The sequence below is a fragment of the Chrysemys picta genome, chromosome 12, assembly GCF_011386835.1.
Source record: "Chrysemys picta bellii isolate R12L10 chromosome 12, ASM1138683v2, whole genome shotgun sequence".
NCBI classification, from domain to species: domain Eukaryota; kingdom Metazoa; phylum Chordata; order Testudines; family Emydidae; genus Chrysemys; species Chrysemys picta.
The window spans coordinates 52,328,833-52,400,921 of NC_088802.1; the positions used below are offsets into that span (position 1 = coordinate 52,328,833).

Below are 72,089 nucleotides of genomic sequence, written 5' to 3' on the forward strand. Positions count from 1 at the left end.
TTCCTTATTAAACAGGTAATAAACAGCTCTGTGCACAATAACAGACCTCACCTGCAATTTTTGAAATATTGTCGACTAGTATTAATTCTTGTGTGAGCATAAGATCTCTCTCTCATTTATATACTGAATAAATATCATGGGAACACACATTTAAGTGTGGGACAATCAGTGCAGCATATACCTGTGGTATGTTCATCTCAGGCCAGCTGGATTACTCCATCAGAACTGGAGAGTTCAGATTCAGATAGGTTCTTGGTGCACATAGAATCATAGAATATCAGGGTTGGAAGGGACCTCAGGAGGTCATCTAGTCCAACCCCCTGCTCAAAGCAGGACCAATCCCCAGACAGATTTTTACCCCAGTTCCCTAAGTGGCCCCCTCAAGGATTGAACTCACAACCCTGGGTTTAGCAGGCCAATGCTCAAACCACTGAGCTATCCCTCCCCCCATAACATCTTGTTATGGTGACGGAGACGGATGTTAAGTTCTGAACTAGGAGTTAACTAAATCCAAAACTCCTTCAATTTTTGAAATGTTTATGACCCCCGCTATCTGTAATCAAACTCAACATCCCTAGGTGACAGAGCCGTCAGCTATTTTACACCTGTAGGTTGTGAAATATATATTTAAGAATCCTTTTCAGGCTTTATGTCTCAACCTGTGGTTATTTCCATGCATAGTCAAACCATCCATTCCATTTCATACACACACTCCCTTCCCCCGGCATTGTTTTGCTTGCTGTGTCCAGTTCTGACTCCTAGGACCTTATGTGTGTGTGTGTGTGTTTTCATATGTGAATACCACAGTCTGCAATAAAATGAATATAAAACCAATGTTGATTGTCATGCTGTGTCAACTCGGTGACACTTCTGCAGGTGGCAATCTCTGCCAGTTTGTCAGGAATCAATTTACTCATAAAACATTATGCTTACTAGAGGTTAGTTGATACGTAGATGTTTTCAGACATACTGCCTGTTGTCATCATTGAGAGCATAAGGTTAAGGCAAAGTGCAGTTTGGAAAACAGGGCTTGTTCGTGTCCACAGGAAATTCTTGTAAATGTGCACAGTAATGTGGAGTTATATTGCCATAAAAATAAAGCCTCTGGTGTTCTTCGGACCTTTACTTGAGACTTCCAGACACAGGGCATGTCTTCAGGGCAGAAAAGGTGTGTTCTTAACTGGCGTTAAATGCCAGGTTGCCATGTCTTCACTGCTATTTTAACTTGTTAGCCGCTTGAGTTAAACCCTATAGGGGATCTTGGGATTGAATTTGAATCAGGGACTGATTTATAAGGAAAGATTAAGAGTTCAGTTTAACTGACACTAGTTTGGCTAAGTGATGACTAAAGGGGGCACATGATAACTGACATCAATGATAGAAAGTGAGTATTTAGTGTGGCACATGGAGGAATAACAACAAATAATAGGCCGGGAAAATGTAGGCTGGATAGCAGGGAAAACTTCCTGACAGTGAGATCTATTAGGCTGCAAAATAGTCTGCCAAAGGAAGTGGTGGAAGCCACATCAGTTGGAACATTTAAAACTAGCCTAAGCAAAGCACTGGCAATTGTAGTGAAGGGAACAATCCCGACTTGGCAAGGAAAAGGGCAAGATGACTAAACAGGTCTTTTCTAGTGCTTTGGAGGGGCTACTGCAGGGGGAAGGAGCTATTAGGCTTTCACCACAAGCGTTCAACAAGTCTATTATTTCCCAGTTGCCCATACATAAGAGGTAAATGTTTCCTGTGGAGTAAAATCTATTCTCCAGAACGAAGAACCAACTGGAGAAAAATGCCAGTGTCACATTCCAATGCTTCACTTTTTATTGTGCTTGGCGTGTCGCTTCCTCTGTTCTACACAATAATTGGTCCATAGCCGGAGTGAACCCAACGAGGCTGCTCTGTTGAATAAAATGTTATTGCTTTGCTTTGCAAAGGAACAACTCCTATCCTGGCACTTTGAAATGCCAGGCACACAGGCATGAAAACAAATACACACAATTTGTTCAGGCAATTGGAATAACTGCTGAAGAAAGCTCAGTAATAAGGCAGGATTTGTCATTTCAATTTTAACTGACTGATTCTTCATGAAAAAAAAAAAACAACCCAGACTGTTTCATTTGGATGAAACTGAACTAAAAATAATTAACTTGTACTATCTGTTTTTTTTCAATGAGCTTCTCAGATTCTCTTTTTTTCCTGCCTGTTCTGCTTTGTTAAATTCCAATTAGGGGGAAGAAATGAACGGGTAAAGCTACCATACTCTCTAATGCTGCAAGAATATGAGGCTGACTGTTTTCATAGCTGTCAGTAACACGTGTACAGTCTTGGCCCTTTGAACACCCGCACTACCACTGAGTGAGCCTGTGCCATTTCCGATAGGGCTAATTCTTAGAATCAGATCCTGGACTTTGGATTTCCGCTGGACTAAGCAAGAACAGAATCTGGCTATGAATCTCTTTCTGTCTCTACAAACTGCAGGCAGGGGCGCTGGAACAATGTGTATAGTGGGGGAGCTGAGAGCCATTGAACCAAACTGTAAACTCTGTATAAAATGGAAACCACTTCAAGCCACAGGGTGTGGCTAGTTCCAGCTCCTATGACTGCAGGAGCTATTCATAATCTGGTTGTAATTTCAGGTTAAGAAATCTAAATTATTTCTAACCAGATTCAATTTTGGGTTATGGTGACTTTAAAGTTTTGGGGAAGGATGCTGAGATGACTCTGTGAAGACACCATCACAACCCCAAGACTGGTCTTTGTGCCCTGCAAAGCCCATGACTTTGTGGTTGACGTTAAATGTCAATGTTAATTGGAGTTTCTTACTCAAGTGATTGCAACCTTCAAAAATACAAACCAATCTCTAGGGCTGAAAATCTGTGACAGGGGTTTCCCCCACCTAAAAAAATCACAGGATTCCAGCACCTTTTTGAACTTTAGCTTAGGAAATCACTGGACACAATCCAGGGTCCTCAGAGTTAGAGATACGCAACATAAAGTGAAAACATTTATTAGAATAATGAATAGGTGGTTGGCTAGGTCCCGAGGATACAGAGTTTTTCCTGTACAGTCAATTCTCTTGTAAAACTGTGTCTACTTGAACACATTGAACCTCCAAGGTTTACCTCAGGCTACCCCTGTCCCTTTCACTAGTGCCTAGATGGAACTCCTCTGAGGCACCTTCTGCCCGGGACCTGCTCCAGGCACCAGCAAAGGAAGCAGGTGCCTGGGGTGGCCAATAGAAAGGGGCAGCACATCCGGGTCTTTGGCGGCAATTCGGCAGCAGGTCCTTCACTCCGTCTCTTTCTCTTCGGCGGCAGCTCAATCGGGTTTTTCTGTTTTTTTTTCTTTTCTTTTCTTTTTTTCTTTGCCTCTTGGGGTGGCAAAAAAGCTGGAGCCAGCCCTGCCGTTCATTTCTTGCTTTGCGCTCGGTCTAGTCCCATGATCAGCCACATGAACCTTCTGGAGACAACAGCTCCCCAAACCCAAGCCTTAAAGGTCTGAGGCCTCAAAACAAGCATGCAGGCCCTGTCCTTCAAAAGCCAGCACACAGCATTGTAAGGGCATGCACTATACACAAATCCCTTAGAATGGGACATCTGGTAAACTCTGTGGGTTTAGGGATGAGAGAACTGGAGAGACCCATGACTCTCCCTGTCTCTGCTGAGGCATGCTGCGCCCCTGGGATACAAGCTTCTCACACCCACCCTTCCTACACATCCACACTAGAGCAAGGACAATCAGACCATAAATAATCATTATAATAGTAATTACAGACAAGGTTCAGTGAGTCTTTGGGGGTGAAAGTACACATTACAGAAAGACTTATGTATCCCACCGACAGGAGATTTCACTCTTTCTTTAAAGGGATATATCAGAAGAACCACTCAATTTTGTCCTATGATGGACTTTAGTCTAGTCTACATCGCTTCCCCTTGTCCAACCCACCTTTACTCCCCTTCTTGAGCCTATATTCCATCTCTAGCCTTTATTGATTGACTGACTGATTATAAATACTGATGGAAAAATGCAGCCATAGATGTGCACAGCTCTCTTCCTTGAGACATTTGCATTTAAGCCACCAGTTCGGATCGTCAGTCCTTTTTAAAGCTGGAAGAAAATCCGAATCTGAATCCAGAGAATTGTATGAAACCAAGTTACTCTTTATAGTTCACTCTTTAGACTTCAAGTCGTTTTTTTTTCCCTATGGGTGTTGCATCATGGAGGAATTGAGCGATTAAATTTGTAGGGTTTATTAGTAGTTCTTTTTATTTAGCATTACAAAAGTATTGCTTGTTTCTCCCTCTCTCCTCCCCACGCCACTGCCAATGCAGAAAGCCCAGAAAGCCCCTGGGAATGGAGGAAAATATTGATGAGATGCTTTAAATCTGGCACTTCAAAAAATAACAAAGAAACTAGCTATATTTAATTGCTTCTCTCTGCTCTGAGATAAATATGGTCTACTCTGGCTGTATTAACAGACCTCACGCTCATCTGCATTTTTTGTTCCTCTTGTCCTCCTTGCCATAGTAGCAGGGCTGGATTGTCCCTCAACCTTGCACTGAAGGGGCAAGGGGCAGATCCTCAAAGGTGTGTAGACATGTAAATGGATGTTAGGAGCCTAACTATGTTTGAGGGATCTGAGCCAATGGTCCTTCCTTCCTTTCTTCCCCTGGCTGAACCTGTACAAGAGCCAGGGACGGTCACAGTCTATACATTTAGGGGATCATAGAGACTGCTACCCAGAGGGGTTGAAGAAGAAGTAGAAGAGACCATTGTTGGGTGCAGTGCCACTGTGTACCCTTAAAGGATGGTATATGAGCCACTGCGCACTGAGGCAGAAACCCTCTCTGAGCTCCCCTTGGCCCAGTGCTTCTCCACAGCACCTCCATTTCCTGGCGGTGACTAATCAGCACAATCTAGCCCTGTGTATTGATTGCACTTCTTCCGTTGCTCTGTGTCGTCTCTCTCATGCTCTCTTTGTTTAGAGGTTTTTTCCTGTTAACTCTGAAAAGAATTCAGTTTAAAAGAAAATAAAAGCAAAGCCGTCTTAATAGAGCCACCGGCTCCCTAACCACCTCCCAGCCATTTGCTTCTAGGCACTCGAGTTATAAATATCTAGGAGCAAGAGTGCAGAAGAACGTTATATAAATGTTGTAAATGGAGCTCGGAGACATGCCCTGGTTTGGGGGTCAGTGAGATCAATAATGGCTTAGAACCTTTCTCTGTGTGTAGCTCATTATGATATGGAATAAAGTACTAATATGAAAAATAAAAATACCCCTGAACTTTCATGTCTCTAAGCCATGAGATGGGAGAAAGTTTCTTAATGCACACCCTGCCTTCAGAGTACTTTCTGTGATTATCTTTTTCCAGCAGGGAAGCGGCTGCTAACTCTAAAGTCTGACATGATACATTTGCCACTGAGTATAAAAGGGGAAAAGGGAAAAATCGCCAAGACGTGAAAAGCTGGATTCTGATCTCACATCCATTGGAATCAGTCAGGAGCACTCAACAGTCACACCCATGTAAAACTGGTGTGAGCAGATCAGAATCAGGACCAATGGCTACAACTCATCGTCAGACAGTCTTAATCATCGATTTTTAAGGCCAGAAGGGACCACCAGATCGTCTAGTCTGACCTCACTGGCCACCTACACCACCCAGCACCTGCACACTAAACCCAGCAACAGAAATGAGACCAAAGTACTATAGCCTACAGGAGACTACACCATTGTGTGCCATCGGCAGAGAATAGAAGGGACTGAGGTGCACCAGTTCCTGAGGCCCCTGTAATGGCACAGAAATGATTAAGTGAGATATACCCAGATAAATCTGGCAAGTGACCTGCACCCACAAATAGCAGAGGAAGGCAAAAAAACCCAGAGGGTCACCACCTGATTTCCTTCCCGATCCCACATATAGCGATGATAGTTCTGTAAGTGGGTAACAGCTCAAATCAAAAGCTCAGGAAGAAACCCATTATTTATTAGCACTATTTATTTGCTAACCTATTGATTTAAATGGGAGTTAAGTGCCTAAATACTTTTGAACATCTGGGCATGACAGTGCTTCTACCATGAGTTGTAGTCCTCTCAAAATCAATCAGACTGCTCATGGTAGTGTGCACGGTGACCAGGATTAAGTGTCTGAAGGATTGGGGCCTATATATAAATAAAGGCAGCAAGAAATAAATATGGAACGGCCTGGCATAACAAGGGAGCGGGCAAAGGGACTACTAGAATACACAGATGATACGAATACATAGGCTAGACTCTCAACTGCTGTGAATAATTGGTGTACGGCCCTGGAAGGGCGGGGTGTGTGTGTGTCAATGGAACGCCACTGATTTACACGAGTTGAGGATTTGGACTCATGAAATCAGCAAATGCCTCGAGAGTGAGATTTGTGTATGTGTGCCTTTAAATATCAATAGAATTAACATCATTGTTTTGTGTTGTGTTTTGTTTGATTTTTAGAGGCGGGAGGGGCTGATTCAGTAAAGCACTAAAGCACGTGCCTAAATGTAAGCAGAGGTTGTCCCGTTGACGTCAGTAAAACTATTCATAGTCTTAAGGTTACACTTGCTAAATTGGAGCCTTAATTGGGGCAAGGGGAACAGCAGAAAGGGTATGAGTTAACAGGAGCCAAATAGTGAAGGAGACCTTTGTGGGATGCTCTAATAGAGTGGAAGAGGTGTCCAGTGGTTAGGGGGCTAGCCTGAGGCTCAGGAGATTGGCATCAATTCCCTGCTCTGCCACTGTGTGACCTCGGGCAACTCGCTTTGCCTCTCTGCACTTCAGTTTCCCATCTGTAAATCATAGATAATAGCTCTGTTAACACTTACAGCAGTGTGTAGAGTACATAGAGTGCACCCCCACCCCCAGCTCGGGTATAAATCGCAATGTAGATGGCGAGGGCACCGCTTAGGCGAGTAGGGTAAAAATATGCCAGAACCTCAGGGTATATACATAGCCTTCTAAAGCCCAAGCAGTGCCTTCCACCTCTACACTGCTACACGGAAAGTCTCTGATAGTGGGGAAAGGCTCTGGCAGTGGGGAACTGCCAGACCCTTTCTCCGCTGCCTCTCCTGTGCCAGAACCTTTCGCGGCCGCTTGTAGCTACCCCTCCGCAAAATGAACGTAGATTGCGTTTCACTGTGGCATGTAGCTACACGTGCCCTTCATGCCACTATCAATATAGACAAGGCCTCACAAGGGTGCTGTGAGGAGAAATACATTAAAGTTATGGGTCTCTCATACACGATGGTAATTGGGGCCATATGTGTACCTAAGGGAGATAGAATAGAACCTAATGGAGAATGTGTACTTTTTCATGGGTTTTATGAACCATCCTTTAGCATTAGAAGATTACTGTCCTGCTATAGAATTCTATGGGAGAGTTTAAAAAACCCAGTAGAAAAGATCCCATTGTTTGAATGTCTAGAATAATTCCTACATTTCTATTTCTATTTCTGTGACATTTCTATAGCATACCACTGGTTCATCCCATTCAATTGGATAGGATTTCTCCTTAAGGACATGCTAGGCTGGAAAGAGAAGAGAGAGGGGGAATGAAAGGGAGGTGATGGATTGAAAAAGAAGGGGCCGAGGAGGGAGGGAAAGCTGAAAGGGGCATAAAGGTCAAGGAGAGTAAGGCACAGGCCAGACAGCAATTGGCAGTTGGAGAGGGGTGAAGGAGATCAGACAAACGGCCAATAGCACAAGTATCCATCTTGCTTCATTTCCAAGAAGTGTGTTATATAAATGCTGCTGAAGCTCCAGTTAGTGAAATGGGGCCATTCGTCTGCAGGAGAACGGGATTCTGTTTTCCCTACTTCAAGATGATTTTGTTTTCCTTTTTATCTTGCATGTGTTGTCAGCCCAAGCTTTGTAGTGTGTGCAAGCTCATCTTTCCTACAGGCATGATGTTGCCAGTGAGAAGCACCCGGCAATACGCAGTAATTAAAGCTTTTGTAGGCCATGCATATTTTAATTATTACTTGTTTTAATGTCAAAAGCCTGCCCACATGAGACAGAGTCTTACATTCCATGAGGGCCTGAAATAAGGGCCAACGCATTCCTTTAGAGCCCCAAATATTAAACAGACATTAATTGTTTTGAGCCTAGTATGTTTTAGATGCATATAAATCAAATTGTATAATGGAAAAAAAAATCTCCTCCATATGTTGGAAAGCTGAAACAAGGCACTAACGCTAAGTGATAAAAAGTGGCAGCGGCAATAAAAGTTGATTAAAGTATTAGTTTAGCATTATGCAGAATACAACTGGATCTCATCTTTGTTAAAGCAAAGCAAGGACTGGTTTTCCACTGGAGAGGCCCCTGTGTTTCAGCTGTATTCCCTGTAGGACTCCTAAAGTTCTCAGGTTCCACCTTACACAATGGCAAAGTCTAAGCGTAGTCAAGTTTTTCATCAGTGAGAAGGAAGTTAAATAACACTTGACTACAGTAGACAAAACAAGACTATGCATAGACTAACTGGAAACATCTAGAGTTTAAAATTACCTGATAGAGAAGAAGAAAAAAAATCAAAGTCGTCCCAGGAATGAAATATTCCTTCCCTGTCCTTCCTGTTCTCTTTGTTATGCTAACCAAGGTAGGATTAGATTTCCACTGGCAAAAGAAATAATATTTGTAGATTGTGTGTGTGTGTGTGTGTGTGTGTGTGTGTGTGTGTGGAGGGGGGGCGGGAAATGGAATAGAGAGCATTAGGATTTTTTCCCCAAACTTTATTCACAATTACAATTATTATTACTATTTTCTATTGTTGAATACCCCATAGGCTCCACCTGAGATTGGGGCACAGTTGTGTTAGGTGATGTATAAACACATAGTGAGAGACAATCCTTGCCTCAAAGAGTTTACGGTCTAAATAGACAACAAAGATACAGTGAGAGAAGAAAGATCAGATCAATGGTAAAAGTTGGGAATAGAATTCAGGTCTACGGAGTCCTAGTACAGTGCCCGATCTGCTAGTGTGCAATGCTGGAGCCCAGAATTTTTATCAGAAGGAAAAACAGTCTGTTTTTCTGTATTCTGAACATTGGTCATGTTAGCATCTGTCACTAGTTCCATGAACCCCTTTTGTTAGTATGAGGAGACACAGCCCAAGTAATCGTTTATGTACATGAGACCTCAAACAAGCTGTGATATTCTTTGGATACTCGTCTGCAGTGCCTAGGAGGAAGGGGTAGGAGGGAGTTTTTCATAAATCCGCCAAGTTTTTCCAGAGCACTCCAAAAACACATAGAGAATTGTCCTGGACTCTCAGCTCTGGGAGCTCCTGCTGCCCATGCTAACCCTCTAGGAAAAATCATAAGGGACTTTCAATGGAAAGTAGGCACTTAACCTGCCTAGGCCCTTTTGAAAATCCACTAGGCGTCTATCTGCATCTTTAGGTAACTCAATACTTTTGTAAATCTGGCCCTGAGAACTAGAGAAGAGGGAAGCAATGCCTGCAACTGTATTGACTCTTATTGCTTCTGGGGTATTGTTTTGGGCTGCCTCCAAGTTACTTTCCTACTGCTCCAGCTGCCTCTGGGGTGCTATTCATTTAGTACATGGGCTGGGTCTTGTAATGAAGGGACTGAGACCACAGTTTTCAAACTCAGAGGTCTAACTTGTACCGATCCACATGTAACACCATGTCATATGTAACCCGCCCGTCTGAGAGAAAGTTAGTACACATTCTTGTACACATTTGAAATTCCACCTTACCCTAGGAACAAAAGACTCTGTAAAAAAGACAACATAGGAACTTTAAGTGCCTTAGCCCTATAGTAACATTTCAGCAGGTGTTTGCCAACCAACCCTGCCTGTAAACATTTGAAATATCACTTCTATTGTGAATGGTATTTCTTACACAGGAAATCTTAGCCTGTTGTGCTTCAATGACCTTAGCATTCTGTAGCCCGTGTTTGAATAGCAGACAGGGAAGTAACCAGGCATGTTGCTGAGTGGCTGTCACCTGTTTCTCAAGATGCCAGCAGCTAACTAAGTAGATCCTCAGGGTTAGAGTGTAGGAGCAAACTGGGGTAAATGTTTAACTTGACTCTTTGGAGTTTATGGCTTGTGCTTTTCTTTATTAACCCAGCATGGGTTTTTTTCTTTACAGTTGCACAACCGCAGGCAAGCAGATACCAAAGGGGCACTTGATATAACTTGCTTATGGAAGAATGAACAAAGGTAAGGGGCTTTATGTTTTATATTCCTATCATACCTATACATTGGAGAGACGCTTCAAGTTTCCATGTTGGCTTTTTCTAGCGGGACAGCAAGCATGTAGAAAACAATATCAATATTGTGTCAGGTAGAAACGGGAGAACATCCAACTATGTTCCTAGAATGAAGGAAAATGTTATGTTGCTCTGATGATATTTTCTACCTTTTGGGCAAGTTGGCTCATATACCTTAATGTCATGCTATGATGTTGTTAGAAAGATCTCCCTTGCAAAGCAAAAGTGACAGCAGGAAATGCTGCTCAGTGTTGTGAATTTTTGTCAGTGAGATTGTGTGGTTAGAGCTGGGAATTTTCTGACAATTTTTTTTTCTGAAAATGCTGATTCGTTGACACCAAAACTGAATCGCAAAACACCTAACTCAAACGATCGGAACTTTCTGGTTTGAAAATGTCAAACGGGATGTTTTGATGATATTGAAACTTATCAAAACAATTATTATTATTATTTTAGTTGAAATGACTTTTTCTTTCAGAATTTTAGTAAATTTACACTAGAAAGTTTTAAAAGAAAAGGTTTGAAATGGAACTGAAGCATTTCAAAATTATTGAAACAAAAGATACTGATTCTTCTGAACTATTTCCCCCCCCTTTGGTTCATGAAAATTTTCAAGATTTAAACTTTTCATCAGAATTTGGACTGGGAACAATTTCAAAAGGTCAAAAATTCTCATGGAATGGGAAAACCACTTCCCACCCAGCCCTGTTTGTGGTAGCATAACACTGAAAGTCCTGTCACTGCTTACATGTTTTTTAAAGCAGGTCACTGGATAGACCAAACTGTTTTCATACTAATTCAATTTATATCATATTGGGATTTAAAGTGAGTAGCGACAATGAACTCTTTAAAGAGCAGACTAGATGATCACAGTGGTCTCTTCTTGCAGATTTCTCCTGCCTCAATTTCCCTGTCCACCAGACTGGATACCCTATATCTTCCTCTCTCTGTCTTTTTCACTACTGTCTTAACAGATCTCCCCATTCATAGAGATGGCCTTATTATTTCTGTTGTATTAAGGTCTAAGGTTTTCATCAGCCCCTTTGAAAAGCTCAGTATAGCCTAATTATTCTACTCCTTCCAAATGACTGTGTCCTTGCGTTTTATTCCCTTCTGTGTAGTTGTAGGTATGGGAAGAAGGTTCTTTGTGAGGGAAGCCAGCTGTTGATTCATCTGCACAAACACAAAGGGCTAGAATGCCATTGTAACCTGATACAGAAATGAGCTTGGTTTTTGGCACAGTACAGGCATTCGCTTTGTATTGCCTGTGTGTATGGCACAAAGCAGCTCAGAGTGAGTGCCTGGCTAAGAGGGCTCACCCGCTGAGCTCTGCCTTTATGCTTGTTGATGGGGTTTTAAGTGGGGAAGGGTTCAGAAGGATCTTTGCCAAAATTAAGTGCACAAAGAAAATTCAGGTAATAACTAAAGGGCTGGAATTTAGTTTTGTTTAGTTTTAAAGGAAGGCAATTTGAAAAGAAATTAAAGGTGTAATGGAGGCATTGTCTATTCAATTGTCTCTAGAATCTATTGTAAATATTAGATAAGATCTGGTGCATTATTTATAATAATACTATTGTTTGCAAACATTAATTAATTGATGAAGAACCAGATTCTTCCACTCTGACTCACATGCATAGCAATTTACTCCATGAGTAGTACTATTGGTTGAATGGGATAAATAATGGATTTTATGGATGGGGAAACTGAGGCATAGGGGCAACGTCAAATGACTGGGACAAATTCACACAGCCAGTCAGGGGCAAGTTGAGACCAGAACTCAGCCTCTAATTCTTACCATTAGACAGTCTCTCATTCCTGATTTACATAGCCTTCAAATAGGGGTGAGGACGGAATCTCTGCTCCTCCCTCTCGCCATGTTTAACATTGCACACTCAGATATGTGCTGTATTATGGAGTTACCTTTTTCTTAAGCTACTGGGCTCTGGTGGTGGGAAGATTATTATTATGATATAATAATATCAATAACAGCAGCACCCGCAACTTGCTAAGCCCTGTGCACACACAGAGAAGAGATAGATTATTGGTCTGACCCTAAGTTTCTACATTCCTAGGAATCAAAACCAGGGGGCAGAGACAGTCCTTTTGTTCTGTTTGTACAATATCTAGCACAATGGAGTCCTAGTCCGTGACTGGGACTCCACAGTGCTACAGTAATGGAAATATATAAATAACGAATAGTAATTTCTAGTAGCTTTGAGAAGATGGTAAGGAAAGGTTCACAAGCGCATTATATAATATAAAAGGGTGACACATTGCAATAAGCACCAGGATCCATGAAGTTTCACCATCTTCACATGCCTTGGAGGCAATTTATAAATTACAGTTTAGGAGCTATTTATGCATAATCTCGCTCCTGTAAACATTAAAAATGTTACCATTTGTGGGGGCGGGAGAGAAAAATCACACTGGTCTCATTCACCCTCAGCCATCCTACGTGCACTGACCTGTTTTTCTGTGCTTGCAAGATGGAAAGTACAACTGCGACAAAGTCCAAGGTCTAGTTTGGGCTGGACAGAAAATTGCCCTGATCGATGCAAAGGAATGCAGCCTAAGCAGTGGGGAATGGGATTTCATGCCAGTCCCTGTTCTGATCAGTGCTTGTAGTTTAGTTAGCAGTAAGAATTGTCATGATCCTGGGGAGAGGGTAATGTGCAGTTGCTATGGTGAATAACAGATGTTGAACTAATTCCTAACAATGCCACATAGGGCAGGATTCTGAGACTCCTACACTGAATAGCATTGAAATGAGCGGGAGTACTTTGGGGTAGTAAGCATTATCTGTCAGAAGTCAGAATCTGGCCCATAAGAAGGAGAAAAGTAAATGTGGAATGACATTAATTTTCAAGAAGCTCGTGGTTTTATCATGGGTTTAGCTTGTTCCTAGTCTGTTCATGAAGTAAGTGTAAAGGCAATTGCAGAGTTATGACCAACAAAATGGCACCTGTTGTAAAGTAGCTGAAGTCAGATGTTGCAATCCTCCGAGAGGTTACAAAATCAAAACAGGTTCTCTGGACGAGTGTGAGGCTTGGCAAAAGGATAAGGAACCTTCCATCTATTCAAATAGACCCTAGGGCTGTACAGGCTAAAGTGCCTTATTATTCGTCAGGTGCTTGATATTTGAGATGAGTCAGTGGATTTCAGTCTATTTCCTGGTGATTTTGTGCAATCTGGCAATTCAACAAAGCCCTTGAGCATGTGCTGAACGTTAAGCAGGGAGGCCTGGCTACTAAAATACACACAAGCAATGGGATGTAGCCCACACTCACATGATTTGCTGACTGGAAGGCTCAGCAGAACGCCTCGGAACAGATGGGTTATTCAAAACTTGAATTTCCATCCTGACCCTTTTAAGCGTGTCATTTCTCTGGGTCAGTGGAGAGACAGCAGAAGGGCATTGTGGGGAATTTTGCACTGCTGCCGCCTGGACTGTACTAGGTCTGTGGGTAACAATTAACTCTTTGTGCTTGTAGGCCATGTGTACATTAGGGAATTTTAGAAAAGCATTCCCGCTGGTGCCAGCCCCAGCTCAGCTTTACCAGTGGGAGCCAGAGTATAGACAGTAAGAGAGGCCATACTGGGTCAGACCAAAGATCCATGTAGACCAATATCCTGTCTTCAGACAATGGCCAGTGCCAGGTGCCCCAGAGGGAATGAACAGAACAGGGAATCATCAAGTGATCCATCCCCTGTCGCCCATTCCCAGCTTCTGGCAAACAGAGGCTAGGGACATCCTCCCTGCCCATCCTGGTTAATAGCTCCCTTAACGTGTGGTCTTTTTAACACTGTGTGCTTCTATTCAGCAGCAATATAAACCACAAGCATCGAGGGTGACATTCTCCAGCACCATTAATTCATCATGGCTCATTGGCATTCACTTGACTAATAGGAGGAAAAAATTAAACAACTCCTCCTTTCCATGTGTCTCACATCTCACATGCTCTGCAGCCCATGATTCCATTGGATAATAGCATTTTGCAGTGGTGAAATAGTAAAATAAAATAATACCACCCCAAAATGTCAGGGTTTCTTTTACAGGAAATCTATTGATGTTAAAATAAATAGAATGATATTCTTTCTTTTTTTTTTTAAAGCTAGTAAATTCCAAAAGCGGATTTATCCAGTTCCTACAATATGCTTAAGGACTTATAGCACATGATCAAATGCAGATTTATTAGGGGCATAAAGAGTTGGCATACGGCATCCTCAGTGCTGCTTTGTTCTGGTCAATGAGGATTTTTCATCTTAATCATTATTCCTGGGACCATATGTGGCCCTGCATTTTCCAGAGCTGTTTTAGTTTTATTACATATAAGGGGTGGATGAGCACTTCTTGCTGGTACATTTTGCTAGAGACCGTGGGAAGAATGATCTTGTAGTGAAGTCACTGGGCTGTGACGCCGTAGAGCTGAGTTCAAAAACTATTGCACTAACGATTTTGCAAAATGTTTTCATTGTTCATCAGAATGTTCCGGCTGAAAGCACTCTCATTCTTAAGAGGAAAGCATTAGGAGAAAACAAAGAGCAAAAAGACCTACACACATGCTAAAGAGCTTGCCAGGAGTCATTCCACTCCAACCTTGGGGCTTGGTAGCTATCAATCATTCATAACCCACAACTGAGTTTTCCCTGTGGTTACCAGTTCATAACTGTGTCGGATTCAGAATCAGAACAACCATGAATAGTTCAGTCTTTCCTCTATGCAGCTTGGGCCTTTGATCTTGGCCTCATATAACAAGTGATTAGCAGACAATGGCTCTCTCCACAGGGCGTAGTTTCAAAAGGCTGGTTTTTTGCATAACTGGAGGTGGGGAATTTTCATTTACCTCCCCCTAGATCTTCTCCAAGAAAGCCACTTAACACTTTTTGTTCCCAAGGTCCATTCTTGTCTGGCACATTGTTCAATAAAGTCCTTTGAACCCTCAGGTCTCACATTTGTCTCATCTCCCTTCTTGAAAGGTTACATACAATTCAGGACAACAATACTACATAAACCATTCATTTAATGTAACAGAGCCCCAAAATACTTAATTCAAGAGGGTCTCCCGAGGATATGGCAGGAAATTGTCAAATCTTTCCCACCTCCCTCCTAAAGAAGTGGGTGTAACTAGGGTGATTGACTGGCATCATAACCCATTGACTTATTTCTCAGAAAGGTTTGTTCCCTGGATTGCATTTCTGCCATGATCTTTCATAATTTCACATTTCAAGTATTCAGATAATAAACATTCTGGTAGCATTCTACAGCCTTCAAAAATCCATACAGAGTAGTCTGACAACCGTCTGTCTGTGGAACCTATGGGACAGAGCTCTCACATGCCCTCTCTTATGCCTGGTACCCCAAAACCTTTGGCTGAGAACTTGAGACCTGGTCCTCCCACTCTCATCTGGTTTCTAGGGAGTGTGTGTGGTGTCCCTGCATCCTTCAAGGGGTTGGCTGCATCAGTGATGGGTTGAGGTTCTCCATCACATGCAGCATTTTTCTGGACCAAAGGGAGAAATAAGGTAGGGCTGGCTCCCTGTGAAGCAGCTTTCAACCATGCACTACTTTTAACAGCAGAGGGTTTGGGCAAGAGAGATTATTCAAACCTCCCAATAGCCAAATTCCTTTCTCTGCCCAGAGGTCAGGACCCAGAGACCTTGGTGGCCTAACTTTAGCTTCTCTGGGGGGAGAGGAAGGAGTATTGATCCCCACATCTCTAAGGTGGCCTTTTGTTCCCCCCACATTGGGTTAAGGTGAGCAAAATATAGTCCTTTGAACTCCCAGGTTTTACATCTGTCATGTCGCCCCCCCCCTCAAGAGGTTACCTATAACTCTGACCCACAATAATACATAAGCCATTCACTTAAGTTGACATATCTTTGGTGTCCATTGTATTAATTCTGTAAATTCTCCCAAGGATATGACAGGAGAAGGAACTCACTGGAGGGCACTCACTGGAGTCAGTGAAAAGACGACCCGGCTAATTCTCCCCTCTGTTGGCAACCGATTCAACTCTCATTGTGCCACGGGAGTTGGATCAGCTTTTGGTCTTCTTGAGAGGAACTGGTCACTTGAGATATCAGATAGGGAAGTTTATCAAATCATTTCATACCAGTCAGAGCCTGGAAAGTCTACGAAAGCTCTGGGGCAATGGAAAATAGGAAAATTAAACACAGATTAGAGCAGGCCAACTCAACTGTATTCTGCAATCTAGTCTTCTGAATTATATATATTTACCTTTTAATAATGATCCTTGCTAAGCACACAGGCCTGGCTTGATAACATCTGTTCACGGAGATAGTATTTATATTTTGAACATAAGTAGCAGGTACTTATTAGGAGGCACCATACATTTTTATGAGACTTCATTTGATAACCCAAATCAGTTTCCAGCACTAAGAAAACAAAGCATTATATTATTCTTATTTACTTTATGTTTCAGAATATAACACACAATGCAGCAAACTGCAGATAAGATTAAATCATAAGCTTTTTGAAAGCCATTCTAATCTACAGAGTACAAAACTCTGGCACAAGGATGCATGATAATGGGTTTCCAGAATCACATGATCTTGATCTCCAAAATTATGCTCCGTTATCCTTAGGGAGCTCAGGCTATTTTCCATGACCAGTTTTTATCTATCATGTTTAACCTGTAGAGAGGTGTGTGTGTATGACTGGAAAATTTTTGTCCCCTTTGATAAGCTCAGAGAACCACCTTTTTAAAATAGAGATGATATATATGTAAAAAATATCTTACTCTACTCTGCATAATACTGCACTGTGTCAAACACAAAGACACAGAAGTTGCCAAATTAAAAGTAGGTACTCTATTGGAGAAAGAGGAATCCAGTCCTTTAAATAAACTTCTCCATTAAAATTTAGGATTCTTTCTTAAAATAAGACACTATATTCCTTTTCATGCTTTTCATACAGGGTGTTCCTTCTGGCCACATGTGAATATACACCTCTACCCCGATATAACACCACCTGATATAACACAAATTCGGATATAACACGGTAAAGCAGTGCTTCGGGGGAGGGGGGGGGAAGGGCTGCGCGCTCCGGCGGATCAAATCAAGTTCGATATAACGCGGTTTCACCTATAACACGGTAAGAATTTTTGGCTCCCGAGGACAGCGTTATATCGAGGTAGCGGTGTATTCTAATTAATAATAGCTTTAGAGAAAATGGGGATTATATCTAGGTCTTAATTTTCAACTGGGCCTTAGCTGGCTTCCATTTTTGCAGGATAAATGTTGCTCCTGAAAATAATCATACTCGTATTTTTTGTGGGCACAGACAGACAGCTTAATATGTAACTTCTAATATTTCTTACTGTAATGTACTGTGGGCACAAAAAAGCGGGCTCAACTAATTATTTGCTGTCACAAAAAAATTGCACCTATGGAAACGTCAGCTGACTGGATACTCAGCTGGAAAATGGACCCCTAACATTCAAAGGAGCTTCAGATGTTTCCTGTTATCTACATACCAAGAAGAAATTAAGGTGCCAATCCTGATGTACTTCAATGGGAGTTTTGCCCAAAATGCAGGATCGGGTCCCAAATTACACAGTTTGTTCTACTTAGTTATTACTGTCTGCAGTGAATCCCATTAGATAAAGGGGAGAAAACATAATCAACATTTTTATAATTTCTTAACTAATATTAGCAGGATGAAGAGAAAGCAAAATATTGTATTTTATTTTGCACAGACTCTTTTACAAGTAACAAAAGAAGTGGCTAGTTGGGTCATGCCCCTGGAAAAAAATTATAGTTTGGGACATTTCCCCCATTTTATTTCTGTAGCAAGTTGCATTTGCTGCCAGGATTAAAGATGTTTAATTGAAGATCAAAAGCCCCCCAGCATATTTGTTTTTAAGTACAAAATCATACGAAACATATCTGGAAAAAGTTTTTTTTCTTCTTCTCAGATTTAGAAGAATGAGATACCCCTGATTACTATGAAGGAACAACACAAAGCAATAAACAGCCTAACAAAATGGACTTTGCTTGTATGTTTAAGATTAAGGCTAAAGCAGGTGTGTTTTAAAACGAACAATCAGTGACATTAACTGGGATGAGACGCTTGCAGAATTTCCTTGTGATCGGATTGTTGTTGCATCTTCAAGGTCAAACTGTTCCAGGCTGAAAGGAGACCTACATTTTCTGAACAATCCTGTGCTTTATTTGTCTTTGCTCATGCAGGGCTTTTGTGGTGCTGAATGGATAGCGCCCACTCAAACACAACACTTAGGTCCCTCTCTTTATCTTAATGAGGCTCAGTATAAGAGCAACTGAACTTTGTGCTTGTTAAACCATAATGACTATTCAGCCTATGAAACGATGCCAGAGGCATGAAAACAGAATACATCTCTATTAGTACCCAGCCTGACATTCAGCTCTATCTCTCAGATGACATGCAAAACTGATATCCTGAGCACATGTGGTCAATAAAGCTGCCAGGCAATTTTGTCTACAAGAAAAGTTGTTAAAACAGTCCCCCCAATCCAAAGGCCATTTTGGGTAACTGCATTCTGCTGACCTCAGTTCCTGTCACTCAGGTTAATTTATTGTCATGTTCATTATTATTGATTATGTATATTATAGTAGTGCTTAACGGCACCAGTCCTGGATTGGGGCACTACTGTACTAACATGTAGCAATGACATGGTCCCCACCCCAGATTGTTTACAATCTAATTAGCACCCTAACTTTGTATCCTAAACTGGTGCAGGGTGATATCGGATAGGGTTAAACAACTGCTGCATTCCACCAAAGAGGCAGCAGATAAAGTGAATTCCATTTATGGTTTATATTTTAGTTTGTAACCAAGCTTTGGAGTGAAAGGTGCTGAAGAATTGCACCATGCTGTTATGATGAATGTTCAGCCATGCAAAATAATAACCTCATATAAGGAGCTAGATTGTGGCTGACCCTGGTGTGGGAATACGGGAAGAGAAGGCATAGGCCTTCCTGAGTTTAAGGGCTCCTGGTGACTAGCACCGCCAGCAGCACGGATCACCCAAAAGGTGTGCATGAGGGCAGGGGGAGAGCATGGCCCTGCCCAAGTACTCTCTGGTTAGTGGAGTTGGCTGGATGCAGAAGGAACATACATGAAGTCCTTGAAGAAGTGTAGTAGAGGCTGCAGTCCCCTCTGTGCACTGGTGAGCTCTGGGAGACACCAGGGGAGACGTCAGAGCACAGCTCCCAGGAAAAGTCAAGTTAACTCCCTTAGGCACATTGGAGAAAATCTCCCTCATGTCTCCCTGAGAACTGATGCCTCCTGGAACCCCAGGAGTTGGCTACGGGGTTTGTCAGGGCTGGCTTCTGTCTGTTTATCAGATATCACATTTGAATTCTCTTCCCAACAATTACATGTTTCTAATTTACTGATCCTGAGCGGGTGCTAAAGCCAGACTGATCTGTGTCTGCTGATAGAGGGATACAGGGTATAAAATATAGAAGTACAGGAAGTGGGGAGGCAGGTCCCAGTTTCAATCTACTAGAATAAACCCAAATCTTCAATGGCTGAATTTATTCAAACAATCCTATTGTCTTTCCAAGGCTAATGCACATGAATACTGCGTTAGCAAAGTGAATGGAAAGGGATTCCATTTCAATGAACATATATAATGTCCCAGCCCAGGAGAGTAACATTTAATTGATGAGTGGCTTTATGTCTAGAGAGTATTTATAAAGAAGAGTCAAGGTCTGCTTTACATGAGAGATTTTGGTCGTACTATCTAGCTGCTTGGTTGTTTGAGAAAGCTGTTGCTTTGCGGGCAAGAAAGAATAAGAGTAAATTCATTCCGCTAGGACACATTTCTTTAGCCCCTCAATGAAGCCAACTCAATAGTCACAAAGTGGTCGTCCGTATTTAGCTACATACATTAATTTACTCAAGTATAATAGAAATGCTGGGTTGTTTCAAAGCAGATATTTTAAAGCAGTTATTGTTCAACTTCTTAGGTATTAATAGTGAATCTCTCTTAACATCAGATGGCTGTTTGGTAAGCTATGTAAAATGAATAAGGGGTCAACCTATATCTCATATAAATCATTAGGTGTCTTTCTACTGATTTCAATCAGACTTGGATTTAAGCATCTCCATTACAGAAATATCGGAGCACCTCAGAAAGATTAATTAATTTTATCCTCACAAAATGCCTTAGAGCTAGAGTTTTACATTATTATTCCTATTTTGCAGCAGGGGAATAGAGAATGGGGGCTTGCTCATGGTCCCACTGTGGTTCAGCCAATGTTTGAACCCAGCTCACCCCAGTCCCAGTCCATATAAAGGTTCATTAAGGCAGTGGAAATAGCATGTGGCAAGTCAAATGTAAGAACCTGCAGGATGAGGGCCTCGGACTACAAGGGTGGTAGGCTTCTGATAATTCTACATCACCACCAGAAGCTCAAGCAAGGGTCCTGCTGGGGGTCCCTGTGAAGCTAGGCACTGCAGGAAGTATCGTCCAGCAGGGCTTTAGTGGCGATCTGTGCCACAGCCCACTGATTGGGCTGTGCTGTTATATAACTCAGGAAGCTTTCACAAGGAGCTGTCTGAGCAATGATGCAGACCAACTGCTTGCTTGCACTCCAAACCTTGTCTTGCTGCAAACCCTAGACCCCAGCTCCTGATCCCGATTCATCCCTGACTCCACTATTTAGCTCCTGACTGCAACTTGGTAACTGACACATGTCAGCTGCCCAACGCCCAGCCCTGAGCGGTAACGTGGGGTGCTCTTGGAGAACAAGCTGGTGGTGGAAGTCTGATGTACAAGAGACGTTAAAAAGAATGAAAGAATTATTCAAAGGGATTGAGGAAGCATATCATGATAAGGAGACACTCAAAAGTGCATACAGAGGAACAAGGTGCGGGCGGTAATATCTTTTATTGGACGAACCTCTCTGTTGGTGGAAGAGACAAGCTTTTGAACTAAAGAGAGCTCTTCTTCAGGTCTGGGGAAGGAACTCAGAGTGTCACAGCTAAATACAAGGTGGACCAGATTACTTAGCATAAGCAGTTAACACATATTCTAAGAGATTAAAGTGCCATGAGAAAAGTTAAATCAAAAGAAAGCATTTGTGCACTGGGGAAGTACACTTTGTGCCATCTGAGAGAGAGCTGGAGAACTGAAAAGAAGAACCAAATATGCAGGGGTGGCAGTGAAATGGCAGCAGGAGTATTGTGGGACCAATAATTAAGTAACAAACTGAAAGGAGAAGGGTGCTTGCTGTGTGTGTTTGTCCTGGCCTGCTCTATGCTTTGGAAAGAGTGGGTTTTAGGGAGATGGAAGAAAAGAAGATACACGTAGTAGAAAACAATATAATGAGGAGAATGGCAGCCAAACAGATGGTAGACAGAGTGCACATGGAAGAAATGAGGTGGAAGATGAAGTTTGGACTTTCAGCGATAGGTAGGCTGAAGAGCATAGGTTTGAGGTGAGCTGGGCATGTGATAAGAATAGGAGAAGAATGACCAGCAAAGGACATATGGGAGGAAGAAGACAGCAAGAAAGAACATGAAAGACTGAGGATATGATGGAAAGACTCTGTCAAGATAAGTTGGATGAGAAAAGGACTGGAACTCCAAGACCTACAAACTCATGCCATGGACAAGAAGGAATGGGGAAGGACTGTGAGCACCTCAGACACCATGTAAACAGGAAAAGGAGTCAAGAAGTGAAGTGTTCCGTAGAAACCACACCCTCAGCTGGCACTATTCATAGAGTGTGTATTTGAAAACGGAATTACTTTCATATTTATATTTAGGCTCATAGCTATTAAGACTACAGGAGGGAGGGAGGTGGATTACAACTACTTTCTTTGCAAAACTTACTTCCAATATCTTTAAACTTTTATTAAGGAATCAAATGTGCCCATTTTTAATGTACTCTTTCTTTATAAATATGAACTAAGAACATTAGGCTAATCTAATCCTGGGTCTCCTTATAAGAACAGTAGATGTGAATGCAAAAAACCCAATATTCTTACATGTCAAATCAAAGTCCAGGTGCTGCACAAGCCCATTTCCTCCCTTCAGTGTTTTATTTTTTCCCAGGCCTATAATTCCCCCATGGGAAACTAGGAGAAATGTTAATTTCTTTTTTTTTCTTTTATTAAAGTAACAGCTCTGGTGATTTAAACAATCAAGCACATGTTCTTATGCTGCCTGCACCTTCTGCTCTCCATAAATGGTGATGTGGGTAAGAAAGTAAGGAAATGACATTAACCTTTTCCATCTGATAAATAAGGGCTCTATTCAGTTGCAATAATCCACATCCTTCCCCAGAGATCCAGTTAATTTTAAATGAACTGCGCCCTTAGGTATTAAATTATTTCCACACTGGCTGGCCGATTTCTTGGTGAATTATTCACGTCCAGGACTGAAGTAGTCTCCCTATGCAACAGTGAATGAGGAAACTGGCCTTCTAGATTTCCCGGTAACCTGATTGTCCTGCTGGTAGGACTGAGGGATTCATCAGGCTCCCACAGGATTTATGACTAGCAGCTGTGCTCATTGAAGACAACGGGAGCAGGACTGGCTCAATGATCCATTTGATAGCACGCCTTGCTATCCTTGTCTACAGCGAATTCTTCACCCTTGACAACCATGATACACCCTCAGCTTATGCAAAGTAAGGGGAAAAGGACACCTGGAATGGGTGGAAAATGAAAGTGTTTGTGGGTGTGGCCTGTTTACAGGCAATCCCCAAATGCAGACTCAGGTGTACAGATGTCCTTGTGTTAAAGAAACAGTTATTTTTAAGACAAGTGGCAGTGAGAGGATGGAGGTGGGGCAATGATTCATCACTGCTCCAGTCTCCTGGCAACATGCTCGTAAAGACTAAAACGTATCCCTGCACTGGAAAAGATGGGATCCAACTTTTTTTTTTCTTCTTGCAACTAGATTGCTCTGGTCAGGCTGGTGCCTGCTCAGACATATAAACAATGAACAGCAAAAGAAAGAGAGAGGGCTATATGCATTTGTGTATGTATATGTAGGCTGGGATTTTCAAAGGAGCCTAAGGGAGCTAGGCATAATTGAAAATCCCATTGAAAATAAATGGGAATTGGAAATCTAACACTACTGGGTTCCTTTGAAAATCACAGCCGTAATGCAATTCTTGTACATGTACCTAGGGCCTAATCCAAAGCCCATTGAAATTAAAGGGACTCTTTCCTTCAAAGGACTTTGGATTAGGCCCCTAAATCACTGAACATGGGCATTAAAAACAAATAAATAAAACAAACTAATTATGTGACCTAAACCAAGGTTTGAAGGACTTTGCAACCTTTCCACTGCTGGAATGATCTATACCCTGTGGGTGAATTATTAGATTGCATTGAATTTACTAGAAAACAGGAGAAACATTTAGGTATAAATAAGAATTCATACCTCAGTGTGTCATTTACGGATTGATTTTAAAATCCCACAGCAACTTTGTTTTCAAAGAATTCTGAACCAGATCTTCAGCTGGTACAATGGGCAAGGGGCAGTCAAAGGAGCCACATAAGGATTTGGCCCTCTAAATGTAAATCCTGTAGTGTCAGGGTTGACTCAGCATCCAACCCTGCAATTAAGTAAGTATATTTTCGCCTTTCATATCTATATTAGAAATCATGGCAGAACATGAGACTGCTAACATCTTACAACCTTTGGAACACTTTCTCATGCCAGCGTTTTGCTAAGCACTGGTGCATTAAACTGTGATTCATTATCACTTAACCTTGGAGCTGGTCGTGACCAGTTCTGTCTGAATTCAGTTATCTTGTTCTCCACCAGAAAGATTTCCAAGCATTTGTGTTATCTCCCTTAGCATCTAAAGTAGGGACGCTAACCACAATTCAGAACAGTTTCTGGTGGAAAAAAGTACAGGAAAAAAATGCATATGATGACAGGAATGGAAATAAAACCTTGAAGAAGCAGAAAAAGTCAGATGTATATTAAAGTTACTTATCTGGTCAAAAATGGAGCTGCGAATTGCCTGTCAGATTTAGTGCTGTACTGATTTTATGCATGACACAGTAAGTTCATATAGACTCTAGTTCATAATGATGACATTAAATAGAATAGTCTTTTTTTTCCAAAGTATCTAATCGTTTGCGGCTTTGCTGATCTGCTGCTTACCCATAACACACACTGTATATTGTAATGTAAATCTGTAGGGCCAGATCCTCATCGGATGTAAATTGAAGTCAGTTAAGCTACTATCATTTAAAAGAACTAAGGATCTGGCCCTTAATCAACAATATATGCACAGCATCTATTTTCAAAAGTTCACGATCAGAGTTTATAGATCATAGAATATCGTAGAAGATCAGGGTTGGAAGGGACCTCAGGAGATATGTAAAGCATCTGCAATGTTTTTACAGTGATCAGGAGGGAAAGGAAAAAAAGAGACAGAAAATAAAGATTGTGGCCAGATCATGGAAACTGTTAAAGTTTCACACCACATAATGTCTTCTTAATAACGCACACAGATATTACAGTATGAAAGATACCTGCTGTTAAGTTCTTTTGATGACTCACACTGGAGAACAGTTGCACTTAGGCTTAGGAATGTAGGATTTCCTTGTAAAAAATTACTGGTTGGGTTTTAGAACAGATGTTATTATTACCAGTGACAGTCCGAGGAAACTTCAGTGACATGCAGAGAAGTATAGCACACACAGTAGTAGTGTCCAGTGGTGCAAGCAGCGGAAGTCAATGCATCTGAGCCCTGACCTGGATGGACTTTGCTGAGTAGAGAGGTTAAATTAGTCTCCACACCCATTAGGGCTATGTTGTAGCTGTGTAAAGACCTAGCCCATGATGGGTTGAGTGACGATGTTCTCCACAGCCGTGGAAGTCCCCAGAGGCATATACTGGTTGAATTAGCCAGAATGCCTCTAGAGGTGCTGTGGGAAAATAAGCCAGAGTGGGAAAGCAGTGCTTTGTACTGCATAGGATTCCTTTTGCACTAACTCAGCGTTTCTGGCTGGTATGGTAGGACTATGATAGCATGGTCCCAACTCCCTTTGGGAAGTGTAGAGCTAGCAGGAATGCTTTGGTTCAGAGTTCAGTTGCCCTGCAAAAAAACAGTTGTAGGGGGCACAGGTAGGCCGTGGAGTTTTTATCGGATGTTGGGGGGCGGAGGGGCTCAGAAAGAAAAAGGTTGAGAACTCTGCTCTGAAGCATCTGGTGTCAGCCATGTCAGAAGCAAGCCATTGGGCTAGCTGTAACTTGGGTCTGATCTAGGCTGGGAAATCCTATGGTCCTATGTTACTGTCTGTCCGTTTGAGGAGGTTTATCCAGCTTGTCCTTCCTGAATGAGGAACAAAGTTAAGGTGAAGCATAATTGATAACGTGCGTCCTTAAGTTAGGAGGGCGGATCGATAGAGATGCTTTTAGCTCACACCTGAGGAAACTGAAGGTTACAAACTGTGAGCAAAGTGGGCTGAAATGACCAGGAGGCTGAAGAATCAGTCTGACCCAAAGTTTGGCTTATGTCTGGTTCTAGACAACCAATGTATTGGTTCTCTTAGGTGAGTAGAAAGGAGACTGGCAATGGAGGACCCATATACAGAAATCAGTTCATTTCTGCTGGAAGAGGTGTGTGTGTGGGGGGGGAGGGGTTGTTGTTGACTCCCCGGTGTGTCACAAGGCTCTGCTTTTAGAGGCCCCCAAGAGCCCAGAAGACAAGGTGAGCTGAGAAAGGAGCAAATATACAGATCCACCAAGCAGCCTCCCCATTTCCCAGTGTGTCCCCACATACTGAAGACATAGCTACAGCCCTGTTGCGGCAGCAGCAGCTGTCAAGTGGCTACGTTGCTGTTCTGAAGCCTGTTAGAGTGGGAGGGTCGGGGTCATCCCCTCACCTTCTCTGGGGCACCCTGTGCTCATTAAGCCTGGCTGGATGGGGTTGGAATGGGGGTGGGGAGAGTATTTCCCGCAAAGACAATAGAGCTCTTTGTTTATCACACACTCAGAAGGGCTGGAAGGTAACATACAATGTCTTTCCTGACGGATGTGCTCTCTAAGAAGCAGGGGATTTCCTTTCCTCCCCCTTTGTTTACGGTTTGCGCTTCGGCTACCAAGGCCTCCCTCGTTTAAACAACCTGTCTCTTGCATCTGCCACATCACAAAGTCTGGGGGTGGGAGAAAGGGAGACAACACAGTTCTCAAATGCTGGAGCAGGGGTTCCCAAACTGTGGTCTGCAGAGCACTCGCTGACAATCTGTGTGGAACAGACTGATCACCTGGGGCTGGCTCCTCCTCCTTGTTCCCAGCTACTAAACCTCATTAAAAGGCACTAAAAATACATTGCACACTTTCCTCAGGGAACTCTTCCTTGTAGCGCTGTAAGGGCTGTATGAGATTGTGAAGGACTGGAGAGGTGAGCGGTATGATCACAAATCAAAGGGAACGTGTCCCCAAATATCAGGGGTTCTCAACCTTTTTCTTTCTGATCCCACCCCCCATAGGCCCAGCTGTGCCACACCACCTGTTTTTATGCATATGAAATCCAAGGCTAGCATTAAAGGGTAGCAAGCAAAGCTAGGTTGCTCAGGCTTCGGCGTCAGCCCTGGGTGGTGGGGGCTCAGGGTCCTGGGCTGTAGTCCCTTGCTGCAGGGCTTTGACTTTCTGCCCTGGGCCCTAGAGAGTCTAATGTCGGCCATGCTCACGGCCCCCTCGTAGGTTCCCTGGTTGAGAACCACTGCCAAAGATAATCCCTCCACTAAAATGCATCCCACAGGGTGACACGGTAGCACACGAGAGTTCTCCCATTTCCTCTTTGTGGCAATCTTGTCTCCTGGGTACTTCCAGCTGCTGTCATCACCCACTGACGCATCCACCAGTGGGGGTGGTGACCCAGTGACAGGCCAAGAGAGTTTATTTCGTATATGGTGCTTTTCAGAGTGTTACTAGAAGCTTTCCTGTCTGAGGCAGAGGAGAAAGGCGAGCAGAAGAAGAGAAAGCTGCAGTTTACCCATCAGAAAGACATTCCTGCTGGCTAATTACAATGAGAGGAGGCTCCCTCCCTCCCCCCTTTTTCTCTGGCTTCTTTTATTCTGATGTCTCTTTTATGCTAGTTAGATACGGGCTGAGTTCCACTGGTTAAATCAAGAGTGACTTTGCTGGAGCCAATGGAATTGCACTGATCTAAAAACAGTGTGAATCCAATACGACAGCTGGTAGCACGTGGGCGGATCAATACACCAACATGGAGCCTCATTGAAGTCAGTGGGTTTCACTGCAGGTAGAGCTATTCATCTGTGTGCTGTCAGCTGCGGGATTGGGACCCTACGTACCATGGTGGTAGGTGCCTGAGGGCTTGTCTACATTACCCGCTGGATCGACGGACAGCGATCGATCCAGCAGGAGTCGATTTATCGCGTCTAGTCTAGATGCGATAAATTGACCGCTGAGCGCTCTCCCATCGACTCCGCTACTCCATCAGGGCTAGGTGCAGTCAACAGTAGAGCGTCAGCCGTTGACTTACCGCAGTGAAGACACAGTGAGTAGATCTAAGAACGTTGACTTCAGCTACGTTATTCATGTAGCTGAAGTTGAGTAACTTAGATCGATCCCTCCCACCCCCCCGTGTAGACCAGGCCTGAGAAATGCCTTAGATCACTGATACTCAGACGGGTTCGCGAGCTGCAAGAGACTCTTTAATGTGTCTCCTGTGACTCTTTGAAGCACATGATATTAAAACACGGTGCGATTTAATTATTAACCCATCCAACTAATTAACCAGTCAGGATGCGTTGCCTATGTTATTAACCAATTAAATTATCAACTTGCACAAAGTTATTAACTTATTTGCTGTGAGAATAATAATAAATATTTCCCCTGTCCTACTGTTTAAATATGAATAGTACTATAGTAAATGAAACAATGAATTCACACGACCGTGACTCTTTTGGATAATGTTGATCGCTAATTTGGCTCCTGAACCACTGAGATGTGAGTATCACTGCCTTAGATGGATAGGCCAAGTCCTTCACTTCTTTGCCTAGACTTCCACATCTGTGAGATAGCAATAATAATAATAAATAATAATTATAATTAATAATAAGAAGAACTCCTTATTTCACAAGGGGGCTGGGAAGGTTCATTCACTAATGTTTGAAAAGATGATTTGAGATTCTTCAGGGGAAGGGCAAATAAATTATCATCATCACCATCACCGCGCAATAGCAAGCCAGTACGTGCAGTCTACAGCTCAGAAGAAATCCCACCATGAGAGACCTGTAGAGCCCAGTTCAGCAGAGTACTTAAGCATGTGTTCAGAAAAGCACTTCAGCATATGGTTAACCTAAAGCCTAATCTTAAGGTCCATTGAAGACAATGAAGTTAAAGTTAAGCTCATGCTTAAGGGCTTTGATGATTCAGGGTCTAAGGAAACATTTTTGGCAATGGAACATATACATCTTCGTTCAAGTTTCCAGTGCCTTATTCTGCAATAATAGCAATGGGTAAATACAGAAAAACAAAGACCAATCCTCTGCTGGTTGCCTTTCAAACTTGGGCACCGGCTTGATCTGATTATTCTTTTCTCCCCTCTTTCAAACACACAAGTAGGCCTTGCTGGCTGGCAGGAAGGAATCACATACCATAGCCCAAAAGACCAAGGTGTAGCTCCACACAAAGAACTGTTCATCTTTTATTTCCATCCTGCTATTAATACAAGTCTCATTTCTAAGCCAGTTAAGAGAAAGATTGCTTTAAGAGTGCAGACAGGAGAGACTAGGTTTCAGCTACTCAATTGTTATTTGTGGTGACTTGCTGGACAGAAGAATTGGAACAGTGGGACGATTCTCAGCCTTTCATTTCCTGTGGTAGGATTCAACCATTTGATTTTTTTCTTTTCCCTTTCATGTCAGCATGATGCGGGTAACACTAGTCAGAAAAGAACTAAGAGCAACAGTCCACAGATGGGAAAATAAATCAGGCATAGGGAATATCAATGAACACCCATTTAGAGAAGGTTTTCCCCCTGCCCCCAAGCAAAGCAAAGACAGAAATACAGTGGTGCCATTTGAAATGAAGGGCTAACATTGTTAAAAGTGTTCTGTATTACCAAATCTGAAAATTTTGCCAAAAATATTTTGGATGAAATATTTTCTCTGGCTCTAACCATCAGCAAATGGTGTACATACCTAAGACCATTGATTCAGTACTGATAAAGCGAGAAGTGTGCCATTTCTGTACTGATCTCATGTCATGGGGCATGGCTTGTTCTGTAAAGTGTCCATCCAAGTAAGAGACCAGACTTGACCCTACTTTACTTATGTGATCTAATGAAACATAGCCCAAGTGAAGACAAACATGGTAAAAGAACAAATCTCATAAAACCACAGTGCTGTCTCACCCTACATCAAAAACAGTGATGGGAGAACTCAGGAAGTTCAGATGTTCAGTTCAGAGCCTCAACCAGCAGTCTGGATATTAACCCAAATCTTTTTGCGGTTTGCAAAACTGGATGGAACTTTTGCCAGGAAAAGTCTCTGCTGAGATTTCCAGTGCTTCCTATTCTTGATTAGATTGGGAGTATCACAAGAACAGCTTTTCTGGTGGTATTTTGTCATGTCCACTTTCTGTTCCCACTTGGAAATATGGTGGCCCACACAAAAATGGACTCTCTCTTTCTCTCTCTCTCTTTCTCTCTCTCTCTCTCACACACACACAGCTGCAAACAATTTCAGAGTGACTTTAATTTATCAGATTGCAGAAAGGTGTGGTTCAGATTTTGTATGATGGTGGATCAATGTTTAGGTTGTGCAAATCGAGTTTAAAAGAGAAAATGTTGGTGTGAGAAGGCTTAGGGTTGAAAATCAGCTGTCACAATCAAGAGTGGAATCAAAATCCTTTGGACAGCCAGCGGAATGTGGCCCTACCTGTCTGACAATATGTCGGGGCGGGGGGACAAACCAAAACAGCGCAATGGCAATTATCTGTGATTTACGGCCAGTATGCCTTTAAATCGACCCTGTTCCTGCAGATTCGTCCCCTTGTGGCAATCATTAAAATGAAAGTTACATGAAATGTGTGTAGTGGAAATATGGTAAAACATTGTTATTCATTCTGTTTTTCAAATCGAGCTGGGATACTGTATGGCTCGGCATGTTGTTAACAAGATCCTCCCAGAGGGTGAAATTCCACCTCTCTGCACAAAACCCAAACGAATGCACTTTGTGCTAAGAACAAGGCATGGTGCTGGGAACGAAGGCCCAGATTTTTAAAGGTATTTAAGCATTGCTGTGCACAGTGTTCCAACACCTAATTGATTTAGGGGCTTAGATTCCATATTCAAAAGGGATTTAGGAGCCAAAATTAAGCTAATTTAGGAGCCAAAATGAGATTTAGGTTCCTACATCGGTTAGGCACTGTAATGCTGAGCACTGCAATGCCTAAATGCCTTTAAAAATCTGTGTCTAAGGGCTTAATTCTGCAAGGTGCTGAGCACTCCAGCCACAGTGCAGTGAAGCCTTAAGTACATGCTTAACTTTAAACATTTGAGTAGCTCCCACTGATTTCAAGGGGACTGCTTTCATCTGCTAAGTTAATCATACGTGTAAGGACTTTGCTGGATCAGGAACAGAGTGCTCAGAACCACTGCAGGATTGAACCCTAAACCGATGATGGGGAGAGAAAAGAATCTAACTTCTAACCCATGGGCAGGGAATAGGATGGCTTTTCATCCCCTGCAGCCATTGTTCCAGTTCCTTAAGCAGGGTCTGGAGAATGTGTGATTGTGGAACTAGTCGCGATGTCCTCTCCTTTTTGCTGGCCAGAAGTATAACTGGGTTAAAAAAAGAACTGGGTACGTTCATGGAGGATACGTCCATTAATGGCTATTAGCCAAGAAGATCAGTGATACAACCCCATGCTTGGGGCGACCTGAAATCTCTACCAGAAGCTGGGAGTGGAAGACAGGGTTGGATCACTTCATAATTGCCCTGTTCTGTATGCTGCTCCTGAAGCTTTGGTATGGGTCACTGTCGGAGACACCATATTGGACAAGATGGACCATGGTCTCACCCAATGTGGCAGCTCTTATGTTCTTATGAGGCATGGTGACAGTACAGAGCCCTACTCCATTGTATGCAAGGACTGTAGGGCTCTGTCTACCTCATGATACCCTGTTCTATCTACCAAAGAGATTTACAGAAAATCCATCATCACAGAATGAAATCCTGGCACCACCAAAGTCAATGGGAGTTGTGCCATTGATTTAAATGAACCCATGGCATCTAAGTGCGTCGCACATCTGTCTTCTCCCTATGCCACATTTCCACTGTCTTGGGATCTGTCTACAGTCCCTTCACCAGACATGTAACAATATTGGGGATGGGCTCACTCCAGAGCACTGAGATTCAAACCATATCAATTCTGGAGGAGGTATACATACAGAACAGCTTTCAGATCTGCACATGGTGGCTTGACCCAACTGTAAATATCAATTATCATCTTTTTTATCCCACAAGATACCCAAACAAAATAAATGCAGCTATTTCTAGGGTGAAGTACACGATACACAAGAATGGGGGAAGGAATTTTTTTTGCCTAAGAACAGTAGGGAAAACTCTATTCTCTTTTAAAAAAAACCCTCTCAATATACCAATACAAACCAGGCAGCAGGGGCTTTGGGGTCCTTGTGGAGAAATTAGGTCTTCAGTTGTATCTACCCCAGAAGCACAAAAGGCTGAACTTGCCTCTTCTGGGATTTGAACCTGTGAAGTTAGGGAGCTAGGTATTCCAAACAACAGCATCTGAATTGAGTAAAGAGTAGCATGAGTGGGCCCTTTTAGATCACTTATTGTCCAATATACCCTGCAATCTTCTAGAAGAAACTTTTATTTTAGGCAGATGGAGCTGTCTTCCTTTTTCATTTTGGCTTGATCTAAAAAACAGAACCTCCCCTAAGCATAGGTCCCTGGCATGCATTTCCCTTTCATTGTTGATATGAGGCTCCCACTACAATAAAGTTTCAAGCTAGTAGCAACAGATGGTGTTCCTCTCCTTGGGATCAAGATGCTTTTAAGAAGAACAACAGACAGTCCAATAACCCAACCTGTTTCTGTCTTCCTCTGTGGGAAATGGGTTTTGAGTTTTGCAAGGGTGTTCATAAACAGCCATGGGTGTGTGAGGAGGAGAATGACCTCAGAGCCGAGCTTTACACTGAAGAACAAAGAGATCGGAACTCCTGATTTTGAAAAACACCCAAGGACCAAATTAATGCCATAATGTCATAAGTGTCAACACACGTCACAATGTTATTTGATTCCACTTGTTGTCACTTCTGCTTTGACACACCAAATTCCTCTGCTAATTGCTACGCAGCTGTCAAGCTTTTTAAACCATGTTTGTGTCAACAATTAGTTCCAAGATAACTTCATCCCTCTAGTATTCATGTGGGCTGAAGATTCATCCTTTCTTCTTTCCTCAGGATACCTTCTGACGTCATCATTCCCTGATTGTTTTTCCATTGTTACAGTGTTTCTGGCTCCCTTCCAAACTGATTTCTAGTGTCCCATTATCTGTGTTTCCTGCACTAAACACTAACTACAATCAAATGACAGTTGCCCCTAAACTGAGGAATTTCAAACTCAGCAAACCCTTTGCTATCTCAGCTTGCTTCTTCACATCCTTGACAGGTTCCATTCCTTAGAAACTTAAAACTCTTTTCATTGTGGAATGAATGCAAACTAGAGCTGCACAAAATGTTCCTAATAAACCTTGTTACCACTCAGAACCAGGGTCTGAGCTTTGCTAAGCCTTGAAACCGGTCTCAGGGGTAATGAAAGGTTCACTAAATACTTCATTAATATTTTGAGTGACCGTGGGCTGATTTAAGGCTTTGTGTCAAACCCACGTGAAACTTAGGAGTTTCTCTTTGGCTTTTGGGATTTGTTGAAATACCAAAGTCTAAGGAAACCTCTAGGTGCACATAGATTGAAAGCAAATAAAATACAGATAGGGGAACTAAGAGAGATCAATGATAAAGCTTCCCACTATCACTGTTTGGCTGCAACTCGCATTGATTTCCATTGACGTCGAAATTTTTGTCCGCTATTCATTCAGCTCTGGTCTAATCTTAAATAGAGCTTAGCTATATTCAAAATACATTAAAACTAAGACTGTTAGAAGTTGAAATGATGTAGAGGCCAGAACAATAACGCAACGGCATGCTATAGCCACTTGTGACGACACACTGAAAAGTTAATCTGTACTAGGCTAAACAGTGATAGATTAACTTTTATTGGTCAACTGTACCTATAAGGAAAACAAGAGAAGCTGTTTCCCAAAACATTCCTGAGCAGTTGCTTTGGCAATAAAAAACAACCTTACTGAAGTTTCTACCGATTTTCTCACAAGTGTTGACATTTCTAATGTAACAGTATTTTTATTTGAAGTATTTTAGTTAACGTCTCGATAAGATCTGTTCCCTTTGCTATGTTTGCCTTTGAAGAATGAAATGAGAAAAGCATGGCTGTTTGAACAGATTAATGGCTAACATCTCAAAATTAGCAGAGCCTCCCGTCTGTAGCTCACTGACAAAACTGCTAAGTGAAACTCCTCCAAGCAAAGATTAACCCTGGGGTCATACAGCTTGGGCACAAAAAGAGGCATATCCAGGATCTATTTAATAACCAGCCCCCCAGGCACACACACAATCTCTCACTTTTATTTTTAAAGGCAGCATTGACTTGCTCTTTGGAAATAGGCATGGTCTCTTTTGGAAACAACTAGTTATTTTGGACAGAAAATAACATCTTCATTTTCACAGACACAGCTGCTTGATACGCTGCTTCACTGGCCTCAGTATGATTGGGCAGGGAGACAGGACGGCTGAATGATTCACTGCAAGACCTTCAGCAAGTATTTAACCTCTTTGGCCCCAGTTTGGGAAAGCATTTAAGTATGTGCTTCAGTCCATCGTTATGATGTGCTTAAAGATAAGCACATGCTTAGGTGCTTTTCTTGAATTAGTGCCCAGTGTCTTAGCCCTGGTCTACACTGGAGGTTGGGGAGTGGGTCAATCAGAGTTACGCAACTTCAGCTTCGTGAATAACGGAGCTGAAGTTTATGTACTTAGATCGACTTACCGTGGTGTCTTCACCGCAGTGAGTTGACTACTGCCGCTCCCCCGTTGACTCTTCCTGCGCCTCTCACCGAACCGGAATACAGGAGTCGATGGTAGAGCACTCGGAGGTCGATTTATCGCGTCTAGGCCAGACTAGACGATAAATCGATCCCCGCTGGATCGATTGCTGCCCGCCAATCCGGCGGGTAGTGTAGACATATCCTTAGTTCACTCATCTTCCTCACCCCACTGTATTATTTATGTGCCCTACATGCGGCTACACCCCTCCAAACCGTTGAGGAAAAAAACCGCTGGTGCAGAAGGCCTGCTTACTGAGTGGACCACTGCGATAGGAGCACATGACATCAGTGCTCCGGCATCTGCGCTGGATGCCTGTTTGGCTCAGAGAGAGAGGGGATCCCTCAGTCCCAGGCCTTTTACAGCTTTATAGGTCACAACACACCGTAAACTGTGAGCCCTAGTGCCACAGCGGTGGTCACAAGAGCTACCCGAGTTGGATCCTCCTTATTACAAAAGAGAGGGGGCATCTGGCCCAGTGTTCCCTGTGAGGGCTCCAACATGCTGGAACTTGCTCCCCCTCCATGGGCTGAAATAGCCTGAATTGGGTTGGCTTTTGAGGCATGCTGCAGAAGACATCTTTTTACAGAGCTTCTGGAGAAGGCTGAAAGTATGCTTCTCAGATGATGACTAGCTGGCTGAAGACCCGTGGAACTGATGATCTTAAATCTCTGGAGATTTAATTTAATGCTATTAATTGTGTAATTAATGATGTCAGGACACCGAGAGCCTTAGATAGGCATCTATATAAATCAATAAAGATTCTGTGACTGGATATTATCCTTGGTTTTGCAATATAACTGTTGCCAATGCATGTAATTTTTTTCTTGTCTGGGTGGACAGTGCTTTCAATCCTTCCCACCCTAACCATGTTTAGAGAACTGTATTTAAACCCTGGAAGATAATTAAAACTGTAGGTTTCTAAGGTTATGTCTACACAGGGATAAAACACCTGCGGCTGGCCCAGGTCGGCTGACTCGGGCACTCAGAGATCAGGCTCTGGGGCTGAAAAATCGCTGTGTAGACTGTACACCGTGATTTTTAGCCTCCTAGCCTGAGTCAGCTGATTCAGACCAACCGCTGCCATGCTGCAGGTCTTTTATCTCTGCGTAGATGTAACTGGATACAGTTATCATATGTCTCTCTTGTTTTGCTTTTTAAATCCACAGAGGCAATAAAACAGCTCATGTTATTGCAGGGTTTGTCCACATCCCTCTTTACACATAGTTATTTTTATAGTGTGGGCAAGGCCTGCAGTTAAGTATTCAAGGAAATATTACTGCTGGTGTGAAGCAGGCTTGCGAATTACACTGTTGGAAGAAAATGTAACAAGCTATGCACTGGAGGAACAACAGTCGTGTTTACTTTACCAATCTGTCAAGCATACAAGGAGTGTTACCAACTTAGCACCAACGTATCACCTGTAGCTTAGGCTGCGTTACAGATAGACACAACACTATCAACATCACTCCTGGTGGAAAATATTATGGCTGCACAAGATGGGAAACAAAGAGAACAGAAATCTAGATTAAACATGGAACCGTGACAGTGTTTGACCAGGATATTTATTCAGTGTATGATTTGGAACAAGCCTGCCCACTGAAAAATTCCCACCTCTCAGTCGCAATGTATTAGATGAACGATGCTTTGCGTCAACTTGTAATGAGGATTGATAGGGTCTGGCATGGGGGATGGACCACTGAATAGGTAACTGTTTGTAAGTCTTGTGCTCATATGATTGTATTTGTTAGTAAATTTGTGGGCTAGATTCTGGACAACCTGTTTATGGCATTGGCCAAAAATTATTTGTACAGCCTCCATGCTAGAAGGTAGAAGGTCCCTTTCAGAGCAGGGTTCTTTCTTGATGGTTGTTTTCCTGAGAACAAAAAGTCAAAATTGATTCTCTAATTTCCCTGTTGGATCTGGAACATAAGAATGGCCATACTGGATCAAACCAATGGTCTATCTAGCCCAACATCCTGTCTTCTGACAGCAGCCAATGCCAGTTGGTTCAGAGGCAATGAACAGAACAAGGCAATTTTTCAGTGATCCATCCTCCATTATCCAGTCCCAGCTTCTGGTAGTCAGAGGTTTAGGGAGACCCAGAGCATGGGGTTGCATCCCTGACCCTTTTGGCTAATAGCCATTGATGGACCTACCCTCCATGAATTTATCTAATTCTTTATTGAACCCAGTCATACTTTTAACCTTCACAACATCCCCCAGCAATGAGTTCCACAAGTTGACTACATGTTGTGTGAAGAAATACTTCTTTTTGTTTGTTTTAAACTTGCTGCCTATTAATGTCATTGAGTGATCCCTGGTTCTTTTGTTATGTGAAGGGGTAAATAACACTTCCGTACTCACTTTCTCCACACCATTCATGATTTTATAGACCTCTATCTTATACCCTCTTAGTCGTCTCTTTTCCAAGCTGAACAGCCCCAGTCTTTTTAATCCCTCCTCATACGGGAGCTATTCCCTACCCTGATCATTTTTGTTGCCCTTCTCCGTAATTTTTCCAATTCAAATATATATTTTATGAGACGGGGCGTTCAGAACTGCATGAAGTATTCAAGCTGGATTTATATAGTGGCAGAATGATATTTCTTGTCTTATTATCCACCCCTTTCCTAATGGTTCCTAACATTGCGTTAGGTTTTTTGACTGCCGCTGCACATTGAGCAGATGTTTTCAGAGAACTATCCACCCTGACTCTTTCTCGAGTGGTAACAGCTAATTTACACACTGCTTGGATGACATAATTAGAGGTCTCCAATCAGCTCTTTGCTCAACCTGCAAGGCATTTTTATCCATTCCATAGATGCAGTGTCTCTTATTAAAAAAGCCCTATAGAATTTAACGGAGAATGGTATTTTTTCTGTACAATGTTGAAACCACCCTACAGGAATCTGTAGCCAAGACATAATTTTCTGGTTGGTGTACACATTCTATAGAAGGGATTTCATTTTCTATAAATTTTGTGAACCACATTCTCAACTGGTGTAAATGGACATAGGTCCATTGAGGTCGATATGATTTTAATGTGTAGAACCCAATTAAGATTCTGTAGAACCTTATTGGTTCAATGTATTCAATTCTATTGGACTTCTCCATAAGAAGTGAAGTAAGAGAAACTGTTGTAAGTGAACCTTTTTTTTTAAAAGTAAGAAATAGCTAGGAGAAGTTGGCATGAAATATTCTATGAAATACACCAAATGAGATGAGGATAATTGATGTTATATCAGAACACATTGTTAAGTTTTTCCATTGTGAAAGTCTCTCTTTAAAATGCATGAGAGGAACTTTTGTTCCTAATTGGAAAGACAAAGTTCAGTGTCTCAAAGGAATGTGTGCTAGGGTGATGAAAGCTGCAACAGAGAGAGACAGAGAGTTCACTATCTATTGTGTCAACCTTCAGAGTTGATGTTGACATGAAGATATCCCAAAAGAGATGTCCAAAAGACAAGCTGAGATGCAGGACTAGGAGGAGGGAGACATTGTGAATGGAGAGGTAGATCTATGAGCCTCTGTTGCAGAGAAGGAAGTTAAAGCCAAAGGGTTTGAACATTCAGATGGATAAAAGAAAAGACAGCATTATTGTTAATGCTGACCTAAATGTTGGGAGAGATGTTAAATCTCGTGCTTCAGGAACTGAGCCAATCTATGACTCAAGGGATCAGCAGGAGACCTAATGGGGAGGGGGAGATTATCCCACATCTGCCCAATGCAGAGTTTCTTGCACCTTCCTCTGAAGTATCTGGTTCCGGCCACTGTCAGAGACAGGCTACTGGACTCAATGGATCTCACATCTGATCTGGTCTGGCAGTTCCTGTCTTCTGATGGGTGGATGAAATTGCCCAGTGGGACGGTGTAAAGCAGTGGGTCTCAAACTTTTTTTTACTGGCGACCCTTTTCACATCGCAAGCCTCTGAGTGTGACCCCCCTAATAAACGAAACACCCTTTGAAATATATTTAACACCATTATAAATACTGGAGGCAAGCAGGGTTTGGAGTGGAGGTTGACAGCTCGTGACCCCCCCATGTAATGACCTCACGACCCCCTGAGGGGTCCTGACCCCCAGTTTGAGAACCCCTAGTGTAAAGGAAAAAGAGTAGGAAGCCAAGAGGAATCTCTTCATCCTTCTCACAACCATAAGATTTATTCTCACGTCGATATCTGAGATTTAAGGGCATAAATTGGGTGATGGGGACGGCATATGAACTTCAATATAGAATAGAACTCATGAAACCCACACACTAAGATGAAACTAAGGATCTGTAAGCGTACAGTCCAAACACACACACACACACGACTTCTCCCTTACGGATGATTTTAATTATCTGTCTCTCAAAACACCAGAATACTGTAAATTAGAGTATTATTGGACTCAGGAGGAAAATGGCAATTGAAAACAACAGCTGCAGCCAACAACATGCTGAGCGTGAGATTTGGAAAAAGCAATTGCTGAGGCTCGGAGTAACGTACCTTTCCGGGTCACTTGTGGCCTTTCAGGGAAACTGACCCTCATATGGAAGTACACACAATGGGACAACTCCCTAAGGTGCTGGGGGCCTCTGGTGAAGTGCAGATTGCACTCTTGTGCTAGTTGTGCCCTAAATTCCCATTGACACTACTGGGATCTGAGCACCCTGTATGGGAATCCCAGGGCTCCTGAGGACAGATAAACTTGCAGGCCTGTTTCTGTGGGAAGGGAGGAGGGGGAAATAATCAAACTTAAAAGAAAACTTTTGCTCCACGAAAGCAATTGCTGTAATTTCAGCAAGCCAGCCAGTCCTAAAAATCAAACTGGGATACTATCTGCTTGAGAAATCCAGTGATCGGGCCCTAATCCAAAGCCAACTGCAGTCAGTGAGAGTCTCTGCGCTGGGCTTTGGTTCAGGCCCTTCATACCAGACACTGCTTACTATATTTCAAAAGCTGATAAAAAGATGTGATAAATGAACCCGCAAAAGGTTTGGAGGCTCCTTTCGTTTTGGACAAAGCATCTAAAACTTGGGATGAGCCACAGGACTATTGGAGTTGCCTGACCAGATCAGACCATAGGCCCACGGACTCCATTATGCCATCTAAGTTACCCAATGTAGCATCCTGTCCTGATATCTCAGGGAAAGATGTCAGCCTTATCTCTATTAATGCACAAAGGGGGAAATTCAGCTCTGTGCTTCTTCTCTGTGAAGCCCTTAAAATAGGTCTTAATTGAGACCTCTTGGAGTTTTTTCACCTTCCTCTGCAGCATGGGACATGGAACACCTGCTAGGATCATGTGGGCACATCTCACCTAATCGAATCCCAGAGACCTCAGGCACTGGTGGCACCTCAGTCTCTCCAGTTCTCTGCCTCTGGCACACAACAATTTAGCTTCTTGAGGACTGAAATGCTTTAGTCTAACTGAAGTTTTTGGTCTTAATAATGGGGGTTTTGGGTGTAATTTAATGGCCTATGTCGGGGTAGGCAACCTATGGCACGCGTGCCGAAGGCGGCACGCGAGCTGATTTTCAGTGGCCCTCACACTGCCCGGGTCCTGGCCACTGGTCCGAGGGGTTCTGCATTTTACTTTAATTTTAAATGAAGCTTCTTAAACATTTTAAAAACCTTATTTACTTTACATACAACAATAGTTTAGTTACATATTATAGACTTATAGAAAGAGACCTTCTAAAAACATTAAAATGTATGACTGGCACGTGAAACCTTAAATCAGAGTGAATAAATGAAGACTCGGCACACCACTTCTGAAAGGTTGCCGACCCCTGGCCTGTGTTATAGAGGAGGTCTGACTTGATGATCTGATGGTCCCTTCTGGCTTTAAACTATGAAACAGAGACCTCTGCACAAGTGTGAATACCCAAAGCCAATAGTGCCAAGTTGTACATGGGAGGAAAAATATCTTCCTGCCCTGTGTAGTGATTGACAAGCTGACATCCAGGAACATAAAATTTGATCACCCTCATTTTAGCTTGCATAACGACATGTGTTAATATCGTTCAGAAAATCATCCAACCCTTTCCCTAAAAAAACCAGATACATTGTTTGACTCAATACTGAGCCAGCACTTATCTCAACCTCTTTGATCGGGGAATTAGGTTGGAAAGCTTAGACAACAGGTTTTTCTGGTGAGATTTCCTAAAAAATTAGATCAGCCCGGATGGGATTAGTCTTATTTACCTGTTTTATTTTTAGTTCTTTCTCTCTCCCTCTTTCTCCACCCATCCATTTGCTCCCTGAAGTGAAGAAATATGATATTTTTTACGACTCCACCCTATTTTAGTTTTGAAAATATAAAGGCCATACTAATTCCATTGGCATCTTATTTTATTAGGTGGGACTGGACAGCTTCTGGGAATTGTAATGAGATTCACATCAAGGTCATTGATCTGTGAAACTGAGATCAGTAGTAACCAAACGTTGTTGCCATCTGCAGCTGTTTGGTGATCCACAGAAATTAGTCCTTGGTCTCGGTTCACCTTTTAGTGAACTTCACACACAAACACACAAAACAAAACAAAAAAAACACGTTGGGCAAGATTTTCAAAAATGACTAGTGATGTTTGATTACCCCGCCTGAGACAACATAAAGGGACCTGGCTTTCAGAGAGCACTTTCTGAAAACCTGGCCCCTTTAAGGTCTCTCAAGTTGGGCAACCAAAAATAGAGGCACCCAGTCATCAGGAATCTTTTGAAAATCTTGGCCACTATTGAAAAACAGCGTGTTTGTTGGCAGAAAGATGCTGCATTTTATAACCTGGAGAACAGATCCTAAGAGAGTCCCCTTCAGAAAAGGTTAAGCCTAGAGCTCTGTGAAATGTTTACAGTGAAGCATGAAACCACAGGACACTTGCTTCATTTTAAGTTTCATTACAAACTCAGTCCAGGTCATGAACTATTGGTGCAAAACCTTGGCCCAGTTTTGAGCCAGCCTGGTTTGATTTATTGCTTTGTAAACTGTATGTCTCAGAGAGATGCAAAACTAAGTGAAATTCAGCCGATCTGACTAAGTTTGAGGGTTTTGTTGGGAGACAGAAAGGTCAAATTCAGTGTTGTAAACATATACAAATACACTTAGATCAAGGGAATGCACTTGTTTGCCCCAGGTTTGAACCTCACCTAGTGGGTGTAAACTCACAGCATACTTGCTTGAAATCCTGTGAACCAAACTCATTGAACTTTGCACAGTTCTCAGTAAGGGGCACTGACGGAGCAGGGCCTGGGGGAAGCTTACTTGCATGCTGGCCATGTATAACGGGTTCTACAGTAATTGGAGGAATTCAGTCAATACTAATATGTGATATGGGCCACGAAAGCCCTAAAATCACTTATTTCATTAAAAAAAACCACCTTAATATATATATGTTGTAAGAAATCATGTTGCTTAATTTTTCCCCATGGGGGCTCCTGTTGATTCTAGATGGCTGCAGTGTTGTACCACCAACATGACCCCCATCAGCATTAATGCTGTGATTTTGATTTATGTTAACCATTGCCACAATACCTGTATGCTCACCCCATATCTCACTCCTTACCCTCTATAGCAGCAAAATGACCAACCATTGCTATAGAATGGTCTCGGCTCTGCTGCTTGGGAAGCCTGCAGTCCTTTGGAGATGGGGGCTAGATTTGTCCCCTATAGTCCGTAAGCATATGGGCCATATCCTCAATTCGTGTAAGTCATTGAACTTGACTTGGTTTCAATGGAGTTAGGCCAATTTACAACTGAGGGTCAGCCCCATAGAACTTGTCCCCTATAGTCCGTAAGCATATGGGCCATATCCTCAATTCCTGTAAGTCATTGAACTTGACTTGGTTTCAATGGAGTTAGGCCAATTTACAACTGAGGGTCAGCCCCATAGAACCTGGGGTACTCAGGGTCCAGACCACATTCTTGTCAGAGATTTTTAATTCTATTTTGCTTTCCAGGCTTGGGAGACCTATCATTTAAATTTAATTTTGTACATGAGACCTGTGTTCAAACCCAGTGATGTTTGGATACGGTTGAAGCAAATGGAGACTCCCACAAGGAGAGAACTCTGCCTACCCTGAATTATCCTTTGGCAAGGGAAAAGGACAGTCTACCAAGGGGGGCAGAAGTTCCCTGAGAATGGGAGGGCAGAGGGGGAAGAGAGAGAAGGTATGAAGACTCACCAGGGTAAGAGGGTAGATAGAGGGTGCAGCTGGCTCCAGACTGGGAAGAATGTCCTGCAGGTTCCTACCTGCTTCTGAGCCCATCTTTGGGTCCTGCTCTTGCCTCCAAGTTTACATGTAGGGGCACAGCCCACATGATATTTCCCCTGCAGGGGTGCCAGCTCCACCCCCATTTCCCAGGTACCGTAGCCCCTGTGGTCTACAGATGGAATTAATATGGATCCTATTTTCTTGCTATTAGTAAAATTGCGTAAAATTCCCATAAGATCCTGGGAGTTGTTCACTCCAGAGCTCATACCACATACTTTTTTAGCTGTCAGCCCTGTTCCTTTAAGAACGTGGCACCCTTCTGGAGGTGGTGTGCATAAATGGGCCGGCCAGGCTTATGGTTCAGAGTAAAGAAGTTGGGATGGACCATAGAAGCATCATTGGTCTTGCAGAAAAAAGGATTAGATAATGTGATAAATGATATTACCATGTTAATGTGATCTAATCTCTTTCTTCTGGGTGTCAGTTGATAAGCACACTAGGTAGGCATTTTTCTAACCTATAAACCATTGCACAGTTGGCTTGTTGAAATAAAGGAGTATTAACGTTCCTCTACAAGACGAAGGATTCCAGACTAGATAAACCATGGGTCTGGTCACATGGGGAGCTCTGCATTTTCTGTATTACACACTTTTAAAAACCAGATCCTCGGCTGGTGTCAATTGACACGACTTCACTGAAATCAAAGGAGCCAACGCAATTTATACCAGCTGGGGATGTGGCCTGTGATGGTCAGGCAAAATATCCCTACTCACCGGTTCTTTGTTTTTAATCACAGTGTATTTCTATTGTGTTTATAATGATTTTACTTTGAATCATTGTGCTGTACTTGTAGACACCTTTGTGAGGGGAAGGCGAGATGTTTTATCGGGCCTGTCCCAAGTGAAATCAGTGGCAGCAGGCCCAGAATAATTATTAAATAATTCTTTATGAAGAACAATATTAATAGCAGAGGGGTAGCCGTGTTAGTCTGAATCTGTAAAAAGCAACAGAGGGTCCTGTGGTACCTTTGAGACTAACAGAAGTATTGGGAGCATAAGCTTTCGTGGGTAAGAACCTCACTTCTTGCAGTCTTGCAGATGCTCCCTATACTTATGCTCCCTATACTTCTGTTAGTCTTAAAGATGCCACAGGACCCTCTGTTGCTAATATTAATAGCAATAGTGCCCTGTTAAAAGCTACTCAATGTGAGTGGTTTTAGGTTTCATGGTGTTTGGTGGCCTGTGATATACAGGAGGTCAGACTCGATGATCTGGTGATTTCTTCTGGTCTTAAACTCGATGACTCTGCAAAACTGGCACTGAATGCTCGCATCACAGCTTTGCCATTATTATTTATTATTTGAATATTTGGTGTATGCCAGCACTGTGCTTGGTACTGTCTGATGTGTAAAGGAATGTATGTTCTCTGCCTCAGGGAGCTGTAAATATACTGTAACAAATCAATGTAATGTGAAACAAGCATACCTTGATGCTAGAGGTCTGGCTTTAGACTATACAATCACATTACAAAACCAGCCCTTCCAAGCCCCCAAATCTACATACTATTAATAACTAGTCAGTTTTGGAGGGCAGAGATGGCAGCACTGAAACACTGCAACTAAAAGGATTGAGGGTGTTGGCTCTGTTAACTGAAAGTGGCCAGCATTATCTAATCTGATTCTATCATTGTGCTATCATTCTTCCTGACCTGCCATTTACCATGTTGAGTATATTATTATATTACATCATGTCCTATTTAGAGCTGCAACAAACTGTTCTACTGTTCTTGTCAGCAAGAGCTGATGGAAAAGTTCCTCAAAGTTTGGGGAGGATTGTTCTGTGCCTCTGTAGGCTGAATGTGACCCATGTGACTCCTTGTGTGGAGAAATCTGGAGAGACAATCAAACCTAAGCTTATAAACCAGCAGAGCTGCTGAAATTAACCTTCACCATGCTCAGAATGGAGATCCGCAGGTCAGAGAGAAGGAGGAAGGACGTGAGAGAGGAGGAAATTAGGCTCAGCATTCACACTTATATTTAACATCTTCTCACCTAAAATGCGTTAAGAGCCTGGACCTGCTTCCACTGACGTCAGTGAGAGGTTTGCACTGACCTCCATGGGAATGAGATCAGACAAGCATCTCTGCTGGTTTGGGTGCTCACGCTTATTGTGTCCAGCAACCCTCTAGGGACCCACCATGTGCCAAGCACACCATATTTGAAGTGCTAATGCTCTAGTGGTTTGGCAGGACTCTTGGACCCTTCCTGCGATTTAAAGGGCATTCTGATACTTGCATCCCAACACCAGAACTTTAAATGCTGTCGCTGGCTGCCAGTGCACAGAAGCTGCTGAGACCCAAGCCCTAACTGTCTGGGTTCTTATATACCCCCTTTAAAGGCACTTAAAACAGAAAGTGGGAATCCCGGAAATAACATTTTAGGTTCTCTGCCTCCCCATATTCACCAAGAGACTGAGAATAGTAGGGAGCCCCAAAATCATCAGTTTCAAGTTGCCAGTGCTTTCCATTTCTCATGATATTTCAATATTTCCACTGTTTGGTCCTGGCTAAAGCCAGGCAATGCATAGGGCTAAAATAAAATTAAAATATTTCTTTTACCCCAGATCTGGGAGTTGGTCTTAGTTTTGGAGAAAGCTCTGGGTCATTTCTTTAACTCTGAACCTGGTCGCCTATCTTAGTAAGTTACCAAGTGAAATCAACTTCCAAGGCCTCTTCTGTCAACCCTCCGTGGCCAAATGCCTTCTCTCTCTCTATTTTAAACAAGATCTGGTTTCACTTAGATGAATTAAATGTCAATATATTTGTTACTGTGAGTTGTTCCAGTGCCGATTACAGCACCATTGCATGACTTTAAAGTCTGTGCAACCGTCTGCTGCTCTGTGCTATTTATGTCTGCCTTTTAAAATGTTTAATAAACATTTTTATATTGATATTTTAAGTCTTCTCTCTCTTATTGAGGTTTGGAATGGGTAGTCCAAGAAGGATATTTTTTTTCTTCTGCCCAACTCAGATCCCAGCCCATTCATAGCTTGTTTTTATTTCTTTGTTTGGATATTTTAAAAAAAGAACCATCTTTAAATATACGGTGTAGGCAAAAGGCATCGCTTATGGGACGCTACTGCTAGAACTGATACAAATATGTGAACAAATATTTGTTCGGCACAATACTGTTGCCAGCTGGTATACTGCAGCCTTACCACCCTGGATTGACTCAACCTTCCCAGCTGAAGAGAATTTGATTTGAAAAACTTCATTCCATTGACTTCAGAGGAATTATTATGGATTTAAACCTCTGACTAGATTTCATTGCTATGGTCCATATCCTGCTCTTCCTGATATCAGTATTAAAACACACATTGACTTCATCAATGCAGGGCCAGCTGTTTGGCCCTGATCCAGCAAAGAACCTAATCTCATGAGTAGTTCCACTGAAATCAATGCAAGTGCTCACCTGCTTAAAGTTAATCACACACTTAACTGGATAGGAACCTTAATGCAGATCACTGATTTGAGAACTCCATCACTGGCTGGGACTTGAGCCATGGTGGAGAACTTTGGATACAAAAGAAATCGTGCCAGAGAAGAAGGTGGTGGTTGGCATAATGAGGCTTGAGCCAGGAGTGGGAAAGACATTATTTGAGACTGGGAATCGTGTAGACTCTTTCTGTCTGTAGAGGAGGGAAGGGGACAAATTGGGTAAGAATAGGTATCCTAGGACCAGCAAAGGACTGCTTTGGCAGTCATGGAAAAATAGGACGAGGAATTAGTGAGATAATAGCCTACTGGAGCACATAGATGGGTGAAAACTTTCAGACATCCAAGAGATAATCTCAGTACCTTCTTGTGCTGGGAGAAGTAAACGTTCCTTTAACAGAAGAATAATTAAGGAAAAGGCCTCATTTTAGATTGTTCAACCTATAATAGATTTGTTGTTGTTGTTTTTTAAAGAGGAACTAGAGTATGAATCAGTTCCAAACCAGTTCTAAATATTTCAGCTCTTCACATTTCTTGTCTCTGAACTGAAAGTCATCCAGGGTTACACAACAATGTACAAAACTGGAAAACTTTCAGATCCCCCTCCAACATGTGGTGGGAAAGTGTGACGCGATTGCTAAACCAACGCTGAAGTGAGTTTCATTGAATGCATCAGGGGTTAGAGGAAGAGTACACAATTTCTTTCGCAGGTTTCAATTGTTTTCTTTTTGATTTAATCTGATTCTCAGAATAGCATTATTTTGGAACAAAGATTTTTACATTGTTTTGCTTAATATTTTACAACCAGACTGTTGACTGACGTATCATTGAACAAAAATTCACCCCTATTAGTTTACATAATGATGGGGAAATAGCTTCATGATGGGTGTAACAGCAACTAATAGGGTATTAGGTGAAGGTGCTACAGTACGATTGATTTAAAGTGACACTATCACACTCAATAAGCTCAAAATTACATGATTTACTTGGAACCCACATTTACTGTGAGTGTCCAAAGACTTAAGTTGGATGCTCAGTGCTCCAAAGTTATTGCTTCTCTGAGCAAGTTGACAAAATTCAAATCAGAGTTCAGGTCTCGCTCGCATCAGAATAGGAGATGGCCAAAGAGCGTTCAGATACAATTAGAACCCCTCCATACCTTCATCCAACATTGAACCAAATTGGATCTATTTTGAGATATGAAAAAGTGTATCAATTTTTTCCCTTGGTCCGCTTTTTTTATACTCCTCTTCTGACTTGGGTTCCACTCAAGAAAAGAGGTGAAAATAATAATGATATATACAAGTTTGCATTACTCATGTCCTTGCCTGGGAGTCAGAAGACCTGAGTCTATGCTTGGCTCTGCCACTGACTGTGACCTTGGAGAAGTTATTTCACCTCTATGCCTTACTCCCCCTCTTGCCTTTTGTCTGTCTGGTTAATTTAGGGGGTAGAGTTTCAAATGCACCAGTGTGAGGTAGGTGCCCAGCTCCAATCATTATAGCTCTTTTGGACAGGGGCTGTTCTCTAAGTTGGGTCCTAATCTTGGTTCAAATAATTAATATGAGAGTTGTGATCCCCAGCCTGATTTCTAGACCTTTGGGGTTCATATAGAAGCTTTGGCTAAACCTCTGAAACTAGGGATGTTTACCCTCATGGAATCTCTATCCTTTCTGAAATTTGCCCATTGCTACGCACATTCCTACCCAGCTCAGCCTTACTGCTCCATTTCTAGCAGCAACCAGTTTTCTTTCTTACTTTCAAATACAATTACAAGAAGTAAATCTACTCAGCAAGAATCTTGTAAATTTCAACACACTTCCTGCTCTGATGAAGAGAGCAAAATGGTTGGAGGGGAGAGAGGAGGAGGGGAAAGGAAAAAGAGGATCATGATGTTCATGCTCATGGCCAGGAACAAAAAAAGAGTTAGTGTGTTAGCACAAAAATGCTCCCTGGCAATATCTGAGATTCATTTGCAGCAACTGATCCATGAGCTTTAGTGAGAGGAGCGTGTCTCAGAATCAATTCTTTTTCTGTTAATCTTTACTTGATGGCAAAACCTTTAGCCCAGTTCATAGAATTTGCATATGTCTTTTCAGACAAGGGCTAAGAGATTTCATCCATTCCTTTTAGGAGGAGAATTTTACAGGATCATAGAAATGTAGGTCTGGAAGGGACCTCAGTAGGTCATCTTGTCCATCCCTTCATGCTGAGGCAGAGAGCAAAATAGATGCACTTAAATGATTTTGGAGCACAAGTCCCATTGTAGGTCAATGGGATGTATGCTCCTAACTCCCTTAGGTTCTTTTGAAAAATCTCTTCATTAAAAGGCAAATAATAATAGTCCTCACATTATTCTACAAAAGGAATAATGACACAATGGATTTAGACCAGAACTAGGAGCCAATAATATCTGAGTTCAGAACCTAGCTCTGCCTTTGATTTGTTATTGGAAAATCATGTGACTTCTCTGTCTCTCAATTTCCCCATTGATAAAAGGGGATTAAAAATCTGACCCATCTATTTTAGGGTATAGGAGGATGGGCTTTAATTCTTCGAAGATACACTCAGTATCATCAGTCAATATAAAATATTTACTACATGAAATTTATTCATAGGTCAACCTTAACATATTCAGATTTTTTTCATATTATTGGTATGGTTTCTCTTTAATCACATATCTAAGATACAGGGCAAGATATTTAAAAATACCTAAATGACTTAGCAGCCTAAATTCCATTAAAAGTCTTGCAATTTAGGCTCCTAAGTCACATAGCTGCTTTTGAAAATTTTACCTACAGTTTTGTTGCATGTCTTCATGATAATGCCAAAAATATTTACATACAAATATTCATGAATGTATAGATATTACTATTTGTAACACAATAGTACATAGAGGCCTGAACTGAAATCAAAGTCCAATTGTGCTAGGCATTGTACAAGCATATGTTCAAATACTGTTCCTGCATCTCACATGTTACTGTAAAATCAAAACTCTCCACAGGGCTTTATGTGCAGTATAATGTGCTCTAGAAGAAAACTGTTGCCAGCACCATTAGAATTTAAGATGGTTCCAATGGAATGCCATTTTTAAAACATGATGATTTTCTGTTGGAAGCAGTAGAGAGCAGAGTCAACTCAGTAGCCCTTGATTTATGAACTGTTTTGTTGCTCCCAGAATCCCATGATGTTTGTGGTTTCTTAAGGAACTATTGTTTGAACCAGTCAACAAGAAAAACAATTATAACCCTAAGCATGTTTTTTTATTTGAAATCATATTGGCCTTTGATCAAATTTTGCCTCTTTTTCACATCTCACATCATGGAGTTTTTTCAAATAATAAAACTGTTCCCAATGTTTTGTTGTTGTTCAAAGGCAACTTATTAAATGGTAGGTCAAGAGTCTGCAATGGACGACACTACAAGGGTTATTTAAAGCCACGAGTAAAGCAAATCATACAAATTTTCCAAAGACTGTGTTCCAAGGAGTATTTTTGGAAACATTCATGTTGTGTTTTTTAATGAAGGCCACATTCTGAAGCTACAGCACCATATGTCACACATTCATTCTTGTACCCCCCCAAAAAGGGGGGGGGGGAAGAAAAAGAAAGAAAAGGAAAGTATGTTTGGCTTTTAAGTGTTTTTGGAATAGTGTCTAAGGGCTTGTCTATACTTACCGCGCTGGTTCGGCGGCAGGCAATCGAACTCAGAAGTGCTCCCCGTCGACTCCGGTAATCCTGCTCGCCGAGAGGAGTACGTGGAGTCGACGGGGGAGCCTGCCTGCCGGGTCTGGACGGCGGTAAGTTCGAACTAAGGTACGTCGACTTCAGCTACGTTATTCACGTAGCTGAAGTTGCATACCTTAGTTCGATTTGGGGGTTTAGTGTAGACCAAGCCTAAGCATGCCTAGCGTTGTTCCTCAGATGTAAGAAGAATTTTTGGCCTGTTAATTTAGCTCATCCAGTATTGCTCTCCATGGGACAGCTCCTCCAGTACCTTGAATCTTGTGTGGTCATTTATACCCATGCAAAATGTCTACAGAGTTGGTGCAAAATACTCAGGCTGGTTGGCCAATGTTTTTTTTTTCTTTCCATGGGGAAGTTTGATTTTTCATTGGAAAACCTAAAGCTAAAAATGTTCAACTAAAGACTTGAGAAACAGGGGAGAGGGGAGAAGGAACATTGGTTTTTGGTTGAAAAATCTAATTTTTTTGAGGAGAGCAAGCACTTTCAACAAAGAATGTTGTTCAGTTGAAAACTCAGTTTTCTGTCAAAAAAGTTATGACAGAAAATTTTCAGCAAGCCCTACAATCAACTCTGATTTGTCAGTGTTTCAACCCCCCTAGGCATGGGTATAAATGACCATGAAATGTGCCAGGCATTGGTTAGTCAGTACCTCAGTCTCTCTTTTATTACATGTTGCAATGGCCCCTATTCTCCTCTGACTTAAATCAGTTTTACACCAGTCAAACCCCACTAATGTCAGTGGAGTTACCCCTGATTTACAGCAATGTGAGAGGAGAATCTTGTCCACTGATGTCATGTATATGACATCATCTGCTTAGCTCTAGGTAGAAAAGAGGTTTAGCCCTTTTAGCAATATAACTAGCAGAACTTTGCAAAACTGTGGAAGAAAAACTTTAGCAATCCTAGCTTAGTCCTTCTGGAGCTCAGTAGGCAATCAAGAGCTTAGAAGACTGTGCATGTGTGAAATACTCTCCCATGTTGGTATGATACTGGGAATGATGATTCAAGTCTAAGGTTTTTTTTTCAGTTATGCAGTTACAAATCCAAAGTACGTCTATTGACGTCAACTGAGTTTCTCGTAATTTGTAGCTGTGTCACTGAGAGCAGAACCAAATTGGCCCTCAGAACCAAATTTTGAAATGTAGGTGCTTATGTTCATTTTCAATGGACTGTTTCAATTGACACTTAACACTTCAGTCAGGTACTAGTGTGTCTGCGAGCTCCCCTGAGGGCCTCAATTTGTAAAGGGACAACCAGATTTAGGTTTCCAAGCTTGGCAACTGGGTCCATCATTTCAAGAATATCTCTCTTCTAGTTCATTCATTCCAGCTCTTTGTTCAAAAGGTCCATCTGCAGGTGCTTGTCATTCCTATTAAGGCTTCTTGGTAATCCATCCTGACCAAATGCAACTTGTGAGAAACATTAAAAATATAATATATAAAATAGAAAAAAAACAAATGTTCTTTGTTGTCCATTTTGACTAGCTACAAAACCTTTAAAAAGTTCAGAAAATTGTCAGCAAGTTTTATTTTACAAGTACAGTCCCACGTTAATGATGTTTTCTGAGGTGAGAGGCATAATCAATAATCAATATCTGTACAACTTAGCAGGAGTTACTGAAACCATAGCAGTAATGTGCATAGTTTAGGTGTCATGGAAAGTCCAGCATAGGAAATCAAAAGTAAACTTTCTTCTCTTCTTTTTCTTTTGTAGATTTCAAATGAGGAGAGAGAACAATTAGCCATTGGAACCACGGACGTGTCCAGTGAGCTGAGGCCACAAGACGGATGACTGAGCGCTGTGATCACTAGAGGCTTGTAAAAATGCAAAGAAATAAGCTCAGCTACCCAAATTCTTCTCAAGAATGCACCACAGTGAGGGCAAAAAAAATGCAGAAGAGATTTCTCCACAAGGATGGCAGCTGCAATGTGTATTTCAAACACATCTTCGGAGAATGGGAGAGCTACGTGGCTGATATTTTCACCACATTAGTGGACATCAAATGGCGCCACATGTTTGTGATATTCTCTTTATCTTACATTCTTTCTTGGCTGTTCTTCGGCTTGGTCTTTTGGCTTATAGCAATCCAACATGGAGATTTAGTACATGATGAAGGAATAACCCCTTGTGTTGCTAAGGTGCACAGCTTCACAGGAGCATTCTTATTCTCACTTGAAACCCAGACGACCATAGGCTACGGCTTTCGTTGTGTCACTGAAGAGTGCTCTGTAGCGATCCTCATGGTGGTTCTACAGTCGGTATTAAGCTGTATAATTGACACATTCATTATTGGAGCTGCCTTGGCTAAAATGGCCACCGCTCGAAAGAGAGCTCAGACCATCCGCTTCAGCTACTATGCCACCGTAGGCCTAAGAGATGATAAACTTTCCCTCATGTGGCGCATTGGTGATTTCCGGCCAAACCACATGGTTGAAGGCACAGTAAGAGCTCAGCTTCTGCGCTACATGGAAGATAAGGAAGGGAGAATGACAATGGAATACAAGGACTTGAAGTTACTAAATGACCAGGTCATACTTGTTACACCAGTGACCATCGTACATGAAATTGACCATGACAGCCCTTTATACGGTCTAGATCGGAAAGCTTTGGCCAAAGACAGTTTTGAAATCTTGGTTACATTTGTCTACACTGGAGATTCAACTGGAACTTCACACCAGTCGAGAAGTTCATACGTCCCCCGAGAAATCCTTTGGGGACACAGGTTCAACAATGTCTTGCAGGTGAGGAAAAAATACTACAACGTGGATTGCCTACAGTTTGAGGAAACCACAGAGGTTTACGCTCCCTATTGCAGCGCAAAGCAACTGGATAGGAAGGAACATGAATGGAACAGAACTAAGAAAACATTGGACAGAGGAACAAGTACATCAACACTGGAGGTCAGAGATACATCATTTAAGGCAGTTGCCCTCATCAGCAGTTCTGAAGATCCAGAAGATCTAATGAAAGCCGTCAACCAAGATTCTAGAGAACTGCCTTATCAGAAAGATCCACTGACCTTAAACAGAATCTCCAAGATGTAGCTATTCATTGCAATTAAAATTACTGCCCCAGCTGTTCCCTAAGCAGCCTGCAAAATATAAGCAGTGTTAAACTCCATACACACCAGTATTTACATAATAAATCTAATTCTAAGTGTATACTCATCCAATCAGAGAATGAAAACAATATAATATGTCCTGTAGGTAGATTTTTCAAAGCTACCTAATTTATTTGGATGGCCAGTTCCCAAATTAATGGGATTTGGGTATCCATAATCTCACTGTGGTTTTGAAAATCCCTCAAAATTTCTCTACTCAAAACCTGAACACATATTGTATTTTGAATCTCAGAATTTTAGATGAAATTTTTTTGCAAAGATGCTTTTTGAAAATGTTTGGGAAATTTGATTGTTTTGAAATCAGCATATACCGTGGTAAAATCTTTTGAAAATTCATGTTTTTGAAGAAAAATCCATAATATGGTAGTGAGAACAGATCTGTAATATGGTCATAGTGATGAACTCTCTCAAGATTCTTTGCAATGCTCAGGAAGTGAAACCCAGGAGCTGTACCATAAAACAGTATTGCTGGCTTGCTTTTGTTATTTGTCCCCGCTTTATCTGATCACTTTTTGTATTCTGGATCCTAATCTAAACCCTTAATACAGATTCCCTTGTTAATCTGGTTTTCACAGCAGTCTACCTGTAATCTCCTCTGCATTATCTACAGTGCACGCCTGTTACAATTAATACAGTTCCTCGCATGGAACACTTTTCCAACAAGAAAAGGTGTCTCTGGAAACAGAACTATTGAACTGATGATGTAATGGGCGATCACTCGTTACCGAGGCTGATCATCTTCCATGGGAGTTATGGGTCCTCAGGTGGCTAATAAGGCCAATCCTTGAACCACAAGTTCTATTACAATGAGGGCAGATGTTTTCAGGCTTAGCAGGAGTCTGTTGACCACGACTGGAAGCCAGTCTCTCCTTCCTCCCGTGCCTCTTGTCTGCTCAGTGAGCAAGTTCAAAATGCAGAGGACCATCACATAGGATTTCACTCCATTTTAAGCGATCCTGGGCAAGTGTCTCCCAAGTGTCAACGTCAATATTACACTTTTTTAGGTTGTCCTTCAGCAAGTCCTTATAACACTTCCATTGTCCATCCACGTTACGCTGCCCCTCTTTCAGCAGAGAGAACAGGACCTGTTTTGGGAGGCGATGGTCTGGCATCTGGACAACATGACCAGTCCAGCAAAATTGCTGACGGATGATCATTGCCTCGATACTGGTGGTCTTTGCCTCTTCCAGAACACTAATATTGGTGCACCTGTCTTCCCATTTGATCTTCAGAATCTTACGAAGGCAGCGTTGATGTTGCCTCTCAAGGACTTTCGAGTGGTGTCTATAGGTTGTCCAAGTTTCGGTGCCATACAACAGTGTTGGGAGACTAATGGCTTGATAAACAAAAAACTTGGTGAATTGTTGAACTATGCACGTTGCAAATGCATTAAAACCATTTGGGGATTTTTCATTCTCTATCACCAATGGTCGGTCTGGCAAACACCTACGTGAGCAGATTTACTCATGTAATAAAGCAACATGTGTGAGTAAGTGTTTGTGGAAGAGGGTTTTATAAATAGAGTTTCATTGTATACAAGTTCACAATAAGCAGGTTGCCCTTTTCTGGAAACGCCTACTGCTAGTCAAATCCAGAGTACAGTCATATGTTTCCTGCTGTAAGTACAGATATAGATGTGTGTGTCTGTACAAGAATGTATGGTTTGGGGCATAAGCCAACTGGTGTGGGTTAGGAAGAAACTTCTTCTGTGGGCAGGTTAATTCATAACAGTCCACTACCAGAATTCTTATAGATTTATCTGAAGCATCTAAGGCTAGCCATTGTTGGAGACAGGACTATAGATCAGTGTTTCTCAAACTAGGGGTCCTGACCCAAATGGGTGTCGCAAGGCTATTATAGAGGGGTCTCAAGATCACAAAAAATATTGCTGGGGGGAGTGGGAGAGGGAGACAGCAGCTGACGCCCTGTATCATGCCACCTTTACTTCTGTGCTGCTGCTGGCAAGTGGCGCTGCCTTCAGAACTTGGCACCTGGCCACCAGCCACAGCTCTCCAGCCACCCAGCGCTGAAGGAAATGCCTCCACCACAGAAGTAGTGGCAATACCAGGGTGTTCAACCCTATGAGTATGTACAGTAATTTGCTATCACTTTGGGGGGGCAGGGGGCTGAAATATTTTCAAAGGGGGGCCCGGAAAAAAAAGTTTGAGAACCACTGAATGAATTACTGGTCTGATCCAGTTTGGCAATGCCTACATTCCTGCGTTTGCTGTTTTTATTGCATTTGTCAGAGTATATAAAATGTTGTATAATTAAGCCTGGGAATGCATGCATTGACTTTTCATTAATGAAGACACAGGAATAAAGACATGCATTAAGGGACAATGTATGCTACTGTCACATACACCCCATTATGGCACATTGTAACCCACATCCTCTCTGGGTCAGAGTGTTTGCAGCTTCCATGTCTTGTGCACTGAAGATGTCACGGAAAGATTTTCAGGGCGCAAGGTGGTACGGCTGCAGAATGAGAATTTAAAAACAAAAGTGAAGCCCTCAACATTATGAATACATTCAAGGGAAGCCTCTTATCAAGAAGTCAGCTCATTTCACAGAACAATCCATCCACCACCCTGTGCTATAGGTGACTTCCACTAGGTATCCCCCTCATCTAAAGTGACCATTGATCCTGGGCTGTTAATCAAAGACGCTTATTGAGCCCCAGCTTCCTTGGCTGTTGAGGGCCCTTTGATAGTGGAACTCGTGTGGTTCCACCAGCTAAAGGTGTGAATGGGATACAGAATCTCTGTCCAGCATGGAGTCCCATTTCACACAAACTTCCTGTATGATGTCATGCAGTGGGCGGAGCATGGCTGGCTCCTGTTTGAATCTTCCATCCTCTCTCCCATCACCGGACTTTGCAAACTCCTGCAGTGGCTGCTTCAGTCTGAATGGCACCGCAGCCTGGTGGCGGGTGAGAAAGAGGGCTTTTCGCCTCCCACCGGCTCTGGGTATCATCCCCGTGCCAGGCTGGGAACTAGATGGAGAATTTGCCCCTGGAAAGCATGCAGCTTTTCCTCACTCACCGCTGTGGCAAAAAAATATGCACATCGGCAGCAGAAAAATGGGCAGAGGGTTTGCACCAAAACCTATTGAAATTAATGGGAATCTTTTCACCCAGTGATCACGGGCCCACAAATGGCGAGGCTGTGCCTTTCAGATATGGCCCGGCGTTGGAATTATTTGCTCAACGGGAACTCCCCCAGGCAATTTGACTGACTTTTGCAGAGTTCTGGAGAGAGGATTGGGGTGGTGGGGAATGTAGCAAGGCTGCAGCACCTGCTCCTTGTACAGAGGCAGATCTGAAGATTAGGGCAGAAGGGCAAAGAACGGTACGTAGCTCATCCCTTTGCTGCCCACCATAGAGAGACTAGGACTGGGAGAGACTGACTGCACCAGCAGAGAAGGAGACTGTGCTCTGAACTGAACAACCAGTTTGCCTCTTCCCTTTATCCAGCTCATTTTATTTCTTTTATTTCAGCAGAACATGCCTGATCATGCGAATTGTTGACTATAAAGTAAAAATCTCTTTGCAGTGGCCCCACGTATCATTAGTACAAGCTGCATCTCAGTTATTCTCTCCGCAAGCTCAGAACTATTGTTCTGAAGTCAAGGTTAGTTTATGATACAGGGAATATAATAAGACCTTATTATTTAAAAAAAATTTTTTTTTCCAGATCCGCCCCCACCATTCATTCAGGCAGTTGGCATTTCCTTCCCCATTATCATATATCATTTAGCGCATGTTTTCTGTGAAGTCAGTTTTCACATGGGGAACATAATGTATAATCCCTTTGTTTACTCCTCATTTCTAAACACTGCGCAGGAGGTCTGACTTTGGCTCTCTACCTAACATGAAGCATTAAGCTGCACAGTCATTTCAGCAAATCGCAGGTGCAGTACTGTGCACTGAAGGCGTATTTGTAGGAACAAAACCTGCCTGTAAACACTTTACGGACATTTTTAAAAAAGTTTTGGCTGTTTCTAATCTGGGAGAATGCAGAGAGAAGGGGGTTGGGAGCAAGGTGACGATTTTAGGCAGCCCAATTAGGCTACATTTTAGCAGCTCTCTCATTTTCAAATCATCAAGAAAGCAAGCAAAATAACATGTAGGGCAGGGGTCGGCAACCTTTCAGAAGTGCTGCGCCGAGTCTTCATTTATTCACTCTGATTTAAGGTTTCGTGTGCCAGTCATACATTTGAACGTTTTTAGATAGTCTCTTTCTATAAGTCTATAATAGAGAACTAAACTATTGTATGTAAAGTAAATAAGGTTTTTAAAATGTTTAAGAAGATTCATTTAAAATTAAATTAAAATGCAGAGCCCCCCCCCGGACCGGTGGCCAGGACCTGGGCTGTGTGAGTGCCACTGAAAATCAGCTCGCGTGCCATAGGTTGCCTCCCCCTGATGTAGGGTAAGAACAAGTCCAGCGACTAAAGGAGCAAAGTTGGTGTCAGAGTAACAGCCGTGTTAGTCTGTATCCATAAAAAGAACAGGAGTACTTGTGGCAGCTTAGAGACTAACAAATTTATTAGAGCATAAGCTTTCGTGGGCTACAGCCCACTCTTCAGCATGCATCCGAAGAAGTGGGCTGTAGCCCACAAAAGCTTATGCTCTAATAAATGTGTTAGTCTCTAAGGTGCCACAAGTCCTCCTGTTCTTTTTAAAGGCCCAAAGTAATCATTGTATAGAGATTAGGGCCAAGATAGAAAATTTAGATCTGGATTTTGTTCAACTCCGCTCATTCTCTGCCCCCATCCTCTTCAAAAATTAATCCAGAATCTGGTTCCAACAAGTTGAAGCCTGCTTCTAAGGTCAAATCCTAGCTCTACTGGAGTTGAATGGAAGTGAATCAAAGAAGCAGCATGTAGAGTTGGTACTAAATTGGAAAATTCAGCTCTGGACTTTGACCACTGCCAAATTCAGAACTGATTCTTGCATATCTCTAGGAGTGTTCCTCTTTTTTTGCAAATGGGATATTTATGTTGCCACCCATGCTCACTTCTTGCACAACGCTTGCAATGAAACCCCAGAACACCTCAAAACTCATTCATCATTTCAAACCCAAATCTCACTCTCAGCTTCTCAAAAGGTTCCCAAGCCTTCAGGCCAGACGTGGGCCCAGAATGGAATCAAACTGGGATGACTGAGATTCTGACATAAATCAGTCCCTTCACTTTCCCTCGCAAAGGAAAACCCCATGTAGACTGGAACAGAACCAACGTTTTGCACCAACCTATATGAAAGAATACAACTGGGTTTCATAGAACTCTAGTTGGACTTCATACAACTACTGAAAATCAGGTAGGTTGTTAGTGGATGGCAGACATGCAGGGCTGGTAGACCTTGGTTTCCATTTACAGACAAGGGGGGTAAGAAATCAAATCCCTTGGGTTTGCTCTTTGGCACTGGCACACTGTAAAGATGAAGGGTTTGACACACACAAAAATAATCGTCTGACATTAGCTCAGTCATAGCCCCTGAGACATATTTTTGGTCATCTGTGCGCCACCTTGTGGCCATAACAGGATACAGGCCTGAGCAGTCATTAAGCATGCTGGCCCCACTTGCTTCATGACGGATGCCGAGGTATTTAATGAAACATTTCTGGAAAGGACCGACTAGCAGAAAAGGGCTATAGACTAAAAATAATTCCTAAAGCTCATCCCAGAAAAGCCATCCCTTCTCTTTCCATTCATCTTAGCTATTTCCCACCTGCCCATCTCTACAAAATCTGAGCACCAAAGTAGCATCTGTTTGCCAATAACATTTAGGAGACATGGAATGCTCCAAATATTCAAAGCACTGTACAAGCATCAACCAATGTATTGTCCTGATACGCCGATGCACTACATTAAAAAGTGTTGTTACAACACATCACAAATGGGGAAGCTATGACAGAGCAATTATATGGCATTGCCCAAATACAGGATTAGAACTCAAGACTTCCTAAATCTGACCCTTATGCTCAATCCATTAGACATCACTGCCTCATTGCAATAAATCAAAACTCAGTGAATAAATAATGTTGCTATAAATACTGATTCTACACATGTTCAGTCCCTCTGATTTATACTGTATCATCGCTCTTATATATAGAAGCAGAACTGGAGTGTTGCTTGCTTTGCCACTGTAGGTTTATATAACCAGCCAAAAACTGGCTACATTCCACCAGGGACCTTTCCAATAGAACAACAATCTATTTACAGTCAAAGATATTTACTTCAATGGGTATCAGTGACAAGAAGTTAAATGCTGCCAGTCTGTTTGGCTCTGCATGTGTGAGCCCAAGGGCTATAAAGATAATTCATTAAATACAACTACAAAATATCACTCTATGCTTATAACTGTAAATAATACAGAAGAATAGGCAGACTCTAAAATGGAAATGCCCTTATAATCACTTCACACTCAATGCTCCCTTCACTGTGCATAGCTGAACACAAATTTTCAAACAAGCGCCTTTGCGCTTTCTTCCATGCTACATGGGAGGAGCTCCCTGTAAACATCTGCAGTGCAACCCCCTTGTCTTCCTTCATGTCCCTCCTTAAAACTCTCCTGTACCACGGTGCCCACAGAAAACTTGACAATGGTCAGGCAGCTGGAGTCACTGTTTTACATACTGAGCTGTATTGTCTCATTATTTCCTTGTGTACCCTCTGTCTGTTGTCTCTCATCTTATATTTTGATTGTAAGCTCCTTGGGGCAGGGACCATCTTTTTGTTATGCATTTGTACAGCACCTAACACAATGGGGGCCTTGGGTCTATAACTAATGTCTCCAGGTGCGACTACAATACAAAAATGAACAACAGCACAAAGACAGGCAGGCCAAAGTCCCAGTAAGGTCACTAACCTCCACTGATCATGGCAGATATGACCAGCACTCATTCCCTATATAGGCAGCCTGTTCGGGGCATGCTATAGCAGTGGTTCTCAACCTTTCCAGACTATTGCAACCCTTTCAGGAGTCTGAACCTCGATCCCCGCTGCCCAGGGCTTAAGCATATAACTTAGCTTTGGGGGCCCTTGTAGCATGGGGTCTTGGGCAACTGCCTGCTTGCCACCCTTTAATGTTCGCCTGGCACTTGCAACCCCTCTAAACCTCTCCTGTGACCTCCCTCGGGGTCGCAACACCCAGGTTGAGAAAAATTGATCTAGATGAGTCGATGGACCCCCAGGAAGACCTCGGGTACTTTGTACCTCCCTGGTGGAGAACCACTGGGCTATAGGATTTTAAGTTCTGTAAGAAATATGGTTAGTTTTAATGGGTGTAAAAGCTTCCACAGCCTAGGATGGGCACCAACACCAGAAAATGCAAAGAAACGGATAAGTCCTTGCTCAGGGTAGAAAGCTGGAAAAGACTCTTCTCAATATACCGTAGGGGAAAACTTCCTTCTCAGCCCAAATTTAGAGCTAGCTTCTGATATCCTTATTCATGCTAAGTAACGGCAGCCCCACTGATTTCAAAGGGACTGCTTCCAGGGTAAAGCACAGCACAGTAGTATGTGACTAGGGAGGCAGATTCTGGTAAACACCTCACCAGTTAATCACCATGGCTATAGGTTAAAATCCCCTCTCTCTGTTTGGCTAGTTACCAGCCTGTTCACAAAGACATGAATCCCCTCCCCACTGGGTTTTGCTATATATGTTTGTGGGTGTCACAGTGTGTTGAGCCCCACTAACACTCAGGACAGCAGCATCTCCTCTCGAAGGGCCCCGCAAGCGCTTTCTCCTCCCTCTCTCTTCTTCTTCTGAGGGAAGTCATAAGAAAGGCACTGGCACTGACGGGAACAGTCTTCCATTAGGAAGGCCAATGCAAGAGATGCACCAGGATCACTTTGAAACCTGCATCATATCTGCCATCTCAGGATGCAGGTACAATGCTGAAGAAGATGCAATCATCTCAGAGTGGAAGGGGTGTGTGTGTGTGTGTGAGAGAGAGAGAGAGAATAAATAGCCCCTCTGCCCTATTTAAGTTGGCTTTATTAAAATGGAACAGAGAGGGCTAAATTAACCTCAAGTTTCACTCCCATGAAAGATTTGCTATTTCACCCGCAGTGAATTTGGTCCAGTGTAATTACTGTACAGTTGATTTTACCAGAGCTGATGAGAGCATGGGAACAGCATGACCATACAAAGGGAATAGTCACACACAGCTGATCTGTAATTATGGATCCCTTTTTTAAGCGCAGGAAGAACAGAAACACAGCTCTGTTGTCCTGGCTGCATCTATCATGCGGTTACCTCGCTGTAACTATGACACTCAGGGCTGGTCTACACTGGGAGGGGAAGGGGGGATAGATCTAAGATACGCAACTTCAGCTACGAGAATAGCGTAGTTGAAGTCGACGTATCTTAGATCGAATTAAAATTACTTACTTGGCGTCCTCGCGGTGCGGGATCGACGGCTGCGGCTTCCCCGTCGACTTTGCGTCTGCCTCTCGCCGAGCTGGAGTTCAGCAGTTGATGGGAGAGCGATCGGGGATCGATTTATCGCGTCTACACTACACGCGATAAATCGATCCCTGATAGGTCGATCACTACCCGCCAATCCGGTGGATAGTGTAGACATACCCTCCGGGGTGAGAGTTTTTCACGTTCCTGAGCGATGTGGCTAGGTCGATCTAATTTTTAAGTGTAGACCAGGCCCGAGTCCCTCTTTGTGCTGTGTTTACTGCTTCTCTTACAACCACCCTCACCCCTGGTGAACCAATACCCAGCAAAGCCCTCTACCCACAGACTTCTAATTTCTATCTGGGCTCACATACCCCCTTGTCCTAGGTGGTCCTGCATAAAGGAGCCTGTTTCCCACAGCCATCCTAAATGAAGAGTGGTGGCCACCCCCACCAGTCTAATGATGCTTTACCCAGCCCACAGTATGGATGTGACTAATGTGTCTCTCATCCTTTCTCCTTTGTCTATGGTTGGGGCCACTATCAGGTGTTCTCCATCAGCAGCTCTCAACCTTTCCAGATTGTCCCCCTTTCAGGAGTCTGATTTGTCTTGCGGACCCCCAAGTTTCACCTCACTTAAAAACTACTTAGTTATAAAATCAGACATAAAAATACAGAAGTGTCACAGCCACACTGTTACTGAAAAATTGCTGACTTTCTCCTTTGTACCATATAATTATAAAATAAATCCATTGGAATATAAATATTGTACTTACAGTTCAGTGTATAGTATACAGAGCAGTATAAACAAGTCATTATCTGCATGAAATTTTCATTTGTACTGACTTCACCGGTGCTTTTTATGTAGCCTGTTGTAAAACTGGGCAAATATCTAGATGAGCTGATGCACCCCCTGGAAGACCTCTGCAAACCCCCAGGGGTCCGTGTACCACTGGTTGAGAACCCCTGTCCTACAATATTTGTTAAATCAAAATAGCGTGCATTTCAGAGTTCTGCATATTCACTCTTCCAGGCCTCAATACAGGAAAACCCTTAAGCATGTGCGTAAGTCCATCCCAATTCAGGACAGTGCTTAACCCAGGTGTTTAAGTGCTGTGCTGAATAAGGATGGTTTCCTGAAACAAGGCCCCGATAACGAACAGAAAATTGGAATATGACCCGTTTTTTCAAATGAACACAGCTCTTCAATACTTGCAAAGATCTTCACTCATGAATGAATTACAGGCTGAGAATTATTTGCAGAAGTTTTTCATGGGATTATTGTGAATGAAAAGTAACTGGGGAAAATCACGACCTGTTCACATCTAGTCCACAAGCAGCAAAAGAGAGGAAATTTGCCCGCTAAGATTCTTCTCTCTGAAGCACTCGCTCACAGCTGGAAAGCACAAACACCAGCTCTCTCTGCAAATGAGACACGCCACTTTTGGGACCACGTTCTATGCAGGACCAGTGCAGAAAGCAGTGCACTGAATTGCCTCATGCTGTCGCAACCAGCTGTGGGCTCGAAGGAGTGTAACTTTCTGAGAATTTCCTTTTTGATTCGTGTGTGTGCGTGCGCGCTTGATAAGAAAGTGGCATGATCTTTTTCTCTCTGACCTTCCCAATGGTGTTTGCTTAATAGGATTTGGACGTTGGCTCAAATAATATTAGAAGCTCGAAGCCAACTTTTAAAAGTATTAGGGAGATTATAAAGTAAAGGCTGGATTGCACCTGCTAGGAACAGCCAGCGTAGAGTGCAGTGGCCCCAGGAGAGGCATTCCCTGTGCTAAGGGGAGAGAGCCTGGTATTCTAGCTTTTCACGAGGAGCGATCTCCTCCCCTCTGCCTATGCATGCTTAGTGGAGTAGGGTCAGAGCTCCTCTGAGTACCAGGGCTGCTGCTCCGCTGGAGTCTACAAGAAGCATAAGGGTGTGTGAAGGGTGCTTCATGTCCCCACGCTGTGCCCACATACAGAGCAAGCAGGATCTGCCCCCAGGTTCTAAGTGGCCCCAGAAAGGAAGCTAAGCAACACAGAAATATGAGAGCAGAGGAAAGGAAAAGGTGACATATTATTTATTGATGATCGTTGTGTCTCCATCCATATATTTTGCTAACCACAGAGCTGGTTCACTGAGTGGGTGAACTGCTCTGGATAATCAATCAGAAACAGTGTCAAGAAATTCACTGGACTACTTTGACCCATTGATTTGGTTTGAGTTTTGAGGGAAATTCAAGAAGGGACCTGTTTATTTCATCCACTTGGCCCCACCCCACTGCTCAGGATCTTAGTTTGTTCAGACTGTACAGCATCTAAAAAATCAGCCATGGTAAAACAATTTGGCTTTCTTGTTCACTGGTCTTGTCCTGGGCCCGTCTCAATACTGCCTGTTTGAACATACACTCCTTTAAATCCTGTGAACTAAAAACAGCTACTGACATGTTATTTGGCTTAGAAAACTACCATGGATTTTGATCCTTATCCAGTGCTTAATTTGTAATGAAAGAGGTGCCGGGACTCAAGCAATTTCCCCCGCCCCCTTTCATAATCAATGCAGCAAGCCCAGAGGTGCTGGGGCTATGAACTGCCAAGTTAGAGGCGCTGGGGCTCTGCCCTGGCACAAATTAAGCACTGTCCTGATCATGTCACTGAAGTCAATGGGGAATTTTGCCTTTGATGCTAAAAGGTGCAGGGTCAATGAAGCTGTAGATTATTTTCTGCAATATCAAGAGCAGCAAACGACTTTCATAAACTTGAAACAAATTGGAAAAGTAGCATGCTTTGCACTGATACAAAAATAATGAATTTTTAACACAGGCACCAGGTCTGTCCTCCTTTACGGAGCAGAGTTGTGGAAATCGACATCAGAAATTGATAAGAACATCAACTCGTTCCAAAGTAAATCTTCAGAGTCCACTGGAAAGAGTTTCTTGCAACGTGAAAAATTCTAAGTAGAGCAAACCAAGTGAAAGCATTAAATATGGTAAGAAGATGGTGATGGATATATTTAGAATATGCTTCAAGGATGCCACTAACATGACTTTCACCTCAAGTAATAATATGGATACCGCCTGGGAAGAGACAATGATGGTGACCTATAGAAACATTACACAGAACAATAGAGAAAGAAGCTCAATCCATCAACATGGCAATCAGAAGCCTGAAAAGACCCGCACAAGACCAAAATAAACTGTGGAAACTGGTGTACACCCTATGCACCTGAGGGTGTGGGAGTATAAAGAAAGAAGAGATTCCTTTATAGGAACAAGGCAAGATTCAGAATCCTAATGACTTTTATTCATAGTAGGCTGCTTTGCTTTCTAGGAAAGAAACAACACAGTACTGGATGTTTTAATTTGCTTTATGACCATCACCTACAAACACTTTCTTAGTATAGTATTATTCTGGTACAGATTGGATATAGGGCACTGAGGAAGATTTGACCTAATTTATTCAGAATGCAACTATGGGTAACCCACCTCTTTTTCTGTTTAAACCATTGGGTTTTTCAGCACAGTTCTGACAAGCATCAATATCATTCTGCAGACGATTGGGTGACTTAAAAATCAGGGATCATGAGTCAGAATGGTCGGTTATTTTCTAAAATTTCAGATGGGATTTGGTATACAGGGGAATTGTTTGCCTATAAGCAGAACTGCAATGTCCTGTGGGATTTTCAATGTGCTTCATTTCACTTCTGGACTCACAGTGGTCCTGGTCCTACTGAAATCAGTGAGTGTTCAGGTTTCACTGAAGTTAAAGGCAAGATTTCACATCATCTTTCTGTTGAGGACTGCCAAATGTCACAAGCAAGTGAGCCCAAGATGAGGCATCTAAATGAAGCTGAGAAGAATGGAGTACGAATGGTACAAGGATGCAAAAGGCCCTGTAAATTTGCCTTAAACTTGAGCATGCCAGATATATTTCCCGCACATGGGAAATATATCTAGCATGCCTTAAATTAGAGCATGAAATATATCTAGCATGCCTTAAACTAGAGCATGCTAGATAGTTCCCACACAGTTTGCTCTTAATTCTCATCCCAGCCACTCCCTTTCCCATTTGAATTCGGGTTGCCTGCTGCCCACAATAACACACACACGCACAATGACAGAGAGCAGGGTGAGTACAGGTGCTTCAGAGTTTTTCTATCCGGAACAAAGTTAGAGCCTTTGGCAAGTAATATAGTCCAGGGAGAGAAACGTCTTCCCACACTTAAAGACTAGACAATTGTTTATAAAGATCAACCACTTCTCTGCTTAATCGAGAGTTTACTCCACAGTTGCTGAAGATCACAATCCTGACAAAAATGCAGGAATCTAACAACTGTCTCTCAAGTCCAATACGGTCCACATGCCAGTTCAACAGTTCACTGAGCCATCACGGTGCTGTTTTGACTTAACTAGCTAGCAGGATCCCTCAGTAAACGGGACACCAGCATGGATGTGAATTTCTATTCACTTGATGACCCTTCTGTCTGTGTTCAACATTTACATGAGAAAAAGCCTGCAAACACAGAAAATGCAAAGATGTCTCTTACCCTGTCCTGTTTGACGCAGCATGAACCTGTCGTTATTTTATGAAAACTATTAAGCCAGTATCACTAACAATTGAGGTCCTACGGAAGAGAATGAAAGTGGGTCATGTGTAAATTGATGGCTCTTAACCCTTTTCTTTCCAGGAATTGTCAAGTTGTCCTATGTCACCTCCATGGGTATATTCTCACTACTCTGGCACATTATATTAACCATTAACTCCTTTTCTCTTGATATATACAAAGAATGGAGATTATGGAAGATAATTAACTGTCTTTCAGACATACAGAAAAGTCTTATTCTTATTAACTATTAACATTCAAGGCCTGGTTTTTTACATACACTAAAGTCCCTTCACATTTCCAGAGCAGTAACCTTAGGATTGTCGTGGAAAAAGTCACCCACGCATTGATTTTAGTTCACAGACTCAAGCCTGAGGCCAGTTTAGTGCAATACATACCGACGCGTTGGGGTAGCAGTCCGAAAACGACTACTGCTAGCAGCAGCTCGCAGGCTGCTTTATTCCGTCAAACCACAAGCATATTACAAATAATACGTCATTTATGCGAAATAAGAGTAGAGGTCTGTTCCTTTTCCCCGGTAGCTTCCTCATTATTTACGAGAATTGGGTGCCTATTGGGTGAGGGGGTTTCTTGGTAGTTTTGACATGGGTGGTACTTGGCACCAGCGGGGGTGTTGTTTTTCGTCAGGGTACATATTGTTTTCTGAGGGGGTTTATTACAGGACGCCCAAAGATGATATATGATTGGCTGGTGGCAGGTAGCTTGCCTTTACTAGAAGCAATTTCTTCATATAAGTCGTTACTATGTTTCATCAATGAGCAGTTATCGTGTTTTTCCATCAACCAGTGGTTATCATGTTGCTAAGGCCTTTCGCATGGCTTCCTTCCCCTCCCTCCTCTGGTCATGGCCCATGACCGTATTTGGCAGGGGATTGCACAGCCTAATTTAGTTCAGGTTCTGGCCTGTACTGCCTTACGTAAAGGCCGTCTGTGTAGTCAGCTTCTGTCACAGGGCCTGAATTTGGGCCTTCGGTGTTACTGTAGTTGTTATTAAGAAGGCTACCTAGTTCTTTTTCCCCACAGTATTAAGGAGAATTAGGGCCCCTTTGTATAATCGGCAGAGACACCTCTTTACACAGGGACCTCAAACCTGCAAATTCCATCACTGTGTCTATTCTATCCTTTGCAGCAAAAGTGCAGGTTTTAGTGTAGAGAGGATTCCGGGGTTTTATCTCCATATCACCTAGCCGTGCTCACAATAGTGTTGGGCAACATAGTGGTAAAAAATAAAAATAAAATGAAAAACACCTGGATCCTATCTGTACAACAAACTTCACCATTGCTACTATTGGTGGAGCTGAGACTATGGTGAATTAAGGGTCCTACATTGTAACTGAGGACTCAACCCAATTAGGGAGCTCAGTTCTGCATTTGGGAACTCAGATCAGAACCCAGGCATCTATAACAAGTATTTAGGAGTATATCCTTCAAAACTGGATCAAAAAATTATCCAATCCTGTCATGACACGGGGATAAACTAGATGATCCAAGAGGTCCACTTAAGTTCCAACCCAAATGATTATCCATGATTCTAAAGTCTGAAGGTTGTCAAGACGGCATTAATGTAGAATCACTACAGAACATAATGAACAGGTGCAGGCATGGTTACTTATTCCCAGGGATGATGCAGTCTGTAGCACTGTAAAAATTTAAGCTGCACACTGAACAACACAATTTCTGTGGGCTTGAGCCTGTGAAGTGGTGAGCATCTGCTGACAGTTGAGAGTGCTCCATGCTTATTTCTTGCAAGGTCAGGGCCTAAAATGTTAGGTGCAAAAGGCATGCAAGAGAATGATCCCAATTAGGTAGATGTACATATTCAATATGTTGTGGAAAGGAAGTTTCTCTTTGTCTGTCATTGAGGGTATCTCTTGCCTTCACTGTTGGATTGTTAGTTTTGACTCATCATTTCACCCTTTCTTCGCCTTCCTTGTTGCATTCACCATCTGTTGTGCCCAGGTTTGGTGTCTAGGGAGCAGAAATGCAGATTCATTTTTAAAACTATGAAATAAAGATGTTGCTTGGTGGGATTTTTCCATCCAATATTAGGTAATATGATACTCTGCAGTCTTCAGCAATCTTTGCAGCCCCAACAAATCAGAATAGTGAATAGGAAAGACAGAAAACTCCCTAGTGTCAGGAATGTAAAACTACTACATTTCCTATGTCAGATTTCTTCCCCCTCTTATGAACAATCAGGTTTTAAACTCATTATCACTGTATCACTGGCTGTACAGGTGCACATCCTATCTGCTTGCAAAATATGTAACATCTGTTTACTCTTTTAGGTCCTTCATCAAAACTCAATATATTTAATTGCCTCTCCTTACAGAATGCATCATTGATTTATATATTGCGTATTTTATTGCAAATGTGGCTTCGTTTTTCGAACAGAACCTAGGCATCAGACCTGTTAACATCTAAGAACATCTCAACCTCAAGATTTTATTGTGAATGAGATAAACACCTTTATCTGATGGATTTTTTTCTAGCTGACCTAACAGCTAGAGGAGAAAGGCTAACTTATACCAGTTTATATATTGCAGTTTGCTTGCATCTCCATTTCCCTGCGTGCAAAGCATTACTTCTGGTCTTGCATGAACCATTGAACCAATTGGACCAAGTGGATAAAAGACCAGGATTCCGTTGTAAATGTAATGTTAGAGTCAAGATATTTTCAGCTGGAAATAAAAACTTTGGGAATTAAAATGTATTTGGCCAATTCAAGATAACGGAGATGCTATAGAATTATGGCATTCCACCACTCAGACATAGAAAGCATCTCCAATGCAATGTGTTTCTGGATCCCATCCTTCCCCAGGGAAGTTTCTCTCCACAAGGGCTCTGCTGTGTTCTGCAAAGTTTGGGAGAAGGAATGGATAGGGAAGAGCACTGGAGGGAGGAAGGTGAGAGCAGGGCTGGGGAACGGCTTACTTGCATAGGGACGAAGAGTACCCTTTCTTTATGCCAGTGTGGTTTCATGTGTATGACTGAAATTTTGTTTCTATAAGGAGTGAGACCCTTGTGCTCGCTGCTCCTCTCTCAGTGCATGCATGATCTCAGATGCACTGGTCATGTGACTGATGATGCTGTGTTAAGTCTTGGCTCCCCACTGCCCCCTCTGGCCTTTGGTAGAATTGCTCCTGCAGATTCCCCATTGCAAGGGAGAAAGCAGTTCTCAGATGCTATGCTGAAGAAAGAAAGAAAGAAAGAAAATTTTCTTCCTTGAGGGCAGATCATATGCTGCAAGAACTGACTATTCTCCCCACTCAACCATTCCATTGTCTCCCACTGTGCAGTCCCTGGAGTCCAGACCCCATAAGGGCTAGGAAAGGGGAAAAGCAAAGTAGGAAATATTTATAGTGGCAACTATTTATAGCTTATATTTATAAAACATATTTTAAAAGCAAAATTAACTCCTGGAATGGAAAAACGGACATTAAGTACAATGGAGACAGCGCTCAGATGCGTGCTGTGGACAACCAATGTGAGAGAGAAAGAGAACACCATGTCAGAGAACCATTCATGGCTAGGAAGGAAACAAGCCTTGCTTGCTCTCAAGGGTTAAATTTTCAACTGCATCTAATCCTCTTCATCCCGTCTTTCGAGAAGAGATTTGTAACAGGAAAGGGTTTTTTAGAAACATTTCATGTAACTTCAACTTCCTGGTACGTAGGTTGTTTAGGAAGCATTTGTCTTTCTGCCACTCACACAGGCCAGAGATGAATTTCTTAAGAATAGCAGAATCAAACAACCTGTTTGAAATTGATGTTTCATTGTTAGGAAGGGTATTCTGAGCATAGTGGCCAGTACCTTAAGAGCACTGCAAAAAATCTAGCAGCAGTAGAATGTCATTTTCTGCTTTTCTCTAATACCTTGTTCAATATATAACACTACATGGCCTGATCCTGCAAAGCTTTGCTCCCCGTGAGTAATTCTTATTCATGCCAGACATCCCAGAGTTCACTGGGTCTGTTTGCATAAGTGAGGAGTCTTTATGTAAGAGTTTGCAGGGTCAAGCTTATTCTGTAAAGTATTGGGTACATTGTGCAATGCATTGTAGAACTCACAGTATGGTCTTCTAAACAACGTTCCACCAGTGTTTCATTCAGTTGCATATAATTACGCCCGCTTGAAATATATTGTCATCAACACAGATCATCATGTTACCATTCCCAGTTTGCAGGTTTATCTATTTTGACTGTTATGTTTATTTTCATAATAAAAATAAACAGGGACTTTGAAGAACTAATAAGGGTTCCTCCTCCCCCCCCCCCGCAAATGCTAATATAGGTGCAGAAGCTTGGTAGTATTTTTCTCTAATCACTGATAATCAATTATTTCAAAATCATAATAAATCACTAAAATCAATTATTCTTACTAGAGAATTTTTACTAGATTTACCATGCAAAGGAAATGTGTATCTAATTAAGGGAGCGACCACTTTTTATTTTCTTATTCATAGAATCATAGAATATCAGAGTTGGAAGAAGTATTAGATAGAAAATGAACCATGTTTTTTATGATTCATAAGATATACATCTGCATGACATATACACATATTCATAAATTATCTAGAAAAGGGGTAATCAATGAGGTGGCAAAGTCTGCAGACGATACCAAATTACTCAAGATAGATAAGTCCAAAGCTGACTGTGAAGAGTTGCAAAGGGATTTCATTAAACTGGGTGCCTGAGCAAGAAAATGGCAGATGAAATTCAAAGTTGATAAATGCAAAGAAATGCACATTGGAAGAATAATCCCAAGTATACATACAAAAGGATGGGACCAAAATGAGCTGTTACCACGCAAGAAAGAGACTTTGGAGTCACTGTGGATAGTTCTCTGAAAACATCTGCTCAATGTGCAGTAGCCGTCAAAAAAGTGAACAGAATGTTAGGAACTCTTAGGAAAGGGATCACGAATAAGACAGAAAATATCATAATGCCTTTATATAAATCTATGGTATGCCCACAACCTTGAATACTACGTGGAGTTCTGGTTGTCCCATCTCAAAAAAAAAAAAAAAAGAGAATTGGGAAAAGTACAGAGAAGGGCTACAAAAATGATCAGGAGTATGGAACAGCTTCCTTATGAAGAGAGATAACTAAGGGGGGGGGGATATGAGAGAGGTCTATAAAATTATGACTGGTGTAGAGAAAGTGAATTAGGAAGTGTTTTTCACTCCGTCGCATAAAACAAGAACCACGGATCTCCATATGAAATTAAGAGACTGCAGGTTTAAAACAAACAAAAGGAAGTACTTCTTTACACGACACACAGTCAACCTGTGGAACTCATTGCCGGGGGAGTTGTGAAGGTCAAAAGTATAACTGGGTTAAAAAAAGAATTAGATAAGGTCATGGAGGACTGGTTCATCAATTAGCGAAGATAGTCAGTGACACAATCCCATGCTCTGGGTGTCCCTAAACCTCTGACTGCTAGAAGCAGGGACTAGGTGACAAGGGATGGATTATGTGATAAATTGTCCTGTTCTGTTCATTCCCCCTAAAGCATCTGGCACCAGTCACTGTTGGAAGACAGGATACTGGGCTAGATGGACCATTGATCTGACCCACTGAGGCCATTCTTATGTTCTGTCTCTCCCTCTCACCCCTATGGAATGTGTACCTTGTATAAACTAAAAACAGTAACACATAGGGTGGGGTTTTTTAAAAATTTCCATTCCCTGCATTTGACTATTTTACTGGTTGTTGTAATATCTGTGGTACTTCCCCATTCTGAGAACAGGGAACTCATAAGATACTACAGATAACAGTAGAAGTGGTAAGTGGCAGTTTTTAAAGTGCACTCACACACATAAATATAGGACAAGTTAGAGTCTCTAGGCTTACTGCTTTATCAGTGTTACCATTATAATCCGATTTCATTCTATGATCACAATATTCCACTGAGACTTTGGAAAGCCTGGACTCTAAGAGAGATGGGTTTTGTAAAACATTTCCAAATAGCTGCTTAAAACAGGCTGACATCATGGCTACAACCCTCGTGAGTGGGAGCAGGAATGGAGCATGCACCCTTCCATGGAGTTTGGGGGTGGGGGTACATATGCTGGGGACCTATTCAAACAA

At 42.3% G+C, this 72,089-nt stretch overlaps 1 protein-coding gene across 1 annotated transcript; it reads left to right on the forward strand.

The window, feature by feature from the left end:
* The first annotated feature begins 10,026 nt into the window (after nt 1-10,026).
* On the forward strand, nt 10,027-55,312 carry KCNJ16 (potassium inwardly rectifying channel subfamily J member 16). Its single transcript, XM_024104630.3, has 2 exons — nt 10,027-10,205; nt 51,562-55,312. Exon 2 carries the CDS (start codon nt 51,672-51,674, stop codon nt 52,890-52,892), a length of 1,221 nt encoding a protein of 406 aa, XP_023960398.2. The 5' UTR covers nt 10,027-10,205; nt 51,562-51,671; the 3' UTR covers nt 52,893-55,312.
* Nucleotides 55,313-72,089: the final 16,777 nt, after the last annotated feature.

Excerpts from the sequence above, each read along its gene's own strand:
- KCNJ16 (XM_024104630.3), top strand. The coding sequence starts at position 51,672 with ATGCAAAGAAATAAGCTCAGCTACCCAAATTCTTCTCAAGAATGCACC.